The following is a 72,089-nucleotide window of genomic DNA, read 5'->3' as shown; positions in this document are numbered from 1 at the left end:
CCCTTTGTTCGGAATAGGGCCGGCCGCCTAAGAATTTTGCAGGAAAGTCACAAATGCGAAGGGAGCCTAAAAAGTCTTGCTAGAAAAGACACCTGAAACGCAAAAGATACTCTGAGTAAATTCTTAAAGGATGACTTGCAAAAAAATTCACATTACAGTTATTTGGTATCAAAAGATTCACCATGTCTTACTTTGTTGTTTTGTAGGTGCCAAATATGTGGAAATGCAATTACAAGCTCTTAAAAGCTCAAAAATGAAAAGCCGCTGTAGATTGGAATCTTTTTATTTATCTGACGTATTCATTACAGTTTGGTTATTGTCTTGTCACGTGATGTTCTCACGCGAATTGAAAGGCCAATAAAAAGCTCAATATAAAACTTATTGTAGCACCAGTTTACAAACACTTCGGGTTTTACCGAAGAAACCGTATCAAATATAGATGCTCGCTACTTTACAGTTTTGCTTCGGCTTGGACTAATCGTCAAGTCGTAATCTGATCATGTGACCCAATACTTCGAAAATATTTTTTGCAGCACTTTTCGATTATCACAGGTAACCAAGAGGCTCGTCATGATTATCAGACAATGATATGTACTCCTTCGAGCTAAGGTTGAAAAGTTTAACGATTTTTTACGGTAAGTTATAAGATATCAGTGCTAAAAGTGACAGCATTACAATGACGATAAAACAGACGCATAATAACAATAGACATGGTTTTATTGAATGTGTGAAGAATATTTGTAAAAATATTTTGACGAAAAGATTGCATGAAAGTGTAAACAGAAACCATCCTGTAACAACTACATTCCATTTGAGTCGTTTTGGAAAGCGAATCCAAACTACGGCGGTCTCGTGTGGCTGTGATTAACTGTTCGTTTTTTAGCTTTTAAGAGCTTGTAATCACATTCCCACATATTTCGCACCTTCAACACAACAGAGTAAGACATGGTGAATTTTTTGATATCAAATAACTGTAATGTGAATTTTGTTGCAAGTCAACCTTTAATCACAAGAATGACACCACAGCAGAGTGATACACAAGATATCAAAAAGGAGAAAGCAAGCTGTAATTGGTTTCAGCCCACAACTAATTTCTATGCTACAGAAACCCTCAAACACTCAAAACAGCATTACATTATTGCCCAGGATTAACAGAGATACGACAATAAAAACCTGGATATATCTGTACAGGAGTTTAATAAGTCAGCAGGAAAATCTCACCAACTTAAGGACTGTATCCATCTCTACTATAAATCCGAGATAACAGGAACAGGATCCGACAACTCCGCGTAACCCAGGTCAGCCTGGCTACGTTACAAAGGAATGAAGCTTGGCTACAATTTTTCTGCTAGTGTTTGTCAGCCAACAATTTTAGCATCCCTAAAACTGCACAAAAAGTTTAATTTGCTAAATGAGAGAAAAAATCTAGAGAGCACTGATAGAGTCACCCGCCTTTAAAGTGGCAAGCAACTCTGAACCTACCACAGAGCTGCATACTGTTTTGAAAATAGTAACGCCAGTAGAAGAGGCTTGCCGGGTTGTTGTAATTAAGCCGGGCAGACAAAAAAGAGACATGAGCCTCCATCAAAACACCTTTGGCCAAAACACTTAAGCTTAAACTATAAAGGGTGCTTGTACCAGCTCACTGAGCCAGCAAAAAGAATAGTGCACACAATCCCCTTATTCACTTGATGGAGTAGATGCCACGCTTAAGGAATATACGGACCTATGCAATGTCTGCCAGTTTACAAAAAGTCACTGTTAGAGTAGTGACCGCGGAAAGCAGCATTCTGCGATTTTTATCTGTTTGTACGAGTGGTAACAAATGTTACAGTGCTCTCAATAGGACGTGTCGCTAATAAGACTAAGTGTTTAGTGGGCCGGCTTAAGACACAGTCAGAAAACGAGCCAGTCTCTGGTACAGATTGATTTCAGACCTACTTCGCAACCGGCTAAAGGAAGTAACTTAATAAGCAGGAAGGCTATATGTAGAAACGATTCGGGAGGAGACAAGCACTTCACACCTTCTCTGTATATTCTTGTGTTACGTTACATAGTAATATGCATATGTTTTCTAAAAAGTTTTCACTGCGAGTTATTCTGAAGACTTGTGTGACAAACTATAGATTCAGCCAAATTCAATTACAATAATTTCATTTCTCCTATTGCAGACAGCTGATTATGTTGTCACTAATAAAAGCCTTCTCTACATGCCAAAAAACTTGGGAAACTCTCAAACATATTTCCATTTAGTCCAGCTGCAATTTACTGGGTTCGATTACAGACAAAAGGATAACCTATCAGCTATTAACCAGCATATAGCTTCATATATATCCAAGTAAGTATCTCTTGATATAGATTCAAACATGCGCTGTACAATCAAGTAACTTAAAGTAGAACTGCTGCCTTTCCGAGTGTTGTTTGCTATGTTTTTAGATGTAGTTTAATATTAAAACTCCTTTGTAGCTATAAATGACAGACTGGCAGCTAGTAATTCGTACTGTGTATTTTTCTAACCACAGCTGCATTCTGGATGTTTCTTGAAATACATCCAGTAGGTTTAAACTAATAAGTCAAGTATCAACTTACTAGAATGCGGTGATATGTGGAAGGATTAGTTGAAAACTCCTTCTCACCGACACTTTGTAAATTTTTATAAAAGATAATTTTGTGAGTTCACCCTTGGTACATTTAACTTATTACACTAATTAGTAAAAGTTGACAAGTATCTCTTGATTCAATTAAGCGCTGGGCGACATAGTAACCTAAAGTGATTCTGCTACTTTCACGATTGTTGTTTGCTATGAATTTAGATGTAGTTGAATATTTAAACTCAAGTGTAGCTATAAATGGCAGACTAGCAGCTAATAACTTATACTAAGTATTTTTTAATCACACACCTCTACGCTGGATGTTTCTAAAAATACTACTTTTGGTCTAAACTAACAATTCAAACATCATTTCACTAAATTACCCTGATACGCTTGATGAACAGTGAAAAACCCCTTTTCATCAAAACCCGATTAACTCTTTCATGAAAAAAATTTGATTTGCATTTGATTGTGGTATTTTGAGGGTGTTGCAGCAATTAGTAAAATTTCACAAGGCTCCAACTATTTTCATAATCTAGACAAATCACAGGGAAATAGCTTTATAAAAAGGTGTGAGAAGTAGAAGTCAGAAAACCTTAATTAGTTTATTAGCTGTGCTTTGCAACCATAAAGTCATAGTTCATTTAGATTTATAATTAATTAGAAGCATAAAATGTCTTTTCAAAATAATATTTGGCAAAAACAAAATTTTAGCAAATATTGACAATAATGCTACATTTAAGCAAAAATATCATGAAAAGACAGCTTTAAATAGATAGTTTCACTTCTGATGCTGTTGTGCAAGACATTATACATGTATTGGTCTGAGTATTAATTATTACCACCAAAAAAGCTAAAACTCAAAATTTTCTACATACTTCCTACCTGTGAGTAATAACTATCAATAGACCAACTCAAAAAAGACAAGTTTATTTGCAAGAAACCTTTTCATTCTTATTTGAGTACTCAAAACTATTATCAGAATAGAAAGTGACACTCCATTATGCTATAATTACATGTATGTACCTTAAGCTAAGAAGTAACACAAAATGGAGTAGGTTAAAATATTGTTACTAATTGTTTTTAGCATTGATGTTATCATTTTAACTGAGGTCTTTGATGCATCTCTCATCATTCTGAAGAGAAAATTTGGCTGGTCATATCAAAACATATTTTATATTAAATGTACTGTTGGGAACACAAACCAAGTGCCAACAATCTCCCAACAACATGCAAAAATTCTTTTATCACCTGACGTCAACCTTGGAGAGAAGCTTTTGTATGATAAGTTGAACGAAACATGGTGGAAACAACGAGAATTACACAAAGATTACTTCTGGGATGAGGTGAGAAGCTATGAAAAACTTGTTTTGTTCAAAATTAGCTTTGTGTTTTTACCTTGGCAAAAAGCCAACAGAATCATGTTGCATGATATAGCTTGTTGTTTGCAGGTAAAATAGACAAACTTTCGATTCACGCAAGCTGTGATGAGACTTGTTATTATATGGTTTAGAAGTCTACTCTTCGTTTGTTATTTTACTGAGATAATTATGCATAAACCAACTTGATTTGGGTTCATCACACCTACGTATAACAGGTAATCACGATAACCTGAACATATAATTACAGAAATGTTATCTGTTATGCTACAGGTCTCTCATTTCTCAGAAATCAATCTGAAGTTGACAAACATATTGTGCACCCTTTTCGTTTTTACCTTAGCAAAAAAGCCAACAGAATCATGATTCACTGTATAGCTTGTTATTCGCAAGTAAAGTGGACAACTTTTAGATTTATAGAAGCTGGGATGACGCTCGTTGCTATATGGTTTAAATGTCCACTATTTGTTTGTTATGTAATGGTTATATGTATAAAAGCAACTCATACGAGTCTGTCGTATCTGTAACAGGTATTCACGATAACCTGAGTGTACAATTACAGAAATGTTTTGTGTTATGATACAGGTCTCTCATTTCTCAGAAATCAACCGGAAGTTGACGAACATCTGGTGCCCACACGCCCTGAAGTATGATGAGCCTGTTATCATTTCTGAAAGCCATTGGCGAGACAAATTTACGCTCTCTCTAGAATTTTGTAAACTGCTTGCAGGGAATTCTTCACGAATTCTTAAAAAAATGTTGCACGAACATGTTTTTGGAGAACTACCTGTATAATAGACAATATGCTGATATTAAATTGCATTTCCTCTCTCCATCATATTGACTGTATGTCGTGATTCTGCCAAATCATTGACAACTAGTTTGTGTGTTAACTTGCTCTCATGTGTGTGCTTGATTTATTAGAAACTTTAGTAATTAACTAGTAATTCAGTTTTTACAATTGCTATTCAGTTATGTTATGTTTTGTGTTTTTATAATAAAACATGTAGCAAGATGCTTTCATAGGGTGTTCTGCTAAATAAAATGGTTTTCATACTGAACAAGCTTCTTCATTATCACAGTTATAATTGTTATCGTTGACACAGCTCATTTCACTGATTAATGTCTAGTGACAAAACTTTTATGCAAAAAAGCAAGTAAATGATTAACAAATAAAATAAGACTTATTGACAACTAAAATCAAGTATGCACATCTAACATCAAATTAAATTTACCAGTAAGTTTTTTAAACTTGTATGATAATAAAATATTTTTTATAAAAATTATTTGGAACTTTAAAACTATTTTTTTGATTGCAAAGCAGAAGACCCTTAAACGAGTAAATTAAACAAAAAACATAACAAGCTAACTTTGAGTATCACCATGACCATAATCAAAAAACATTATTTGGATATGTGTTCACAACCGCAGGAACCTAGTGCAGTTCTCATTCATTGAATATCTTAGAAATGCAGCACTTAAAAATTAATAGTAATACAATATGAGTAGAGACTAGAAAAAGTGTGTAGTTAGTTCATACCATTTTTTAGAGCAATACATAACAGACATCAAGAAAATCCTAATTCTTTAAGGTATTTTAGAAAGTTACGTAGCATATATTTCTGTTAATGTAATAAAAATCTACACCAGCAAAAGTTGAGTCCCTAATTACGCGCAACTTATTTGGAAATTAGCATAAAATTTGGTAAAATATATGCATAGTGTTTTTTTGGCATTGCTAATCAACAACAAAATAGTACTTTGTGTAACATGTCAAAAAAAAGAAAAAAAGAGAGAAATCTGGAATTATCAACTGAGTTGAATAAATGTGTTTGAAAATTTTGTAATCTAATAGTATTAAAGAGGAGTGGAAATGGTGATTCGAGGTTGCAGTAACAAAAGTTCATTAACTGAAACATACGATCGTGGATGTTGGTGAAACAAAACAGCAAAAATGTCTGTCATCTGTGCGGCAGGATGAATACAAATATTCTAAGCATAGTTTGTGCAGGATTTTGAAATCTGCGACGCAAATGCAAAGTAGAACCAGTTAAAAGTAGGGTGATACGGTCAAAGATTTTGTGATGTGATATGTGGAAGCGTGATATGATGGAATATGTAATCGTTTGTACACAAGTATAAATTTAGTATAGATATCTGCAAGAAGGATATTCTTTTCTGCTATCAATATGGTGAAGCAGGGGAATCTGTATCAATGCAATTGACATTATACAATGATAACAATGCATTGTCTCTTTGTTAGTGTACATTAATAAAGTGGTTACCCACTGAGCCCTACAACTACTTTCATTTTCAGATGTAACTAGGTTGGATAATTCTCTGAAAGAGCTCTGTAGAGTTTTTGATTCACTGTTGTACACAGGCCTTTGCAGGATGCTTTGGTAAGGTATTGGACTCCGTATTTACAGGTGATAAAGAGAAGTTATGGCAGTCATGTTTTTCTTTTCATTAGGTTACCGCTTGTATTTTGAGGTATAAGTCTTACTGTTGCATGATACCACACAGAAAATATTATCAACTCTAATAATTCTACTTGAGCAATTAATTTAGTAGTTTCACAACATTCAACTCATATCAAATACTCTACACGACAAAAGATGAAAAGTTGTGAATCAGTTAAGACTCAGAAGATTCTATAAATGGACATCCTTCAGTATCCTTGTAGATATTATTGCCCCTACCCTTCTGAAAATTTCTCATTGATTAAAATCTACTTATCGATGATCCTTAACTAGCTGGTAATAGAAGATTCTGATTTATGCATTTTTATTCTCTGCATTTTGTTGATGTTGTTGGTCGCATGCGCACGCGTGAGTGCGCACGTGTGCGTGTGTGTGCATGTAATTTGTGTGTGATTGACTGTGCACATGTGTGTATGCATGCGTGTGTATGCATGCGTATGTACGCATGCGTGTGTATGCATGCGTGTGTATGCACGCGTGTGTGCGTGCGTGTGTGTGCGTGTGCGTGTGTTTGTGCGTGTGTATGCGTGTGCGTGTGTGTCTGTGCAAGCGAGTGTGTGTGCAAGAGAGTATGTATGTGAATGTGTGTGTGCCTGTCTCTTGTGTGTGTGTGTGGGTGGGTGTGCGTGCGTGTGTGCGTGTGTGTGTATGCACGTGTGTGTGTATGCACGTTTGTGCGTAAGCATACTCATTTGTGTGTTCATGTTTATTGTGAAGCTGGGCAATTTTCTGTTGTGTTTTAAAATTTATTGGTTGATTTTGTCCAAACTTCACAAGGATTGGCTCTGTTCCTTCTGGCAGGTTACAAACAATTTTGGTGCCTTATTATTCTCTGTTTCTTAAAAGCTAACCCATTGAAGTGCGATTAGATAGGAACTAACAAATACAGCTTCATTATACTGTTAGAATTGCTGAGAGTTTCTGGTATAATGAACATACACTCTCTTAATTTCTGTAAACTGCTCACCCAAGCTTTTCCAAAACATCCATAGTAGATGTGTTGAAAGTTATGTACATGGCTACATATTCTTGTAGCCATCTATAGATGGCTACAAGAATATATATTTACAATAAGATGGGAGAGTTGTCTATACCTCATTTATACTCTGACAGTAACAGGAAAGACAAAAGTAATTGTTTGTCATAGCTTGCTCTTCTCCGTAATTTTTAGACGCCCAGTAAGTTAAACTTGACCTTGAGATCTTAACTAAAACTAGCTCATATTATGTTAATAGTGGTGACATTAAAATCCGTGGATAACATTAAAAAACAGCTACTGCGTATTACTCGAACATTAACGGTTCCCATTTTTATGACTTTGATGATACAAGGGCCTGAAAACTAAATAATAACTCACATTTTAGGTAGGTATATAAGCCGTTGTAGGCCTATAAAGAAAATGATAGTGACCGGTTGATCTTGTACACTTGAACCGTCAAAAATATGTTTGGTTTCCTTCCTAAAAAGGTTTATGTAGATTAATTGGTGCTATATCAGGATTCATTTAACTTGCAGTTCTGCATTGTTTATTGGATATTGGAATTGTCTACTACTCATTACAAAGTAATGGTAGTTGTTGTTATATTAGCGAGATCGATATTACTGCTGAATGAAATAAAAATAAAATGTTTGTATCTACTAAACTTACTCAGTCTCATTGATTATTCAGATAAGTAAGAATTTTTAGCAATGATAGAAACCATAAATTCCTGAGAGGTAAAAGGTCACTCAAACTTTATATTGACTATTATTTAATACAGAAGCATAATTGTCCTAAAGATTTTCTTTTATAATTTGTGTAGTCAGAAGATACAATTAGTCTAGCAAAGACAATTTGCTTATATTGATCCAGTTGCTGAGACTAGTAGTAAACAGACAACTCCACACAATCAAAGACAAAATTTGTAAACAAAAATTTAGACAGAGATGCACCCACAACCATAGCCAAACTCAATAGACAATATTTTTATAGTCACTGTATGTCATTTAAAAACTGGTCAGCATAACCCCAATATGAATTTAATATATATTGTTTGCTAAAGGTTAGTTCCTATCTATATGGAAGTAATTTGCCTTTATAGAATATGTAAATGTATTTAGGAATTCTCATGTCTTCCAATAAAGTTGATGCTGCTTTAAGCAAGCTTTAGCTATTCCAAGAGAAAGCAACTTTCAATAAGTACCTACATATGCACATATGCATTTTTAAAAGCTCCCAGTAGCGCATGACACTAAAGACAAACGCCTGGATTTAATTTACATGGTAGGTATTCTTGGAAGGGAAAATTCAATATTGCGATATACTTGGATTAGAAATAGAGACAAAATTAAGCTCAAGTGTGAGTGAACAAGCACAAAAAATAATTCAACATCTACACGTATATATACTGTACGTTTCAGACCATTAGCCGTTACTTTTTTCTGATGTTTTGAGCCGTGCGGCTAATATAAGGGTGCGGCTATTCTGTGGTTTTTCTTTCACCTCTAGTGCACATCAACTGGAGTCTCCGGTTAGTGCGCCTCTAGAGATGAAAAAAAACGAAACAATGCCTAACAGTACTGTTCCATTAGGCACTGGGTTAATAAGCGTCTGTGATTACGGAACAGTGCCTAACGAAACTGTTCCGTTTTAACTAGCAAAGTTGTTGTCGTGTTAAAAATCACCGTTCTGAGTTCTGTGGCCTATACAAAGGTGCGGCCTATGTATTGGTTTATTATTGGTTTATTATTGTTTTTTGAAAATAAAGCAAATGCGGCTCATATAAGGGGGCGGTTATTTGTCTAAAAAGTATGGTATATAAATTTCTCAAAGTTTGTCGACTGTCCTTTAAATATGTTTAGCTACAGCTTTACAGTTAATTCCATTAAAATTCTGTGCGCTGATGGATTTGAACTTATGACGAATGATTCTGGAAGATTTTTATTTTAGCACTCTAAACCTGAGCTAGATAAAACATCTTGATCAATGACGTTACCATTTTCTGTATAAACTATGCACACGCCAATTATTTTAGCAATGCGCCTACCCGTTACGATGCACCCGTTCAGAAATATTTCTCATAAGGTTCAATTACTATATCTTTGGCCAAAGACAACTCCTTTCACGTGGACAATTGTATTATCTCGTGTAGAAATGGCGTCAAAATTCTTTTTCCATTCTGTCAGAGAAAGACGGTACGATATCCCATTTTCACATTTGTTCCGGTATCGAGAGGTAACAGTATCATTGTATTCAAAGTTTTGATTGATAACATCAGGTGGCACAGTAACCATTTCTACACACACACACATGCACACACGTGCGCGTGCACACACGCACACACACATACACATGGATGCACGCACACACACATGAATACACTTATGCACACACGCGCACACACACGCATGCACACACACACACACATGCGCACACGCACTCGGACACGCACACACATATTCAGGATTTTTATTTTGTTTTCTCAGTTTGTGTTAATTGTATCATTACCGAGTCATTATTGATTGTACTTGTTGCAAAACCGACTTAATTTAGCTATTACTCGCTAATTATTTCACATTTACATCTAAACCCTAAAATAGCTGTTTTATTTTTTTTAATTTGTTCGACCTGCAGAAAAGATTTTACTCATGATATGATTTGAAAGTTACAGCTGTTTGATAAAGTTGGATAACCTTTACAGTTGTTTGATAATGTTGGATAACTTTTACAGTTGTTTGATAAAGTTGGATAACCTTTACAGTTGTTTGATAAAGTTGGACAGCCTTTACAGTTGTTTGATAAAGTTGGATAACCTTTATAGTTGTTTGATAAAGTTGGATAACCTTTTCAGTTGTTTGATAAAGTTGGATAACTTTTACGGTTGTTTGATAAAGTTAGATAACCTTTTCAGTTGTTTGATAAAGTTGAATAACCTTTACAGTTGTTTGATAAAGTTGAATAACCTTTATAGTTGTTCGATAAAGTTGGATAGCCTTTACAGTTTTTTGATAAAGTTGGATAACCTTTACAGTTGTTTGATAAAGCTGGATAACCTTTATAGTTGTTTGATAAAGTTGGATACCTTTACAGTTGTTTGATAAAGTTGGATAACCTTTACAGTTGTTTGATAAAGTTGGATAACCTTTATAGCTGTTTGATAAAGTTGGATAACCTTTACAGTTGTTTGATAAAGTTGGATAACCTTTACAGTTGTTTGATAAAGTTGGATAACCTTTATAGCTGTTTGATAAAGTTGGATAACCTTTTCAGTTGTTTGATAAAGTTGGATAACTTTTACGGTTGTTTGATAAAGTTAGATAACCTTTTCAGTTGTTTGATAAAGTTGAATAACCTTTACAGTTGTTTGATAAAGTTGAATAACCTTTATAGTTGTTTGATAAAGTTGGATAGCCTTTACAGTTTTTTGATAAAGTTGGATAACCTTTACAGTTGTTTGATAAAGCTGGATAACCTTTATAGTTGTTTGATAAAGTTGGATACCTTTACAGTTGTTTGATAAAGTTGGATAACCTTTACAGTTGTTTGATAAAGTTGGATAACCTTTATAGCTGTTTGATAAAGTTGGATAACCTTTACAGTTGTTTGATAAAGTTGGATAACCTTTACAGTTGTTTGATAAAGTTGGATAACCTTTATAGCTGTTTGATAAAGTTGGATAACCTTTACAGTTGTTTGATAAAGTTGGATAACCTTTACAGTTGTTTGATAAAGTTGGATAACCTTTATAGCTGTTTGATAAAGTTGGATAACCTTTACAGTTGTTTGATAAAGTTGGATAACCTTTACAGTTGTTTTTATTTTCTAATAAATTATTTCTACTAGGCAAAAATACTTTTCTCATTATATGTAGTTTGAAAGGTAGAATAACAAATGTCGTTGTATGCTAAATACAGATAGAGTTTTGTGCAAATACTTTTTATTACCCGGGTAACGATGGGTGGTACTGTGAGGGGGTGCTGTCCTCACACTTATGGGTTCGGCGTGAAACAAGACGTTCACTCTAAGCATTAAGCGAGATATTATATTTGAGTCAGATACAGTGTGTACATAGCAATCACTTGTAAATTAACTGCTGATATAAAGCTAAAAACCGTTCTTATATACAAAAACTGTGACAGCATGATTGACATCTAAGTATAAACATTGCCAAACACAACTTGGTATATGTGGCGCACAACATTAGACAAAATATACATTGTATGTTTTAGACACTGATGGCACGACAAAAGTTCACCGCAGAATATATCATTAGGTATGATGAAATGTATCAAGAATAAATCTTGAAGGCAGAGACAGGATGAGATATTTGGCTTTAGACATTGTTCATAGTAATTAGTGTCAGCAATGACTGTCAGTATAAATAAAACAGTAAACATTGCATAGTTTGTGTAAATGAGTGTAGTTCTTGGAATGTTCCCGCAATGTTATTATAATAAGATAACGCATGTCGTATAAGGCTGACATATTCAGGTCAACTCTGGCGGTCTTCTTTTGCTGAGATATAATATCTTACACCTTCCCTCTTTGAATAGGTCGTTTCATACGAGTCGCTGAAGAGTTGGCTGTACGGAAGTAGCGCTGTATTGAAGTGGGTGTTGGACAGGAAGTATTGTAAGCTTTGGTACTGTCTCATATAATGTCCTTCTTGTTTATGTGATATTTCGGTGCCTGAGTGTCTAACGAATTTCACAAAATTTCGGTGCGTTCATATACCATGTTGTCGATGACAAGTCGTTTGTGATGTTCCCATGTGGTTTCTGTGAGCTCTAAGAAAAGATATAGCATAATGTGTAGTAATCTTTGAATAGATATGCATAACATAAAAGTGGGTAACTCCTAGCTAGGTGAGACCTTACTCTACTGTTCAGGTCTCAAACTATTGATAGAAAAATAGCAAAAATAGAACAAAGGTAATTATAAATTAAATTTCCAAAATCCTAAACTTTTTTTTTTTTTTTTTTTTTCATTATTTCTTTAACAGCTTCCTCCATCCTAAAAAAAATTTTTTTTTTTTTTGTTTGTTTACTGAAATCTAATGTTTCGTTTGTAATTGATATTATGATGCCTGTCCAAAAGAGGATCGAGGTAAAGTAAAACTTTGCACCATCTTCTGTTACATACAATCGGGCTGTAGTGTATTAAAACTAAAATGTAGGAAAAAAAATAGCAACTTAACTGAATTGCTGTACTGTAGTGCCAATGGGTTGCGTTAGAATAAAGCACATCTTTTAGCAGATTGATGACAACCTCGGCTTATCTTCTACCAGCCAACGATGTCAGCTGATCATCCTGGTGAGATGTAAACATTCGAGGTTGGAATAACCCTGGGTTTGCGATGCATGCTACAAGAGAACGGGGAGGGGAAGCCGAAAACGCCCGCTAAATTCTAGCGGACTCAGCCTGTAATTCACAGACTAGCTTAATTTAGAAGGCCAATTTTTACAATAAAGTCAGCAAAGCAAAATGAATTAATTAATTTGTTTTTTTTTTTTTTTTTTTTTTTCAACTCAAAATATGAAGGTGTTGTGAGGCAAATTGTTTTTGCGGATAACTTCCGCTCAATGATTAATTGCGGTATTGCTCATATGAAAGGCTTTGCACCAGAATCAGGAGGAATATGAATTAAGAGAGGGTGTAAGTACACTTATACTCAAAACAAAATGAATTTTTATTAATATTGTTTCCTTGCCCTTAGGTTATACCTAGGAGCTGGAGGTTGTGTCAGGTCAGCGTTGGTGGGACGTGTCGACGTAGTATTATTTGTTTTGTCACTGTCGGCCTGTATGTTACGGTCAGTATGTTTTACCGATACGTAGGTTGGTGTCTGAAAGCTATCAGTCAGTGGTGACCTACTCTTCTTTAGTCTTTGTAAGTGTGTTACAAATTCAACACCTACCGGAGAACCAGATGTACCAAGCGCTCTAACATAAGCGTTCAGTCCACGTAGTCGGGTAATTATATATGGTCCATGGTACATCTTAGTGAACTTCTTTACTTGACCAGTCGCCACTTTAGGTACGAGTATGTACACTACGTCATTTACGGTGTAGTCAGGTCCCTTAATACCTAAGTCATGGTAGTACTTGTACTCGTGTTGGGCAGTTTCAATGTTGTCTTTAGTCAATGCCCAAGCATGCGCTAAAGATTCTATCAAAACTTGATTATAGTCTTTGTCATCACTATAAGATTTAGGCATAGTTGTTGGCACACATAAGTCAAAGGGTATGTCTAAGTCTCGTCCAAGTAGCAGGTAGTTAGGAGCAAAACCTGTGCTAGAATGCTCCGTATTGTTGTAACTGTGAACCACGTACTTAGTCATAATATCCCAATCAGTCTGGGTCTTGTTGACAATTGTAGATATCAAGTTACTGAAAGTTGAAAACCATCTCTCGATTTGTCCATCAGTACTAGCCTGGTAAGCACTGCAAGTTCGTTTGTCAATTTTTAGAATTTTTGTCAAATTAACCATTAGGTCTGCAGTGAATTCCGAACCGTTATCACTCAAGATCACGTTAGGTGTACCATGTTGTAAGACTATGTATTCCACAAACTGATCAGCTACTGTTTTTGCACTTTTATCAGGGATTGGTCTGGCAATTACGAGTTTAGTGAAACTGCATTGAAATGCTACTAGGTATTTATTACCATTTTCAGTAATAGGTAGAGGTCCTAGTATGTCCATGCTCACCCTGGAAAATGGGTGTTCACATTCAATGGGTTTTAGAGGGTATACGGAATTAACTGGTGCCCTTTTCCTTTGATTACAGGGTACGCATCCCGCCACGAAGTCGGCTACACTCCTAGACATGCCTAGCCAGTGATATTTTGAGTTTAAGCGCTTGTAGGTTCTATTCCTACCAGTGTGGCACCCAAACAATGAAGAATGATATGTGTTTAGCAAATCAAACTGTAAAGTATTCGGAACACACAACCGCGGTCGCACAGCATCAGGTGGGTTGTAGTACAAAACATCGTCTTGTATGAAATAGTTCTCCTTTTGATTTTCCCAATGTCTCTGCTGAGTAGGACTTAAGCTAGAAGGTTTTATTGCCGAATGGATGAAATTAATAATTTGTGCTAGAAAGTTGTCCTCTCTTTGTTCCCTACCAAAAGCTAGCAGATCCGATTTTGTCGCAGATAAATACATTTCAGTGGCCCCTACAAAGTCGTTGTCGTTGATAGATACCCTAGACAACGCATCAGCTACGACATTTGTTTTACCCGGTCTATAAACTATGGCCAAGTCATATTCTTGTAACTTTAAAGCAAATTTCGCTAAACGTGAACACTTATGGTCAGCCGTCATTAACCACTTTAGCGGTGCATGATCGGTTACCACAGTTATCGCATGTCCTATCAAAAGGTGTTTGAATTTTTCAATTGAATCGACAATAGCCAGCGCTTCTCGTTCATAGGTAGAATACCTTGACTCGGCAGGATTGAGAACCCTACTGTGGAATGCAATGGGATGTAATTCAGAATTTTCAAATTCTTGCAGAAGTTGTGCTCCCAGAGCGAAACCGCTTGAATCAGTGAACAAATGAAATGGTTTGGTAAAGTCAGGGTATCGGAGTACAGGGAAGGTGTATAATTTTGATTTCAGTAATTGAAAACTAGACTCACATTGCGATGTCCACTTAAAATCTTTATCCTGTTTCAGAAGCTCTAAGAGAGGCTTGGCCAAAGTTGTGAAATTTGGAATGTATGAGCGATAATATCCTACCAACCCTAAAGCACGTCTTAAACTAGATATATCACTTGGAGAGGGGAATCGTCTAATTCTGTCAACTAACTCATTGGTAGGACGACTCCCAAATTTGTTGTACACATGCCCTAAATACTGAGCTTCTGACCGAGCCCACGTTGATTTTTCTGGGTTAATCTTGATTCCATGTTCAATAAATCGGTCCAAAACTGCTCCTACTCGCTTCATATGTTCGTTGACATCTATTTTACTGAATATAATCACATCGTCTAAAAAACACTGGCATACTGACCAAGTTAATTTGTCCAAAATTGTTGATATTGCACGTTGAAATTGCACAGGAGCGTTTTTCCACCCAAATGGAATTACTTTATATCGGTAGGTACCATTGTGTGTTACAAACACTGACCTTTCCTGGTCCTCCTCCGAATCAAGCTTAATTTGCCAGTATGCCTTAACTAAATCTAAAGTCGTAAAAAGGCCATGTCCAGACAGCATTTCTTTTACGCTGTCTTGGTGGGGCAAAGGATATGACAAGGTCTTAGTAACTGCGTTTACTTTACGAAAGTCCGTGCAAAGCCTAAATTTGCTTGAATTTTTCTTTTTAACCATCAAAATTGGTGAAGCCCAAGCGCTACGATTATCTGGTTCGATTACACCTGCTTTCAGCATTTTCTCGATCTCTTCTTCGACTGGCAATTTGTGTGCTACCGGCAGCCTGTATGGCGCCTTTCTAACCGGACTAGCATCACCAGTGTCGCACAACCGGCCTGCAACTCCGCTCACTTTTCCGAGGTCATAATCATGCTTTGCAAAAGCTGCTTCTTTAGTTCGTAAAAAATTCAAAAACTTCCTTTGATCATCACCGGACAATGCAGAATTACTCATGTTAATGTTTGCTATCGGGTCAGCTATTTTGGTTTCATGCCTATCTATTCCTGACATTACTTCCTGTATGTTAACATCTGCCACCCTTTTATTTGGGAGTGCTTCAATTATACCTAATGGTGTTCCGGTAAATACTTGGATCCAATTGTTGCTTGTATTTACAACTCGACAATGGGCAATACCGTTTGGTGTGTTTAGTGTTTTAGCAAACAGCAAATGGCTGGAAACGTAGGTTGGTTCAAAAAGCGCTTGGGTGTTAAAGTTTGGACATGTGACACTAAAAATACTGTCAGACATTGGGGGTAACGATATGTTTCTAGTCGCAAAAACGTTGCAATATCTATTGCTATCAGTGCGTTTATTTCCACAGACTTGAGCTACAGTATTGACGGACCGGGTTAGCTTTGTGTTTATTTTTGACAGCGGTAATAAATGTAATTTACCAGTCGAGTAATCTAAACAAAGTGTGCCCATGTGTCTCAGATTGTCTACTCCTAGTATTAATGGGTAGTGGCATTCCGCTATAACCAATAGCCTGGCTGTAATTAGTTTGTTTTGATTGCACTGTACTGGTATGTAAACTTCTCCTATGCCCCTAACCACATCTCCACTTACTGACCTAATTGCTCGAATTGTCTCTTTCATTTTAGATGCTAAACCAAGAGAATCACAAAGGGATTTAGTAATGGTAGAGATTTGAGCTCCACTATCAATCAGAACTGATTGTTTTACGCCTGCGACCAAAGCGTGTACTAATGATTCATGTACGCAAGAAGTTAGGGCACACAAGACATCACGCAATGCTGGCTGTTTCAACTGAGAAGGGTAAGTAAAGCGACTCGGGCGGCGACTTCGTGCGACCCTTCTTACAAATGGGCCTATTGGCTTGCTGGGATTGTTTATAGGTTCTTTATTCGCTTGGCTCATTGGTCGTCGCTTGCGGCGTCTACTTGCATGTATTTGTGACACTGACTGCAAAGTTCTGGGTTTTTTTGTTTCAGAAGTATTAATTAATAACGGCTCAGACGGTCCGGGTTCAATGGTTTGTTTCCCTACATGCTGAATATCAATTTTTTTTATTAATGTTTCAGAGTCAGTAGTATTAGCTGCATTAGAGGTCTGATTTAGAGCTATAGATATGTTTGTGTTTTTATCTACGTTTGTCTTTGTTTTCTTTTCGCCATCACCAAGAAAATAGGTTTTTATTCCACATCGAGGGTCTTTCATAAAATTACGGGCACCAGTGCATATCAACAAGCATTTCCAAATTACTGTGCAAGTGACTATCATACAGCAAAGAAATATCCAAATTTGTTTAAAGCTCCAATTTCCGTTTCCAGACAGGAAAGCAAAAGTTCCTTTGTTTACTACTGTGCTTGCTAAATTGTCTGCTTGTTTTGAATAATCCGTTTCAAAGCCTGAAGTTACACCAAGATGTTTTAAAATGTTTTGCTGGCTGGCTGCGGAGCCTGCCCAATCATTTAAACTAAATTTGTCACGAAATATATTCCAATCATATAGCATCAGTTCATGAATGACAATCTGGTCAGGATTTATCGCGAATCCAGAGTAGTTCAAAAAGACAAGATTAATTGAATCAATTTCCGTAATTGGAGTAAGGGAGCCACTTCTGTGATGGTAATAAAATAGCTTTCCATGCAATGCTACTGAGATCTCTTGGTCTAGTGCACAATCAGCATAATCTTTGTCATGATACACAATATTATTGTGAGTGTCTAACCAAACAGTGCGGTTTGCTCCCACTATGTTTGCACTTAGTGGCACCCTATTGGTGCAATCATCAGTAGAGAGCACTGAATAGTTTTCAATGGGTTCACAGGGGTAAACAGAAAGTAGGTTGTGTGTTAATTTTGCATGTATATAGGTGTGATTCAACAAGTGCCGGGCAGCTAATGTAGGATTTCTTTCCATCGATGATGTGACAATTTGAGTAAGAGTTTGCATTGCCTGACAAATGCTCAGAAAAGAATTCCTAAACAAGTGGTTGTAATTTGTGTTGATTCTGAGCTCAAGTGCTTGCAGCTTAGCGTTCACTTCTGAATCAGTTACTGTTCCATCTATGATTTGACCAGAATTTCGTTTTTCCCTAGTAAAATTGAACATCCTATTAACAGCAATGCCTTGATCTGACAACTGGACATCTCCACCGCATTCGCGATTTTGTTTGACAATTTTCTGCCCTGTAAAACTGAGAGCCAATTCGCCACTATCAGACATCCAAAATACATTTTGAAACTTACCCTTGAAGCTCCGGTGTGGTAGGTATTGGCACTCCTCTTTTATGTCAGGCTCCCATATCAAGGCTGATCCATCCCTCAAGGTACAGAAGCCTGAGAGGTAGGTGCAATGACCTACCACACCGACAGGGCTTTCTACTTTTTCCGAGTCTCCGTGCCTCTTGAAGACGGTGGTCATATACAAATATGAATTATAAGCGGTAAACTGGTAGTCTGTACAGCATTTAAAACCAGTATGGTATACGGGGTCTGCCAAGTTGTCAGTTCGATACACAGAGCCTACTAGTGACATATCACCATGTGGTGATGTGTGCCATTTCATCATTGAATAGCACACATCCTTTGAAACAGTTTGGTCAAGGTAATCATCTTTTCTGGTTTGACCTTCCCCAAAGAAACCAGAATGGGTTGTGATTTTTGTTTGAATAATACGACAGTGATATGCTTCACTTCTGTACTGTACTAAGTTTGGTTTGTAAAGTTTGAAATTGAGTTCGTAAGGCTTGTGCGCAGCTGTAGTATCGGGTAATGTACATGGTGGAGATTCTGGTATTTTAAATCGTGCGACAGTGTGCCCTGTCCTGCATATCATGGGTGCTTGCCCACTCACAGCCGCTATGCAGCAGAGGATACCAATCAAATGAGCTAGCATGGGTTTTTTACTCAAGGGTTTTCTGTTAGCTTGGCATGCATTAATGGTACGCATGAATGAAGTTGATTGTCTAATTGGGGAATTCCCTTGCTTAGGGCATAGGGGTTGCTCAGCGCACATCGGCATAGCAGCGCACTCTTCTGTTTCAATATGCACATGTTTGTCAGCTTTTTCAAAGCATTGAAGAGCATTGAACGCTACTGTCGCCTCAAGCTCTATATTGCTCTCTAGAATTAAAGCTACAGGGAGTGGCTCGGCTGCCTCAAGCGAGTTGTTTATAGGGGCTTCAACAACAGTTTTTGCCGTAACCTCAATTTCAACCTCGACACTAAGCGCTTTGTTATTAGTCATTACAACCACAGCTGTCTCATCAGTATTATTACTCTTTTCGATTATGTCACCAAGATTATCAAACTCAGGTAAAAGTTTGTCTTCGGCATCCGCGAAACAAGTTATTTCGTACTGAGATCCTATCTCATTCATACTGTCTTCAAACAAAACATTTGCAGAAGATGCAAAGATGGTACAATTATCAATGAGTTCTGCTTTATCTTCAGCAGAAACCTTATCAGGATTGTTACTGCTGGAAGCAACAGAAGAGACTGGTTTAGTGGCTTGAAATTCCGCAGGCATTTGCCCGTACCACCACGGAGATGGCATCCACGGGTATCCAGCCATTTGTGGCGGTTGCCTCGGCGGCTCCCACGATTGAGGTGAGTAGCTATTGGATTGGAATGCGCCTGTTTGTGGGTTTCCGCTCTGAAATTTTCTCTCATTTCGAAAGCTTCTATTTGCATTGAAATTCTTTTTTGTATTTGACCCTCGGATAGGGCATTGAAAAGACAAGTGGTTTTCGTCTCCACATTCGAAGCATTGTCTCTTCGTCTCCCTACGTTTCTCAAAGCGGTTGTTTTGAGGAGGGAATCTGTTTGACCTTCTATAGCTATCCGAACTTGAACTGTAGTTGAGAGCAATATCGACTTCATTGCTCGTGAGCCCGGTTTCTACGCTAGTGGCAGCTTGCAAAAGCTCGGGCAACGATTTTCCTGCCAAAGCTAACACACTCTCCCGAATTTTTGGCTTCAGGCCTTTTCTAAAGTGAAGTAATACGAATGAACTTTCCTCCGATTCTTCACCCTGGCTCACAATTTTTCGGAATCTTTCGTAATACTGTTTCACGGTTTCGCTCTCACCCTGTTTAATTGCCGAAATTTCCATCGCCACCTGCTCGGCCCCTCGGGAAGCGCTTAGCTTGTTTTTCAATAAACGTTTTAAAGTGCCATAACTGACACGTTCGCCTTTTTCTTTTACAATCTCTCTGCAGTACGTTGCGGCCAAATCTTTTAGATAAACTGGCAAAATAACGATGTATTCCGTTTCCGGGACATCATTTAGCACACAACACGTTTCAAATTTTTCGATAAACGTCTCAAAATCTTCGTCTATCGACTTGCCTGTAAAAGACAGGCCAAATTTTACCCAGTCTTTTCTGTTACTGGCATGCATAGTATAATGGCTGTACTTACCCCGATTTTCCTTGATCCTACGGAGGGGAGAGCTTGTGCTGGCTGGCTCCCTCCTGTCATCATTATTGTCCCGGAACCTACGGAGAGGAGAGCTTGTTAAGGCTGGCTCTCTCCTGTCCATATTGTCAATTTTTACTGCTAAAGATTCTAGCATATCTTCCAAGCGTCTGGTCCGCTCATCCAACTGGCGTTCTACACGGTCTGTCAGCATTCGGTATGTCTCATCCGCATACAGGCGGGCATCTTCGTGTCTTTCTTCCATCCTCCTCTCTAGTGCCTCGATGGCATCTATCTCTTCATCTTCTACCTCACTCAGCGTGATCATGGTCTCCGTGTCATCCTCTCGCCTCTCCTCAGCTCTTTGCTGGTCACGATCCGCCATCTCTTTAATTATGTCTTTCTCGACAACTGGCGCTCTCTCTTCCAACTCTTTCCTCAACTTCTGACACCAGAATGTGAGGGGGTGCTGTCCTCACACTTATGGGTTCGGCGTGAAACAAGACGTTCACTCTAAGCATTAAGCGAGATATTATATTTGAGTCAGATACAGTGTGTACATAGCAATCACTTGTAAATTAACTGCTGATATAAAGCTAAAAACCGTTCTTATATACAAAAACTGTGACAGCATGATTGACATCTAAGTATAAACATTGCCAAACACAACTTGGTATATGTGGCGCACAACATTAGACAAAATATACATTGTATGTTTTAGACACTGATGGCACGACAAAAGTTCACCGCAGAATATATCATTAGGTATGATGAAATGTATCAAGAATAAATCTTGAAGGCAGAGACAGGATGAGATATTTGGCTTTAGGCATTGTTCATAGTAATTAGTGTCAGCAATGACTGTCAGTATAAATAAAACAGTAAACATTGCATAGTTTGTGTAAATGAGTGTAGTTCTTGGAATGTTCCCGCAATGTTATTATAATAAGATAACGCATGTCGTATAAGGCTGACATATTCAGGTCAACTCTGGCGGTCTTCTTTTGCTGAGATATAATATCTTACAGTACAGCTAGTGATAACGTAATCTTTAAAATAATCATGCAGTTTCCGTCCAAAAAAAGGCACGCCAAGATCATAAGTAAAGAGAAATTTCACTGAACAGTAATAAAATCAGCATTTTCAGACTCCCAGCCAAGCGGGTTACCATTTGCATCACTGAACCACCTTCTACACATAAGAATAAGTGTGCACGTAATGCCTCCAGCTGCAGATCTCTCACGTCGCACAAGTCTGCCAATTGTCTAGTTACTAGTAATTGATTTTTTACTGCCCTATGTGATCAAGATAATTTTGTGGCAATGCCAGCAAAGGTATTCCTACTTAGGAAATGTACTTTATAGGTACTTCACTGTGATAGTAGTGCAAATCAAGATCAAAACTCTTTTAAAGACTTTAGCTTTGAGGCCAACTATAGTTCTAAAAATTCACAGTACTTTCAAATAGTCTATGGTGTGTCTAGTGTTTCAAGCTACTATCGAGTAGTGTATAGTGTGTCTAGTTTTTTGCGTTACTCCTAAGTAGTCTAAAGCGTGTCTAGTTTTTCATGTTAGTCTCGAGTAGTCTTAGGTGTGTCAGCTATCGGCCGTTATTACCAATACTTAAATTTTCTACATGCTATTTTGTCAGAAGTAGCATACTGATTGTAAATATTTACTCATTGAGATGCTTTAAGAAGTGCATCGACCCAAAGAGCTTCCAATCAAACTAAATAATGGTATTCAAGAGCATTATGAAGTAAGATACATGTAGTTCTACAATAGTTACAAATTGCTTGAAATTATCAAAGATTTTTGAAAAACGATAAACATTATTTAATCAGCTTCATAACAAAATTTAGTATTCGAAAGTGTTAAAGACAAGTATAATTTGCGGAGTTGTTTCTCAAAGACCGATTTTATCTCTAGCATACATATTGCTAGAGATAGAATTTATATATATTCTATATCTAGCAATATATATATATATATATACACATATATATATATATATATATATATATATATATATATATATATATATATATATATATATATACACGTATATATATATATACACGTATATATATATATATACACGTATATATATATAGTATATGTGGTTTACACTGTAAAGTAAAGTGCTCAATAATCGAGTCAATTAGAGCTGTGTATGAAGTTAATTAAAAACTACAGGTTAAAATCATTACTACTATTATTTTAATGCAATCGTGTTGCAATCTTCAGGTAGAATCTATAGAATATATATATAGAATATATATATATAGAATATATAGGTAGAATATACAGGTAGAATATATATATATATATCTATATATATATGTATATATATATATATATACATATATATATAGATATATATATATATATTCTACCTGTATATTCTACCTATATATTCTATATATATATATTCTATATATATATTCTATAGATTCTACCTGAAGATTGCAACACGATTGCATTAAAATAATAGTAGTAATGATTTTAACCTGTAGTTTTTAATTAACTTCATACACAGCTCTAATTGACTCGATTATTGAGCACTTTACTTTACAGTGTAAACCACATATACTATATATATATACGTGTATATATATATATATATATACGTGTATATATATATATACGTGTATATATATATATATGTGTATATATATATATATATTGCTAGATATAGAATATATATAAATTCTATCTCTAGCAATATGTATATATATATATTGCTAGAGACAGAATATATATATAAATGTTTCCTCACCCCGGGTACCCCGTATGGGTGGTAAATTCTGCTCTAACTCAGGTCTCCTACCAGAGACGTGGGAGTTTGAGCACTCGCCTCAAAATCTTAGCTGTTCCCAATAGCGCACTTTTCTGCAACTCACCTGAGTTGATTGTTGTTGGTATTTGGGCAAGCCACATTTTATGCGTCGGTGTTATTGCGCCCAGTGCCCCAATGACTACTGGGATTACAGTTGTTCTCACATTCTAGCATTTTTCAATCTCTTCTCTAAGAGGGAGATATTTCTCTACCTTTTCTTTTTCTTCGCTGGCTATATTGTAATCATTGGGTACTGCTATATATATTATAGTAGCCTTCTTGTTCTCCTTGTCTACCACTACTATATCTGGTTGGTTTGCTAGGACATGCTTGTCAGTTCGGATGTAGAAGTCCCAGAGGATCTTAGCGCGGTCATTTTCATTGATCTTACCAGGAGCTTCCCACCAGTGTTGTGGTTTATTAAGGCCATACTCTTCACATAGACTTCTATACACAACACCTGCGACATGATTATGCCGCTCAGTGTATGCGTTTCATGCTAGCTGCTTGCATCCACTGATGATGTGTTGGATGGTCTCAGGTGCATCTTTGCACAGTCTGCATCTAGGATCGTCTCTAGTGTGATAGATTTTCGTTTGGAGTTCCTTATTGGGAGCACTTGCTACTGGGCTGTCATGATTAGCGACTCTGTATTGGCCGTTAGGTTTCCTTTGTTCAGCCACATATTTGTCTGGTAAAGATCGCCAACCTTAAATATTTGCTGGTGGTAAGCACCATGAAGAGGTTTCGTGTATATATATATATATAATTATTTCCTCACCCCGGATACCCCGTATGGGTGGTAAATTCTGCTCTAACTCGGGTCTCCTACCAGAGACCTGGGAGTTTGAGCACTCGCCTCAAGATCTTAGCTGTTCCCAATAGCGCACTTTTCTGCAACTCACCTGAGTTGATTGTTGTTGGTATTTGGGCAAGCCACAATTTATGCGCCGGTGTTATTGCGCCCAGTGCCCCGATGACTACCGAGATTACAGTTGTTCTTACATTCCAGCATTTTTCAATCTCTTCTCCAAGAGGGAGATATTTCTCTACCTTTTCTTTTTCTTTGCTGGCTATATTGTAGTCATTGGGTACTGCTATATCTATTATAGTAGCCCTCTTGTTCTCCTTGTCTACCACCACTATATCTGGTTGGTTTGCTAGGACATATTTGTCAGTTCGGATGTAGAAGTCCCAGAGGATCTTAGCGTGGTCATTTTCATTGACCTTACAAGGAGCTTCCCACCAGTGTTGTTGTTTATTAAGGCCATACTCATCAAATAGACTTCTATATACAACACCTGCATCATGATTATGCCGCTCAGTGTATGCGTTTCGTTCTAGCTGCTTGCATCCACTGATAATGTGCTGAATGGTCTCAGGTGCATCTTTGCACAGTCTGCATCTAGGATCGTCTCTAATGTGATAGATTTTTGTTTGGAGTTGCCTTGTTGGGAGCACTTGCTCCTGGGCTGCCATGATTAGCGACTCTGTATTGGCCGTTAGGTTTCCTTTGTTTAGCCACATATATGTCTGGTGAAGATTGCCAACCTTAGATATTTGTTGGTGGTAAGCACCATGAAGAGGTTTTGTGTGCCCGTCAATTTCCTCATCATCAGGGCGTAGGTCCGTTGTAAGAGCAGCCAATTGAAATTCAGCTAGCAACTTATCTGAAATGGCCATGGAGGCTGCATATGCTTTGATGCTTTGCTCCTCCTCTTTCACTGTCTGCTGTACACTTTTGAGTCCTTTACCGCCATCTTTCCTATCAAAATACAATCTAGCAGTATCAGATTTTGGGTGAAGTGCTTCATGCATGGTCAGCAGTTTACGAGTTGCTATATCTGTTTCATTGATGGCTTCCTCAGTCCACTTTATTATGCCTGCTGGATATCTTATTACTGGCAGTGCATAGGTATTTATTGCCATGACTTGGTTCTTGGCATTGAGCTGGCTCCGTAAGACCTGCCGAAGGCGTTTCTTGTATTTGGTAATGGCTTTGTGACGTACCTCGGCTTCGTGGTTGTATTGCTTTGCATAATCCCCAAGTACTTGTACCCTTCTTCTATATCTTTGATGGTACCATTTGGCATTCTTAGGCCATCTGTGAGCATAGAATTGCCTTTCTTAAGAATTAGCCTTCCACATTTCTCAATACCGAAGGCCATTCCGATGTCCTTGCTGTATACCTGAGTGGGGTGTATTAGCGAATCAATGTCTCTTTCTTTATTAGCGTACAGCTTGATGTCATCCATGTAGAAGAGGTGGTTTATCTTGGTTTATCACTCTTAAACTGGTACCCATATTGAGTCTCCTCCAGCATATTGCTTAGAGGGTTTAGGCATATGCAGAAGAGCAGCGGTGATAAAGAGTCAACTTGATAGATGCCTCTCTTAATTTTTACACTTGCCAGCTTTTTGCCATTAGCCTCCAGTTCCGTCTTCCATTTGGTCATTGACATCTTGATGAATGCCACAAGAACAGGGTGAACATTGTACATACTGAGGCACTCAAGTATCCAACTATGGGGAATTGAGTCATAGGACTTTTTGTAGTCAATCCAAGTTATGGCAAGAATGGTTTGCCTTCTCCTGCTGTCTTGACAGACCGTTTCATCCACCAGTAACTGATGTTTGGCTCCTCGGGTGTTGCGCCCAATTCCTTTCTGAGCACTGGTCATATAGTGACTCATGTGCTCTTCCAGTTTGTCTGCAACTATTCCTGAGAGCAGTTTCCAAGTGATGGGCAAGCACGTTATTGGTCGATAGTTTTTGGGAATCGGCCCCTGCTTTGGATCTTTTATCAGAAGTACAATTCGCCCTTTGGTCAGCCATTCCGGATGATCACCTTGTTCTATTAAGCATTCCATCTGCTTAGCTATTCTAGTGTGAATTGATGTTAATTTCTTTAACCAGAAGGCTTGAATCATGTCATGGCCAGGTGCTGCCCAGTTCTTCATACGCTGCACTCTGCACTTGATGTCCTCTTTGCTGATGGTGAGTCCTTGATGAGCCACAGTGTGTTGATGGATCTCTTTAAGCCTCTTCAGCCAATTTGCAGTGGCGTTATGAGTAGTCTCTTTCTCCCAGATGTCCTTCCAGAACTTTGAAGTGCTAGATCGGGGAGGCTCAGACATTAGCCTCTGCAGTTCACCTTTGAACTGGGAATACACTCTAGATGGATTATTGATGAACAGTTTGTTCATTCTCTTGTTATCCCGCTCTTTGGTGTACCACTTTAGTCGTGCCGAGAGTGCTACTAGCTGCAGTTTGGCAGATTCTAGAGCTTCTATTGTGGCTTCCCTTTTTGGATGCTCCAAACTGTAGTTAGACTTTTCACTGAGCCTACTAACTTTCTTGCGCAAGTCCTTGATCTTATTTTGTAGCCTCAGCTGCCAGGATGGAATGGCTTGAAGCCTTGTTGGCAGTGGCTTAATATCCATCTCCTCCAAGATGACGGTTGCTGTACTGTAGATTAAGGCATTAGTCTCACTGATTGATCCAGTTGAGATCGACTCCAGTGCTAAGTTAATGTCTTCTAACAGCTTCTTAGGTATGGCCTTGCTAACTCTTCGTAGTGGTACCCTGCTTCCATAATCATTAGCAGCTGACATCTTTTTGATGATATTTTCCGCAAGCTCTCTCACCCTTTGGTCAAAGTTGAAGTGCATGTTTTCTTCAACCCGTGAGTCAACACATGATCGTGTATGCGTGACAGTGTGTGTTGATATGCACTCCTCGTTGGTTGAGGTTACTTGGGTGAACTGTTTCCTAATTTCATCTACCTCAAGTTCCGATATTGGGTGCCGCTTGATTCTGTTACTCCTCTGAGCTACAAGTTGCTTATCGGTTAGTGGTAATTCAGGGCGCATGTTTATCCACAGTTGACGCATCTTTCCCATGTAGCTCCACTTTTGAGGTTCACTCATAAAGTAGCACTGCATGAGGTCTGTGTTATCAGTCCGAGTCCATTTCATTCGTTTTGAACCAGTAGCCCATTTTTCACTGCCTTGTCCTGGTTCAGCTACAGGCAGCGCGGACCTTGTTTGACCGGGCGACGTCCGAGCCGGCATGGCTTTGGTTATTGCACTCATCATAGAGATTGTAGACGTTATACAAGCAAGGGTCTTGTCCAAGGACTGCCAGAAAAGTGCAGTTGTTGGGATTTGAACCGAAGACCAACAACGTAAGGGATTTGAACCGAAGACCAGAAGGTAATGATCACGGTCCCGATACCTTACCAACTGCGCTATCTGTCCTGTATATATATACAGGACAGATATATATATGTATATATATATTTATATATATATATATATAAGAACGTGACATACACAAACCATACTTATAATACATGCAAAAGCAAAATTTAACAATTTTGAAATAAAAATATTTGCATCGTTTGCTTGGCCAGTTGCGTTCTCATTGTTGCTTTTGGTGGAATGAACATCTTTTGGTTAAACATCTTAAATACCTTCTACGATGTCTGCTCACCTTAACTCTTTTTGTGCACTGCTGAACTCGCCGATATTAGCATTCAAACAATCTTCTGAGCAGAGCAAAGCTGCAATTTTGCTTTTTACACAAATATTCATAGACTTTTAGCCGCACAAGCACTAAACACAATTTTAGCTTAAAGCAAGACCCTCATATGCCATCGTAAATGTAAATAATTTTTTTAATATTTCAAAGTATCAAAATCGAGTTCAACAAGAGCTACTATTTGCTTGATACAGTCAATAGTTATTTTTTTATGGTGTTGCTTTCAAAGCTGTAACGAAAGAATAAAAAGCTTCGAAATTAAAAAACAGACTTGGATACAAACAGAAACAACAAAATAATTGAAGGACATTGATGAAGCCGAGTCATTATTAGTACAATTTTGTAAACACTTTTTTACTGATCACGCGCTATTATGAGTTTGTAAAAATGAAAAAATGTCAAGGAACTGGCATTCTTTTAGAGGTTTTATCGTATACAGACTGCGGTTCACCGTAATTCACTTCCATTCTGTTAACCATAAAAATTGGCTGTTTTACCAGCAATGGTAAAATAAGGTGTACCCATAATATTAGCCCTAGTAACTTCCTGTTCTCTAATTATTTGTATGTAACATATAGTATAACATATTTTCTTTAGGATATTCTGCCAGGTTATTAATGTTTATTTCTATCATTTTTGAAATCAGATTGTTAAACAAAAATATAATATATCTTATAGAATAAATTTCAATCTAGCTATACATAAGCCAAGCAAGAACTTAATTTATGCAGATAGTGTGCTCACCATTTCAAATTTTTATATAACCTCCTATTTGTTGACAACTAAATTGATGGTAACAGAGTCTGTTTGGAAAGCAGAATAGGCAAGCTCATAACTTGTTTGTTCTAGAATAATCTCAAGTCCTGTAAAGGACTACTGTATTTTAGCTAGGCCTTCTACAGCCTTACTTTCACTCTTGGTAATTTTTCCTTATAGTTTATTCACATGCTTGCAATAATTAGACTTTCCCTTCCTATGCTGCCAGTGCCTTAATTAAAACAATAAAGCCTTGACCAGCAGGGATGCATTGGAGTGCTGTTGTTACATCACTCTAGAGTTTATTTCTGGCGGGCTTTCTCTCGCGCCGTGATTGGCTCGGGATATGAGACCATAACTGTTGGGACCAATGAGAGTAAATATTAAGTAGTATTTTTATAGCGTTACCCTTGCCGCCAAAACTCGCAATCAACTTGTACAGCAGTGCTAGAGTGCAGTAGTATCAGTCAATTCTGAATTTATACAAGCCTTTTATAAACATATATAACCTTTTCACTAATGTTTTATCCTACATACTTCATGCTAGAATAGAGGAGGCAAAAGGTACGTAACTTTTATCATGTATTACTATTATATTTCATTTCGTGTGTTTAACAATATTGTACTATTTCTACCATGTTTTTAGTCTATTATAATTCTGAAGTTTTGCATTATGCCTGTACATTGCATGGAATTTTCTAAACTCAATAAGTAAGTAGTAAGCAGTAATATGTAGTTCGCTGTAAGGTTTTATTCTATTATTTCAGACTTCACGATGTGTCTATGTTAATGCTGAAATAAAGCCAAGCATCCGCAAAGTCAAACTCTACCAACAGTTCTAGCAATGCAAATTGTTATAGTGAAGTCTTTCTCCTAAAATTTGGAGGAGCCAAAAGAACCTATCGTTCAACCTACAGGGACATTACGTCCGACCAACGGAGACATATCGTCTAATCAGCGGGGACATAACTCCCAACCTACAGGGACATTACGTCCAACTAACAGAGACATATTGTCTAATAAACAGGGACATAACTCCCAACCTACAGGAACATTACGATCAACTTTCAGAGAAATAAAGTCTAATCATCGAGGACACAACTCCCAAGCAGCAAGAACAAAGTCCAATCAGAGCGAAGGCCAGCGAAGTCTATGAGCTAAGTAGACAACGATCTATCATACTTTTACGATCAACCTATGTAAAACTATAAATATAGCTAGTCGTGTATACATGTGTAGATCGTGGTAGACATTTTAGATATTAAAAACTGTTCCTTTTATATATTCAGCATATTTTGCGATTTTGATTTCACAGATTGTGAGCCGTGCAAGTTGATTGCGTAAATAACTGGCTAATCTTTGGGTTTTAAGTTTCTTTGTTCGCATTGGTTTCAAAAGTCGTGGCCTCTTTCCCGGCCGTTTCGATCAAGCGACGAGCCTCCGTTAGGATTCCTTTGTGGTGCAGCATATTTATGCGTTAATGTGTTATACTAGCTATTGATGACCTAAGGAGTTTAATTTTATGGTTAGTGTTACAGAGTGTTAGCCGCTGATTTATAGTGTCAACTGTTTATCTGCAAATCAGGCCTTAGCAACACCCAAAGCCACCATGTCTGGCAGCGAAAGTCTTGATGAAATAGAACTAACAGAAAGGCGTGAATCTAAACGCATTAAAACAGCTTCTCTAAACAAAAAGATTGCAGATATTACTGTAAATAAGTTAGAGTCGGTTGAAGTATTTTTTACCAACCGTGAGTCTAATAGTCTAGGAGCAGAGTAACTCAATTGTGAGTTGTTATTATTTTTCTCAACTTATACAATATGATGCGTGCAAAAGATTCTTCAGTATTTATATATTGCCTGTTTGAACGTTGCACTTTGTAACCTCGTTGCTTATATACTTTCATGTTTAAATTACATCTCATCAAATGGCGGAGGCGTAATAAACAAGTCGATCATTGTTGCCATTGTGACAAGGAATTTCACAGACTGCGATTGGATGATTGGAACAAAACGTCATAATCCGCCAGAATGCTTAGTAATAGCGGCCAAACTAGTAGCATGAGTTGCGTACACTGCGTGCCTGAGCTACTAACCTCAAGTGATTTAGTAGTTTTATCACCTCAACAGATAAAAACGGTAACTGAACGCGCTGACCATTATAGGTTCAACCATTTGGAACCATTTACAACTATTGTTAGGTAAGCAGAACTAATTAATTTCATGATCAAACCGAAGACATGGTTCGTTCACCGCGATAGCCATTAATTCATTGTCATTGAATATTAAGAACGATGTCCATATGAATATGATGATTCAATTACTATTGACTGATACTAAATTCAAAGCAACTAACAGATCATATCACAGACGAGTTTTTACATGTGATGTGGTTAAATATTCCGTTGTATCTTGTTGTTTTGTTCGTGTGAATTTGATGATCCGGTCTCCTACTAATCATGCAGCTTGTCCCACAAATCTCGGCTGGAGTAAAGACGACGATGAGATTTCTGTGCAGTGGCTTCCTGATGGACACAGAGCTATTCCCAGGCAGTTAGTCCATTGGACTAGTTGCTCATGCAAAAATAGTAGATGTAAAAGCCGATGATGATGCAAAACTGCATCTTTAGCTTGCACAAGTGTCTGTGTAGACTGCAGCAATGAAATGAACGATGAAGTTGAAGATAGTAATCATATAGACAGTGATGATGAGCTTTAAGATTCTATTTAATAGTTTGATTAAATACTTTGCAATATGCTTTCTAGAATCAATTGAGTGTTTTCGATGTATCATGATAAACAGACTATGTGCATGGGTAAACATGCTATATAATATAATAATCATACAATGTATCAAAATACACATACAAAGTCCTATGATATTAATTATTCTCCATAAAGTTAGTTGTCATCGAACATACTGCACCAATATTGTTTTTGCACACTACCCGTACAATAAATCTAAAAGTAAGCAAGAAATTTCGCATGTAGTTGTCAGTTAAATAAAAAAGAAATAACATGTACCGACGAAAAGCACTAAGAGAAGCATAATAAATACTTTATGCTTGTCACGTGTTGCTCAGCAATATAATAATTTCATTTAAAATATTAAACATTAAATTTGTTAGTCTGCGTCACAACCAGTGTACCCAATGAGGTATACAGTTTAGCCTGTCAATCAGTAGTTGTACAGGTCCCATTGTAAAGAGTATGAAGAGGTTCCTGGCAGACCAGTGGATAAGATGATGACAAGAAATGTCTGTCATATTGAGTCCTTGGCGGCTGACTACAAAGTAAAAAATCACATCCATTACATACAATGAGTTCAAAATACAAAATTATCATAAAGACATATAAGAGCTTACATTTATGGTGCAATATTTATCTATCATAACCTATCAGAAAAAGACGATCTATCAAAGCATGTAGGTATAAATTTAAAACTTAAAAATAGGAAGAGGTACAGGACTGATTTTCATGTGTAGTCAATGTGCATAGCCCTACATGAAAGGAATAGATGTACACCCTTCAGCTCTTGCCACAACAATATTTAGTTAACTCACACATCGCATACTTCTGTAAGGTAATACAATTTTGATATGTGAGCACTATAATAATAAAATATAACTCAATAGATTAAAATACAATGAAATATGTATTAATATATAGTGTCACACAACATAATGCGACACATAAATCCTATAAAACAATTTACTGCAACACAGTTCTATACAACATAATACAGTTATTGTAATATAATACACCAGAATATAATGTAATAATACAGTATAAGATCTGCATGACACTATATAAAATTTTAAAACTAACCAAAATATCAGTTACATAATAATCATACAGCTGCATGAAGGTCATCAAAAGGCAACATCAGTTTGTAATGTGGCTGCAGGATGAACTCCAGTGTGATCTTATTCAACATTTCAGTATTTAAAGTTTGATAGTTTTCAGTGAGAAAGTTGGTAGGGACAGGCAGTCGAGAAGCTACAACGCTGTGTCTCACATGATAAGTCATTAAACTTACTGGTTGTTCAGGATGTGCCCTCTTCAAGTTTCTTCTATGGGTGAACTTAATGTAACAATTTTGATGCGCTTGAAGCACATCACCTCTGTCCATCAAATCTCTGAGTGCTCTATAAAACATTTCAGTTGTAGAGCCCACCTTTCTTTGGCTATGCCAAATACAAACTAGGGTCAGGGCTGGAGATGTGGCGAGTTATGGTTGGTGTCAATAACATAATATAATATCAAATCTGATTCATATAATAATCCACTGGGATCTAGTAGGCAGATCACACGACAAGAAAGTAGTAAAAAATTAATAGCTTATTATTGAGTTGAATCTGAGCGTTTCCTCATGTTAGGTCTTCAGCTCAAATCATGTGAAGTAGATTGGCCTTGATTGACAGATCATCATGATCCTCAAATTCAAACGAACAAAACAACAAGATACAATAGAATATTTAACCACACCACATGTAAAATATGGTCCGTGATGACATTTGTTAGTTGCTTAGAATTTATTGTCAGTCAATAGTGATTTAATCATCATATTAATATGCACATCGTTTTTGATATTCAATAACAATGAATTAATGGCTATCGCGGTGAACGAACGAGGTCTTTGTTTGATCATGAAATTAATTAGTTCTGCTTACCTAGCAATAGTTGAAAATGGTTCCAAATCGTTGAACTTATAGTGGTCAACACGCTCGGTTACCGTTTTTATCTGTTGAGATGATAGAATTACTAAATCACTTGAGGTTAGTAGCTTGGGCACACAATGTACGCAGAACATTGTACTAGTTTGAGCCGCCATTTCTAAGGAATCTGGCGGATTATGACGTTTTGTTCCAATCATCCAATCGCAGTCTGTGAAATTCCTTATCACAATGGCAACAATGATCGACTTGTTTATTACGTCTCCGCCATTTGATGAGATGTAATTTAAACATGAAAGTATATAAGCAACGAGGTTACAGAGTGCAACGTTCAAACAGGCAATATATAAATACTGAAGAATCTTTTGCACGCATCATATTGCATAAGTTGAGAAAAATAATAGAAATTATTTTTATGACAGATAGGGTTGTCCTGCTCTCTGACTATAAAGATGGTGATGTAATTGAACAATTTTGTGCAGATTTAGATGAGTGCCTATTGTCTGTTGGTAAAAAATACCATGGATTAGAAAATAAAACAGAAAATAAAGTTGAAGACTCAACTGCCAACATGTATCTTGTCTTTTGTCATGAATCGAAGCAGAAGAAAGAGCTGCTGCAAGTAGAGTTGCAACAGCGCAGAATATTGGCTCACGAGCTCTCTTTAAAGGAAGAGACGCTTCAGAAAACAGCTCAAGCGTACATTGAGCAGTTGGAAAAATTCAATAGACTCGTAGAACGCTTGAAGCTAATCAAAGAAGTGCCGTCTCAGGCGGCAGCTGTTCCTTTGCGAGTTGCAGCACATGCTGCAATTGAATCTGATGACCTTAACCAGTCCGACGGTGCCCAACAACTATCATCTTCAAGAATTGTTGAAGTGAGTAGTCATGACATCGTAACACCAAACCAAACTCAAAGTTTAGACGCTGTCAAAAAACTAGCAAACAGTTTGGTTGTATCAATGAAGGCTTCAAAGAGGTCTACTCTAGCTCCAGCTGTCTATACTGGAGATTCAATAAATCTCCACGATTGGGAGATGGACTTTGACGCCTTCATGGAATCCGAATGACTCACAGGAAAAGAGCCTATTCACTACCTAAAAAACTATGTTAAGGGCAAAGCTAAGGAGGCCATTAGTGGCCATTTTATAACCAATACGGAAAGAGCTTACTTAGACGCTAGAAGAGAACTAAAGGAAAGGTTTGGTAGCAAACACAACATAAATAGAGCGTTGAGAGACAAGCTGGAAACTCGGTCTAAAGTAGATGCCAGAGACTCGTGGGGCCTTAGAAGTTACGCAGATTTCCTGCTACACATCAGGTTTGCTATGGCAGACGTTCCTGAGTTAGAGTCTCTGAGTCACAGCCAAGAAAATGAGAAACTAGCTGCTAAGCTACCAGATTGGCTTATTAGGAACTGGGCAAGGAAGGTCAAAGAAATGAGGAAGTCTCAACAAAGATGTCCAGATTTCACAGAGTTGGTTGACTTCCTTGTGGATCACGCAGACGTTGCAGATGAACCTCTGATGAAACTCAGCGCTACAAACAAAGATAATTCTACCAGAAAACCCAAGCATGGGCCTAGAGCAGGTAGTGTCAGAACCCTTGTTACAAATTCAGCAAAGGAAAAGTGTGTCCACTGTGCAAAATCACACTCAACAACCGAGTGTTATTCTATAGCCAAGATGTCTGACCAGGAAAAGAAAGCCTTTATTAAAGAGAACAGGCTATGCTGGGGCTGCCTCAAGTCTGGTCATAGGTCTAAAGAGTGTGAAAACCGAGCTACCTGCAAAAGCTGTAAAAGGAAGCATCCAACTGTGCTTCACAAGGAACCATTTGAATGGAGAGCTAAAAAACGGGACACAGATCATTTTCCAAAAGCAGAAAAGACCGAAGTTGAACAACAGACAAGTTCATCAGACCATTCAACAAAAGAATCTTCATCCAGACATAGTGTCAAAGTGACGGAAATTAAAACAAATTTTCTGAGCATGGTTGTTCCTGTACATGTGTCCACTATGGATAAACCTGATAACCAGGTCTTAGTCTATGCGCTACTAGACACTCAGTCGGACTCCTCCTATATAACAAGCAACACAGCAGATGCCATTGGTGCCAAATATAGCACAGAAACGGTGACCATGGACACCCTGCAAGGCGAGTCCACAACAAGCATCAAGAAATACCCCAACATAAGGATACAGGAGTACCAACAACCAGAGTCTGCAATAGTCACTGTCTATGGATGGGACAGACTGACAGGAAACATCGAAAACATTCCTAACAGTGTCAACATAGGAAGATTTCCTCATCTGAAAGATCATGCAGAAAAGTTACCTCCCCCCTTAGATGTACTTATTGGGATGTTAATTGGAGCAAATTGTCCTGAGGCATTTGCCCCTTTGGAGGCCATCCTAGGTAAAACCGGGCAACCATTTGCTCAGAAGACTATTCTAGGCTGGACAGTAATGGGAAGTAGCAAGCAAGATTGTCAAAGTAGAGGAAAGAAAACCAGAACAAATGCTACCTCAGCAAGGTTCAATGACACAGATGAAAACACATTGGTATTTCAAGATGACTTAAAGTTTTTAGAAATATTGGAAAATGGAGCACACATAACTACTTCAGGTTCTTTCGAAGGACCTCTACCCTTCCACAACAAACCATTATTGCCCAATAACCGTGTTCAGGCAGAAAAGTGGTTGTTTGGGCTGAAAAAGAAACTTGACAAAGACAGCGCACTCAAGGAAAAGTGTTATGGATTTATGGATGATCTGCTAGAAAGAGGACATGCAGAACCCGCTTTTAACCCCCCTCAACCAGGTCAAGTGTGGTATCTCCCTCACTTTGCCGTTAGCCATCCAAAAAAAGGTAAAGTACGAGTAGTGTTCAACTGCAGTGCCACATTCAAGGGTACCTCTTTAAACGACCATCTCCTGCAGGGACCGGATCTAACAAACAACATGCTAGGGGTACTCCTGAGATTCAGAAGAGAAGCTGTGAGAATCGCCTGTGATATAGAAAAAATGTTCCATAATTTTTCTGTGAACAAAAAAGACAGGGATTTCCTACGCTTTTTATGGTTCAACCAAGATGGAGCTCTGACGGAATATCGCATGACAGTCCATCTCTTTGGAGCCACCTCGTCTCCTGCAGTGGCTACTTATGGTCTTCAAAGAATAGCAAAGGAACACAAGGAAATGTCCGCAGCAGCGGCAAAGTTCATCACACAAGACTTTTATGTGGACGACGGTATTATGAGCGTTGCAACCACTGCTGAAGCTGCCGAGTTAATTACTACAGCGAGAGATTTGCTGCAGAAAGGCAACCTCAGGCTTCACAAGTTTGTATCAAACAAGCCAGAGGCTTTACAGAAGCTTCTCCCTAAAGAACGAGCTCTTCAAAACGTAGACCTGCACACTGGAGCTACAGCAACTCAAAGGACACTCGGTCTCGAATGGTCTATTCAAGATGATACACTGAAATTTACCAGTAGTGGGATGCAACTAAAGTCTAACACAAGACGAGACATACTGCCCACAGTTAGCCAGCTGTATGATCCTCTAGGCTTTTTGGCTCCATATACTTTGGTAGGAAAGAACATCTTGCAACAGATCAGCAAATCTGGTACCGATTGGGATGAAGAAATTAGAAAAGAAGCTGAAGGATGCTGGGTAAACTGGATCAATGACCTAAAGGCGTTAGAAAGCATCAAAATTTATAGATGCATGAAACCTACCAACTTTGCCATTATCAAGAAAAGGGAACTACATCACTTTTGTGATGCCAGTCTGAGTGGTATAGGTGCCTGCTCCTGCATACGTTTGATAAACAATCAAGAAGAAGTTTATACAACTCTCGTGCTGGCAAAATCTCGCGTAGTACCTAGTAAAGGAATTGTTACAGTCCCTAGACTGGAACTGCAAGGCGCCGTTATGGCCAAACATCTTAGTACTATACTACAGAGAGAGCTAGACATGCAAATCAATGAGAAAAACTTCTGGACAGACTCCAAAATTGTTCTAGCATACTTGGCTAACGAGCGGAAAAGGTTTCATGTCTACGTTGCTAACCGTGTCCACCAGATAAAGACGGCAACTGATGTAGGTCAGTGGCACCACATCAGCGGCAGCGAAAATCTGGCAGACATCGCTTCTCGTGGTATGAACAGCAGCAAACTGCAGGAGTCAATGTGGTTCACAGGTCCTGAATTTCTCAAACAGTGGGACCTAAGAGAGAGGCTTAGTACGCAAGACATCAACAAGGACATTGACGCCAACGATCCTGAAGTGAAAAGGCTCAAAGAAACTAAGGCTACAAAGCTCAACCAGGAGCAAGACCTTTACAGTAAACTCTCCAAGTTTAGCAATCTTGGCAAATTGGTGAAATCCATTGCCTATCTCCAGCAGATAAAGAAGGCCAAGTCCTTTAAGATAGTCCTCACCCAACCGACCATGGAACAACTGAGGACGGCTCAGCGGCTACTTGTTAAGCTGTGACAGTCGCTTCACTTCAAGTCAGAGGCAGTCACACGCCTAAAGGCAGCAGCCATTGAACTCAAAACCTCTGGAATGGCAATCATGTGACTTTTACGTTAATAATAATACCTAACGTATGCGCCATATTGGAGAGCTAATCGAATGCTAGTTCCGTTTGTAAACAAACGGTGAAAAATGACAGAAATGTACATAATGAAGTTATTTTTTAGCTGGGTGTTAATGAAAACTCCTCCTACACAACGTTTAGAGTGCCCTGATAAAAGAAAACCTATTTATAAAATATGGAGTGGAATATATCAAATGATAAGTAGATGTAAAATAGATTTTCGTAGACCATTTTGTTCATAGAAACTGTTGTATTACAGATGCATAAACCCAAAAAATGATATATTCAGGCAAATAACAACTGTTCCATTATATTAAAATTGATATTGCATATGCATAAATGCATATGGACAAACTTAGCACATGAAGTATTTCGATCAAAACAACACATAGGTATGCTGCCAAAACAGAAACTGTTTTCATGATTTAAGTGATAATAGCTTATGAATGTATGATATGTATAATACAGCATCTGTGAAAGATGGAATGAACTACTGCAACAACTAAACAGAAATTAAAAACAGTTGTAATAGAGGATTATCAAAATAATGCAAACAAGGAAATGCAGGAATTAGTGTAATCAGATGATTAAACTTATACAGACACGCTACAGAAACTGTGTAAAAGGAGATTTGTATAGCACTGGATATTGAGCCAAGGTGCATCAGAGTTTCTTAGAACTAAATCAGATTAGGAATAACAGCACAACAACAGCTGCAGATGAATATTACAGTGATTACATTGTTACTGGCCTTTAAAAAATACTACTTTAGTATTGTATGCCACAAAGATGCACCTTGCAGTTTGAGTGTAAGATTTTAGCATGATGCTGTCGGAGATCATAAAACGACCGAATAAGGTTTTCATCAATGCAGTGGTTGGATATGCCATCTGCTGTATCCGTAAGGTGTTTCCCAAGGCGTAACACATGACTAGATCTTACACTACTGATAAAATACACCACACAATGGAGTGAATCTGGCTTTGAATTAATACGAAAGTATTGATCTGCAACTAGCAGGATCCTGATGACACCGTCTGATGGACGCACCAATCCTCCATTGTTTTGTAGCTCAAGTAAAGTATAGAGATGACGGTACTGGATACTTGACTTAGCGGTCACCAGCGACTGACGGCCAATGTCACGACAGCACTTTAGTTAGCTTTTGCACAATGTAGCCAGCTAAAATAATAGACTGTACTGTTACCTATAACAGAAATTTGACATCTGAAATCATTGAGTTCCACAAACTGATCAACTTCTGGAGTAGCCTGTATGATGAGAATCTCGTTTTGAGCAGTAACATTACCTGTCTTACCAGCGTCTGATTTTGCACCACATTTGCTGATAAGTTTGCAAAAGGTAGCCTTAAACTGAGTAACAGTAGGATTACTATTCCAACCACCTAAACAAAAGCATCAATTATAACAATTACATAAAATCAACAAAAATGAATGTCTTATTCACATAAACGTACTACCCTTAATATACAACAATACAACTAATAAAATAAGCGAAAATAAAACAGCTCAAAATGCTACCATATTGCTATGTAGAAATGATGCAATTTTCACTGGAAGTCATTCACACCCATCTTAGGCATAAAGCTTAATGGTTGACTAGCAACAAAATTCACATTACAGTTATTTGGTATCAAAAGATTCACCATGTTTTACTCTGTTGTGTTGTAGGTGCTAAATATGTGGAAATGTGATTACAAGCACTTAAAAGCTCAAAAACAAAAAGCCGCCGTAGATTGGAATCTATTTATTTATCTGACGTAGTCATTACAGTTTGGTTAAACTACTTAAGTTGAACAACCTTGCAGCGCTGTGCTTGACAATATGGTTTTAAATTCAATCATTGAAAAGCATCATTCAACATTGAAAAATATTACCTTTAAATGACTTAAGTCGAACGTTTTAACCTGTTGTCAAAAAATGGATCATTGAAATGTTCGTTGCAGATAAGTGCCCAAGGATCAGGCTTACTCACTCTTCTGCGGTTGCGATACCATTGTAAATAACGAGAGTTATGTTGTTTTGTTTGGTAATCTAAAAATTAAAATGAAACTGTAGTAGTTAGTTAGCAACAGTAATAATAACGATAGTATTATTACTCTTATCTCCTTACTGCTAGCTATATCCAGGTACAACAATAAATAATATTATAGGCACTACAGACATTTTTTTCAAATATACATATTTAGAAATGGCCTAATGGTTTGTAGTTCAAAAATATTAATATAAAAAAATTCCAATTTTAAATAATAAGAAACCTTTGTTCTGAAGAAAAAACATTTCATTCACTAGCTTATAAATTTATCTAATCACCAACAAAATACAGTCAAACTCGTACTCAGTAGTGACACTGATCGACTTTCACTCACCCAGTGACTAGTGTAGTAGAACTAATTAGTGGCAGTACTAACTAGTAGTAGCACAACTAGTAGTAGTCGTAGACTTTAGCAATAGTAATAGAACTAGCAGTAGAAGTGACTCACTTGTGAAATTTCATGCCCTTTCCTTTGAAAGTCCATTCTTGCGGTTTTTGCAGTTCGTGGAATAGCAATAGCACTGTGCACCTAAACCCTTATCTCTCTTACATAAATTATTAGCAGTAATATCAGTAGTCTGTTCCTTTGATTTAGCAGTGTTCCTGATCTTCCATAGCTGTTAAATCTGAAATCAGATTTCTTTCCAACATTGAACACAATGAAATTAACTTCAACAGTAACTGAAAATGGCGTCGGCCGGATTTCCGTACTCGCGAATGACCTTTTGCCATTCCAGGGGTTTTAAGTTCAATGGCAGCAGCATATCAAAACTTGACCCGTATGTGGACAAGGAGGGATTACTCCGGGTTGGAGGGAGAACGAGAAAATCCTCTCATCTCACGGAGCAAGAGAAACACCCGGCAATAATACCTAAAAACTGTCACCTTGGGAGACTCCTAATTCTCAATGCCCATGAGAAGTCACCGCATCTAAGCTGGGCTTATGCTCTGACCACAGTGAGACAAGATGGTTACTGGCTGATAGCTGGCAGAAGAACAGCAAAAGACTTGATAGGCCAGTGTGTTCGCTGCAAGAAACTGCGAGGTAGAGCTTCTCAACAGCAGATGGGCGAACTGCCTGCTGAAAGGATAGAACTAGCTCCCCCTTTCACCAACACTGGAATAGATTGTTTCAGTCCATTTAGTGTGAAGGAGAGGCGCACTGAGCTGAAACGATATGGGCTGTTGTTTACCCGCCTCTACAGCAGGGCTGTCCACATTGAGGTTCTAGACAACCTCACTACAGATTCTTAAAGGTAAAGACACTACATTGTGATAATGGTACCAACTTTATTGGCGGAAAAAATGAATTTACCAAACAAATCAAATGATGAACAATAAGAGTGCCCAAAAGTGTTTAAAAGAAAATCAAATATAGTTTATAACCCCAACTCCCACAGCGAGTCACCAAGGGGGGTCTGGGAACGCCAGATAAGGACAATTAGGGCAGTACTAAACTGCACTATAGCAAAATCTCAGAATCGGATGGACACACAATCCTTACATACGCTCTTGCATGAAGCGGCTGCAGTTGTAAATAACAGACCATTATCCCTTGTAAATCTCAACAACCACGAAGAGGTTTCACTCACACCAAACATGGTTCTGACGGAAAAAACACGGGTTACTCCTCCACCCCCTGGAGAGTTTGCGGATGTATACTGTAAAGCTCGTTGGAAAAGGGTCCAGTTTTTGGCAGATGAATTTTGGAAACAATGGAAAGCTGAGTACTTGGATGAAATAACAAAGAGGCAGGTGTGGAAAACTCCAAAAGACAACTCAAAGATAGGGAACATACTGCCCTGATCTAGCAAAACCCAATAATTGCCTAAACAAAAGGTTTTAGTACAGCCTTTCGAAGTTTAAATTGGTGCCAACCTAAAAATATTGCACTTAACACTTCATATTTGGTACAAATATTTGAACATATCATTGTTCACCTCCACTGACAAATCACAGTTGTTTTTGCTCAGTAAAATGAATTTTGGGTCAGTTATTTGGTTTTGACAGAACATTGATGCTACTGTTTTCATGTGAGAGTGATCTGGCAAAACCCAACAATTGAAGTTGTTATGTTTGGCATGACTATCTTGTTTGTGGTTAGCATCCTAAAAGGCAGGCATAACCAAACAATTCAATGAATCGATTCCCCCATTTTGCTAATTGAAGGGATTAAACTTGCTAATCCCATCAAATGTGACTTATTAGTCAAAATTTGATGTATAGTGAGTGAATCAACCTGATGGGATTTGTGGGATTGTGTATATTTTATTAGCATGAATGGAAATCATAAAATATGTTGGACATTAAACTGGTTGATACCTTTCGTTTTGAAATTAAGAAAGTGAAAAACAACACAAACAACCCTTCGGCCAAAGATATTAATACTGAATAAATTCGGATTGATATCAAGATATTATTAAAATAAAAAGTGAATTACTCAAAACCAAATCACAAATTGAACTCATTACTAAAGGTCTGTCTCCTAGTTGCAAGCCAGGCACACTGCCTCATCGTCAATTCTGATGTTCAGCCAGAATTGGCGGCGACTTTTTGGCATCATTGGCAGCAGGTTTTTGATGATGCTGTCCTTTTTAGAGGCAGGGATTCCGCGGTCTGCCTTGCGGCTGGGTCTGTCGAAAGGCAGTGTAGCTTTTTTCATAAGAAAGTCAAGTTCGGTGAACTCAGTATCACTATGATAAAGTTTGTAAAAGACTGCTCTGCTACCGCGGCGGAATTGGAGAACTCGAATATCTGCTAGCGCAATCCCAGCTTTCTGCACATTGGTGGTTGATTTAAGGTTTTTGACCGATACGAAGTCCTGATAGCCCATCGGAATCACGTTTACCCTTTTGGCAGCGATGCACGACTTGAAATCCTCAAAATCTAGTATCTGCCCCACCTTTGTCATGCGTTTCTCCATATCCGCGTGAATGCTGTCAGCAGACATAAACGTATGTCCTGCTTTTAGGAATTTTAATGTCACTGTCTCTGCACTGATATCTGACGAGTTCACTATATCAACAAGTGCTGTCAGCAGAAACCAATTCTTATTCTGTGCTGAACAGTTATCGGCAAAATAAACTACATGTTTGAAATCTCTGTCTACTTTCAAGGCTCTGAGGAAGGTAGACACAATGTCTTATGCCCGCCTACCCAAAACAGATTCGTTCCAAACACAGCTGATGGTGTCATGTTCTTTTTTGTACGCGTCGACTGGCGCAAACGTTTCATGAAACGCCACCAGTCGCTTGGTGAAGCAGGCAGACTTTACACCTGGCATGCAAGGTAGCATGATGACTTTCTGTAAGTCTACACTTCTCACCATGGTGTCTGCTTTCACTTGGTGGCTCTCAGACTTGTATGCGTTTCTCGCTGCTATTTTCAGGACATCATGTTTTGCCTGTTTCACACATGCTTCGCAGTTAGTTTCACATTCACGGCTTCCAGCAATTATTGTGTGTGATAAAGCCTGTCTCTTACACATTTCACACTCTTTTGTGGAGAGGCGGGTGAAAGAGATGTTCAGTTTTCTGATTTCTCGGAGATAGGTTGAATAACTCACTGGTGTATCAGAGCTTTCATGGTAGTCATTGACCATCTCTTGGACTTTAGCTCTGGTGGCAGGTAGAAACGCTTTGGAGCATGGGCTCGTCTGTAATGGGGCAAGGCAGGATTGAATGTTAAGATGTGTGCTACCACAGCATCTTTATTCACCTGGTGTGATTCACGAACTCCACCGCGTGCATCTGGTGTTGGGGAGGGTGAGCCTATCGGAGTTTTGGTGAGAATGTCGTTGATGATGCTCGATGTGTTCAGGTATCCATGTGTGCTCAGAAAGAATGTTTTACACACTCTCTGCCTTGCACCAGAAGGATCTTTAATGTGGCATGTGACGGTTCGGTCACGGTTAGAAGAAGCATCCCGCTTCAATGTTTTTGGTTCAGTCACATTTAGGAGGCTAAACATCTGAATGTCTCTCTGCTGCTTAGTTAGCTGCCAAAAAGCTGAGTATGTGTTGATTCGGGTTTCTTGAGCTATCTTATCATGGCAGTTTAGCTTTGTGCATGTGCACAGAGGTCTGAGTTTGTGTTTTTCAACATCTCTTTTTCGCTTTTCTTCATCAGTGCAGCAGCGTTTTTTAGGCGGTGTCACGAATTCGTCCAGAATGTCTGCAAATAATGATGAATATAAAAGATAAGGTGTCGGTAACATAATTACTTTTTGCAATTTTAAATACCTCACAACTGATATAAAAAAGTAATATCTGAGCGTTCATTCTTGGTGACATGAGTGAAAATAGAATTGCCACCGAGACCAATAAATACAGTTAATCCCACACCGACAACCAGTATTAGATAAACATTGTTGGTCTACTGGCTAGTTATCCTACATTGCGTTGCGTACGAGTATGTGTGACATTGCGTTGGCACTAGTTAAGATGTAATATTAAAATATTTATACCAATGGTTAGCATGAATGAAAACAACATAAAGAAATAAAACAGGATACTCACAGTCTCTGCTTGATGTACGTAAAGCCATAGTAACTGATCTGATAAACCACTTTAATCCTTGGGTAATCAATGAGATGTATGATAATCTGATCTACTGAACAAACTTAAATTGATGTGAATAAACAAGATTAGAAGTGCACAAGTGTAAGTTGTTTGTATTGTCTGCTCAGTTTAAAGCTATCATTTTGTTTTATACTGTGGCAGAACACAACAATTACAGTGGGCAGCATGCTGTCATCCAATCATAACCAAACAAGCCCAATTGTTGGGTTTTGCCAGATGAATACCATTGGTGATATTGAGTTATTGGGTTATGCCATGCATGAAAATCACACTTCTGGTAGGATTTGACATATAAAATTTTGTGACATGAATTTTTAACCAGAAAACAGGCCAAATCAAGAGAAAAGTCAATTTTGAAAAAAATGTCAATTATTGGGTTTTGCCAGATCAGGGCAGCATGGTTCTCCTTGTAGAGCCTGACCAACCCAGAAACCTCTGGAAGATGGGCATCGTCAATCAGGTTCACCCTGGCAAGGGCGGACTCGTGAGGAGCGCAACAATAAGAGTGGGCAACCAGCTTCTGGATCGAAAAAGAGTACCAATGGACAAGCCATCTGTACTTCATAGACCAGTACAAAAATTGGTTAAGCTGATGTAATAAGTTTTGATTTGTCTTTCTTTATTTCATGTTTAGTAATGGCTTTTTGCATAATTCTATTTAGTTTTGCTTGTGTTATGTATCATTTTTGTTGTAGACTGGGTGTATGCTAAGGAAATTTCAGTCACTTTTCCTAAATTTTGGGGGGAGTGTAAAGGACTACTGTATTTTAGCTAGGCCTTCTACAGCCTTACTTTTACTCTTGGTAATTTTTTCTTATAGTTTATTCACTTGCTAGTAATAATTAGACTTTCCCTTCCTATGCTGCTAGTGCCTTAATTAAAACAATAAAACCTTGACCACCAGGGATGCATCGGAGTGCTGTTGTTACATCACTCTGGAGTTTATTTCTGGCGGGCTTTCTCTCGCGTCGTGATTGGCTCGGGATATGAGACCATAACTGTTGGGACCAATGAGAGTAAATATTAATTAGTATTTTTATATCGTTACCATTGCCGCCAAAACTCGCAATCAACTTGTACAGCAGTGCTAGAGTGCAGTAGTATCAGTCAATTCTGAATTTATACAAGCCTTTTATAAACATATACAACCTTTTCACTAATGTTTTATCCTACGTACTTCATGCTAGAATAGAGGAGGCAAAAGGTACGTAACTTTTATCATGTATTACTATTATATTTCATTTCGTGTGTTCACAGCAGTTTAACAATATTGTACTATTTTTACCATGTTTTAGTCTATTATAATTCTGAAGTTTTGCATTATGCCTGTACATTGCATGGAATTTTCTAAACCCAATAAGTAAGTAGTAAGCAGTAATATGTAGTTCGCTGTAGAGTTTTATTCTATTATTTCAGACTTCACGATGTGTCTATGTCAATGCTGAAATAAAGCCAAGCATCCGTAAAGTCAAACCCTACCAACAGTTCTAGCAATGCAAATTGTTATAGGTCCTACTGGTTACCCTTCAAGCCTTTACAATTCCTAGCGATCAACTAATTGTAACGCTTCACTGCATTGCTTAACAAGTTATGAAGCTGTTGTAAGCCATGATATATGTTCATAAAACATGAACAGCTAATCGATAGCCCTATAATGGTTTTATTCACACTGTCCATTTTTATTAAGCTGTAAACAAAGCCCTGCTTTTTTGACCAACAGGGCGTTGTTAGTCTATAACAGACGCTAGTGATAGTAGGTAGATTATATCTTCTTGTAAACCATGGCAAGGATTACTAGTTGGAGAAAGTGTTATATTGGAATCGCTGCTCTTATTTTTGGACTTCTAGCATCATATTATTCATACCAGTAAGTTATTTTTAGGCTCTTATTAGTCAAACGCCTCGTACCCACTAAATAGATCAAGGAATTTTGAAGTTGCTCTAGTTGCTGGAAAAAGATGAGAGTTAGGGGCAACAGTTTTAACCAAGATTTACATTGGGGTATTCATTATTTTAGCAGTATGAACCTAAACAAAATAAGTTTGCTATGAATATTTATACTAAAAAGGAGCTTTAGCCAGCGCTTTGGCACTTAACCCTTTTGCTACTGAGTGCTTACAGCGAGAAAGTCTTCAGCGTACCGAGCCAACTACTAGGGCGATTTTAGTCTTCGACATGACTGCATAAAAACTGCAGTAACTTTCATCAAAATTGTGGCAGATACATAAATTAACATGCATAGGAAAGCAAGTGAAAGATTTCTCTACAAGCTGATATTCTTCTTGGTAGATAGCCTGCAAATACTTTACAGCACAAGTCCCAATTGGTTAAAGGTATAAATTTTTTATTTTTTAATTCCATGTAATAATGTAATATGCTAAATTCCTTTATATTTTTTTAATAAATAAATTTAATTGACAATGTTGCATAAATAATACCTGCATGAATTTATAAGTTTACAACAATTTGCAAAAAAAGTTGTCTAAGTGCATTGAAAGTAGAGTTATGAACTTTGATGCATTGTGGGCACGCCTTCTGAAATTCTCATTGCATGACCTCAATGACCAATGCAAAATAGACGCCTGACATGGTTGCTGACAGTTTGCTATAACTTACATGCAAATTGGCATGTAACTATAAATGAATATGTATTGGAAAGCTTAGAAATGTCTCTACGGACAGCAATTTGTTATTTGCACATTGCCTGTGAATATTTCAGTCAAAGTTCTGATTTGTTAACACTATCACCTTTTATTATAAAATGTCAAAAGCAAATACATTTTTAGAAGCGATAACTCTGTGAAAATGTTCCATGGTAATTAATAGCGTGGATTAATACGTTTGCAAAAGTTCACCAAAGAAATTGGTAGTCCAAGTGCATTGAAAATGGAGTTAAGAGCTCCGATGCATTGCGGGGGCAAATTTTCGAAATGCTCATAACGCAATCCCGATGAGCAGTGCAAGAGGGTTGCACAACATGGCTGCTCAAATTCTGCTATAACTTAGATGCAAATTGACATAAAACTATGAATGAATATGCATTGAAAAGCTGAGAAGTTTTTTTTCAGACTGAGATTTTGTCTTCCTGTCAACTTGGTAAGACTTTAAAGCCTAAGTTCTGAATAACTATAATTATGATAGTTTTCTGTCAAATTTCAATGCATTTCTTGAAGCTATATAGATTAATGTAACAAGGTTGCATACGAACTCAAAGCACAGATTCATATGCTTGCTGCCGTTTACAGCAACAAATGACTAGTTGTTTACAAGAAGAATTGAGATGTGAACCTGTATTCACACATTTGGTGAATCAGTAAAAGATAAGCAACATTTATTACAAGCAGAAACCGCAATTCATGGACTGCTAAATTGCAGAAAAGTTTGATAACTGAATAGCTTGGACAGCTTTCTATAAAGAAAGATCAAATTGTTGCAACGTGTACTTATTGCACATGCGTAATATGTCCTATTTATAGCCTCAAAGTAGTATTACAAAGCCTATCATAATTGCTCAAGTCAATAATTATAAGTTATAATGCAAATTCCTAAATAAATAAAAGGATTTAAAAAAGGTCTATCGAATACTGAATTCTGTCAGGAATTTACAGGATTGGTCCGCCGAAACAACTATTTTATTACGACATTATTGGTTTTGGTAAACTAAGGATTAAATCTTTCTGATGCTACAATTATTTTTAAACAAAGTAGTTTTATACATATTATCTTTCAAACTTTTTGAATTGTGCTATGAAAAAAATGTAAAATAGGCAAATGCAATTATTTAAGCCATCAAGCTTTTAATTCATTTAAATTTTCTATGGAAACTTTTATAATCATATCATAGGAAATTAACTACGGTTCCTTAATTCTTTAGTTCCACAGTTCCGCATTTTTGTAGTTTCATAGTTCCGTAGTTCTGTGGTTCCATAGTTCCATGGTTCCACGGTTTCATAGTTTCGTAGTTCCGTAGTTCGTAGTTCCATAGTTCCGCAGTTCCGCAGCTCCATAGCCTGAAGATAATGAAGCGGGCCAACTTTAGGAGAATCTTTTTGAATACGTTTTAACAGAATTCGAATCTTATTGTGTACGTTTACAATTGAAGTGCGATAAGCGAACTATATACTGTAGTATGGGTCTCACATTTAAAGTTACGACATCTATTTGACAGAATATCGCAATAGATTTTTTTAACTCTTTCCTTACTGCGCTAAAATCGCTATTCTGACCAAATTAATTCAAACGGGTTTTCGGAAAATTGATATACTGCTCGTATTTATGCAATATCTCAAAAATCAAGGCAGATATTGTTTTACTGTAATTTGTATTTTTTTCACAACCAAGTTTTCTACAAGATAAGTACAAAATCTTTACTGAATCAACTCTCACAAAATTTCTGATGCTTCATTTGCATTGAACAAATGCGGTGAATTTCTTATTGCCATGAAAATAACGATCTGGTTTCCCGTTTTGAAAAATAAATAGTAATGGAATTGCTTAGTAAAAATACTTTTGATTGGTTGCAGGTGATTGGCAACAAGGTTGTTTCAATGGAGACAAAATTCGATGAGTCTAGCTAATGTGTAGGCTTTGTATTGAAAAGAAAAGAGAAATGCTATCGATGAGATGATTCATCGGCTTATTGTCTGTACTTCTATTACCACGAAAGCCAATGCATAGACTCACGGTAGCGAAAGAGTTATAGGAAAACAGGCTAAATAAAGTAAAATGGGCTTTTAGCCAATTCAGTTGAGAGTCCAATTCTCTCAGTTCAGAGATATAGCAATGTCTTTAATGCGGAGAACATAGGTTAAATATAATTCAACAGGCTGTTAGGCATTTAATCCGCAAACATTTTTCAGAGTGAAAACAACCGATGGTACCTCCAAGAAAAAGCCACTTTTTAGTAACAGTCACCAAAGTGACCTGATAAAGTCTCTTTCTATACTTTTAGACAAATGTGTATTGCTGCATCAATTCTGTACATAAAGCTCGGCTGTTATCCATGAAACACCGTTTTCCAAACTCTCATAACTCTCAAAATCTAATTTCTAGAAACCTTTGAAACTCGTGTTGCTTGCACCGCTGAATCATAAACCAACCATCTTTGTGTATATTTGATGTTAAAAGGCGTAGTATAATAATTTAATAAACTTCGCACACTAATCACTTATGGATTCATTTAAATGATATTAAAATCGACCATATATTTAATAGTTTTAGTAATAAAGTTTGTTGAACAGCCTCATTCTAGCATATCTTATTTTAATGTGAAATGAGAACTTTACAAATGTTATACGTTAGTAGTTTATCACACTATAATTTATGTCTAAATAAGTTTGTGGCTTTACTATTTCATGACCAGGTTATTTGAAGCTGTGTGACTACAAGTAACATACATACCGTCAAGCCTCTATTTGAATGCCAAATCTATTTGAACCCCACCTCTAGTTGACGACCATTATGAGGGAAGGGTTAAAAAATAGATGCAAAAATTATGTATGATTGGTGTATCTTTTTAGTAGTTAGCTTGGAATGAACTTAAGTGTTTATATAGTAAAATCGGTTTCTACTTACAAAATTCTTTATTCCCAAAACAAGGTCTGAAATGAATTAGTTTCATAACTAGAAGTCTCGATGTGGTTATGTTAATAGACACAATTTGCTATAGTGTGTAGGAATTTTATAGGTGGTCAGTTATCAACCCGAATATTAATAGCACCCAAAGTCTAAAAATGCTACTGAGTGCACTAGTATATACCGTGTAAACTTTTTCACCATCATCTTGGATATCTAGCAGTATCAACTGTCGCAGAAATTTGCTTACAAAGTTTACACATGCTACTGAGTGCGCTAGCACCATAAAATCTGGAAACCTTTAGCATTAGTTTTCACAGATTTTATTCAGTTCAATGATACCACAATTATGATATGCTCTCAACTGTTAATACTTCTTCCAACAGGTAAAAGTAAAAAGTAAAAGTCAAACCAGTAAAGTCACAGACTAACTTAGAAGCTATTTAAAGGCATTGCAAACTATGATGTATTTTGTTGGTATGTACGTGTAGGCAAAGATAAAAAAGAAACAGATAAAATACCTATTATCTCCTCAAAGTCCAGCTCACTCAATATCTGTTCTTTTGCAATGTTTCAAATTCTATTCATAGATTAGAAGCATTACTAATAGTCATTGGTTTGAAATCACTTTACTGAAGCAGCAATCAAGCTGCATCTGCAGCTGTAAATGCTCAGACAACAAAGACGTTGTGTCCAATGCAAGGTCAGCCTGGAACTTTGCCAGCACAAATGCACTATTGTGTTTCACAGTAGGCATGATCATCTGCACTATTTTATTTCATAAAAAGCGCTATATAATTTAGCTGAAGCTATCGGGATTATAATTCTTTTACAGGTCCTCAACTTACAGGAAGGTTAAATTGAATCTCAATGTTATAGATCTGAGCAAACCAGGTGAGTAAAAACATATAAATGCCATGAATAAGGAATGTTTTTGGTTGTTTTATATTCAAAATATATATACAAACATAACAATTATGTCTTAAAAAGCCTGCTTTTCCCATCAGGTATTTTATTCACCTATATATATATATTCATATACAATTTGATTTTGTTCACAAAACGATAAGTACTGTAAAAGCTCTATTTGAATGCCAGCTTAATTAGAATTCAACTAAATAGCAGTTATAGTTTGACTCAATAGTAAGTGTTACAAGCTTGTATCGCGTGTCTTGAAATTTGCATGTTTCTCCTAACAGACATTTTATAGAAGCCAACTAAAACTTAGAAATATAACAAAGTTATATTTAACTATATAAATATAACAAAGTAAGTTAAATATGACAAAATAGTGAAATAAGCATAGAACTATTAACTATACTTATAATTATAAGTACACCATACTATAGTGACTATACTTATACGTATAATTAATAGGTTTATGGAAATAAGTTAATATTGTTTAATAGCTTTTTAAAAACAATGACCATAGCTCAGGTGTTTTTAATGCTAACAACAAAGCTACTGGTCTTTATGGTTATTTCTAGCTACAGTCTCTGTTTTTATAAGCTTGTGTTTTCTTTAGCCCTTTTACTAACTATTTGTTGCTAACTCAATTTGCTTTATTACCAACATTAGCATCAAAGTATCCCCCATTTTTATTGCTACCAAAAAATAGATTAGCGCTAACTCACACCTCAAACAATAATTTCTAGAGATAAAATTTGATGCTCTGTAACTCATATAATTATTTTAACAAAATATATGAACTACAAAATCAAGTCAAAATTATTTTTATCTATATACTTTTCAACCTGATGAGTTGCTGTTAGTACTTGACTCCTTTTGTGATTTTGTAAAGTCATGACTCCTCTCCTTCTCTAACAACCATGATCAACTTTGTTTTTTTCTCTCACAACGTTTGGGACTTAAGACGCTGTACATTTATTGCTCTTTATTTATGTTATACAAATACCTAAATACGTATTATATATAGATATTTATTTATATGTGTGTATATACATATACCTTAAAACCTCTAATTAAACGCCATGTCCAATAGACCCCCACCTCGAGAGAAGGGTAGAAAAATAGAGCACTATGGCGTTCAATTAGAGGTTTTACAGTATAAATAAATAAATAAGTATATATATATATAAGTATGTTATACTTCTGTCAGTTATGTATATATATATATATATATATATATATATATATATATATATATATATATAGATATAGATACAACTATGTATATATAGATATAACTATGTATATGTAAATATACATAGTTAAATCAGCTAAGATCTTGGGGCGAGTGCTCAAACTCCCACGTCTCTGGTGGGAAACCCGAGTTAGAGCAGAATTTACCACCCATATTGGGTATCCGGGGTGAGGAAACAAATATATATCTACTATATAAACGGCAATCGTTGTCTGTGTGTGTGATTGATTGATTGATTGTCCGCCTTATAGAGTACCGAACTTTTCGGACTATTACCAGCTACTAGGTATCTAGGGCAATAACGGGAATCGACGGTTAATACACGTACTATACATAACCTACATATTCATCGGTTTTACTCAAAATCACGTCATCTTCGGTTAGCGCGTGCCTCTTTACGGCGCCCAACGACACCGGCGCGTGTGAAACAGTAAATTTGCTGCCGTGTTATAAAGCACCGTCCTGAGTTCGGCTGCCTATACAGCTATACAAATGTACTAATCATTAAATAAAATAAGTTAATGAGTAGTAATTTACATGCGATTAATTTTTACTGCCAACCTGTACCGAGAAGGTCACGCGAACGTTGGTTTCTTGCGGTCACTGGAAAACGCAGTTCTCTCCTACTAAATTTCCACATAAAAAAGGTAAGTATTTCTTAATCAATGTTGTATTGTATATGAATTGCCACACTTCCACTACATAACCCTTTCACTCGCGTCCGTGTACAAATTTAGCTATCGGCCTACTGCCAGCCATTTTGTCGATATTGCTTAATATGTATACATTATTTTTTCAATTTCAATCTCGATCTAGAACGTTTGTTTTGGTTATATACTTCATTTTGCCAACATGTTAACAAGCACTGTTATACAAAAAATTTGATGTGTCTATAATTTGTGGATTTTAATTATCTGTGTAATCACAAAAATTTGATATGGCTATAATTTCATCAACATAAGTAGTTATTTGTTTTTCAACTCGGACGCATTTAATGAACTCGCACAAAAAATCTTCGTTTTTAAGTTGGAAATTCTTAAACAGAGATTTAAAGTTAAATTTCAGGCTAATTTTATAGAGAAATCTTTGGACAACACTGTCACTACTATAAAAGTCTTAAAGATTGTTGGTTAAGTTATCAACGAATAATAAAATTCAGTTGCTAGCAATTGCTGGGAAAGTCGCAAATATTGCGTCTACGGCGGTCGACCATAGAAAACGCATAAATGAGTCTACTTCGGTGAAAGGGTTAAAAACATTGGATTTGCCACTGTTTGTGATTGTAAACATGTTCATTTCCTTCTGCAGCTGAGTTACTTTTACTTATTTTCCAGCTACGAGTACTACAGCTACTACAGAACTTGCACGGGTACTGCTACTGCGTTTTACCTACTAAATTTCTACATCGAAAAGGTTAGTATTGTTGTATGTTATTGCTATTTACTATGTTATTGCTATTGCTATTTTAATTATATGTGTAATCACACAAATCTGAATCGTTTATGTCATCAACATAAGTAATTGTTTTTTAACTCGGTGGCATTTTCACAACTTACACAAAAATGGTTGTTTTTAACCACTTCGGGTACAATTGCATAATCCAATTTCGCATTTAGGTACAATTAAATCATGATGCTCTACAGATTATGACATGGGTCAACAAAAGTCATTTTCACCGTAGAAGCACTCCCATTTTTACATAGAACACCTATACTTTTTGGAAAGCAGAGAAAATTCTGTATCTGATCGTATTATCTTTATTTCAAAAATTAAAACTAATAAATATTGAAAGTAGCATGAAATAGCGGTTTTATTAAAATTCGTGTTCTACGAACATATTTGACTATTAAGGGTAGCATGAAAACGTATAAAAGTATATATAATAACAAACAATTAAAACATTATACTGTGTGTACAATGCAATCTACAGTCTCTTCCATAGCTGTTAACTTATCTTCGTCACCACTCTACTGGAAGTCTGCCATTTCTATCGCTGAATCGAAGCCTATACGCTTCAACTACTAGCTACTACGCGTAGTTACTAACTGATCGAGATTTTGAACTGTTGAACTTTGAACGCAAATTACTCGAAATTCTTTTATTTGACCATAGCTGTTTGACCAGTCCAATGTCTGCAAACATGCCTGAAGGTCATGCTTAGCTTTGTAGATATAGTGTAACTGTCAGCAGGCTCTAAATATAGATGGAGGAGTAATGCAACTACGCAAAGCCTAAAAACTGGCTGATGAACTTGAGAAGAATATACCCGAAGCCAGTATAGTGGTGCATGCACCCGAAGGGGTTAAGTTGGAAATTCTCAAACAAAGATTTAAAATTAAATTTTAGGCTAATTTTACAGAGCAATCTTTGGACAACACTGTCACTTCATACAAGTCTTAAAAATCGTTGGTTATGTTATCAACGAATAATAAAATTCAGTTACTAGCAATTGCTGGGAAAGTCGCAAAAATGTGTCTATGGCAGTCGACCATAGAAAACGCATGAATGAGTCTACTTCAGTGAAAGGGTTGAAAACGTTGGATTTGCCACTGTTGGTGATAATAAACATGTTCATTTCCTTCCGCAGCCGAGTTACTTTTACTTTTTTTCAGCTACAAGTACTACAGAACTACAGCTACTACAGAACTTGCACGGGCACTCCGAGTCTGGCGATAGGCGACGGAGAGAAGAAAGCGAGCAGCGTATCTTACAAAAAAGCACACAATGTGATTCAATTTTAGAAATGCTTGAAGCAGTACAATGCCTTCCAAAAAGCCTACTGAACAAACGCAATAACAGATTGATTTCCGTAGATAGAGATTGAATTTGCGAAGCAGCAGCAAGACGAGCAGAAACTGCAGAGCAAACGCAGCTACGCCCACAACGCAACGGAACTGCTGCTGCAGCTGCTAGAAAAACAGAAACCGCCGAACAAACGCGGGTACATCGAGAGCAGGCCAGAATAGATGCTGCAGCCGCTAGAAGTGCAGAGACTACTAAACTGACCCCAGCAGTAACTCAAACGGCTCAGAGCAGCCGCTACATCGGCCAGACGTGCAGAAACCTCCGAGCGGATGCAGCGGCAACAAGAACATGATGCATTAGCTACAACAGTTGCTCACCGAGCTGAATTTTCGGAGCGGATGAAACGGCAACAACAGCGAGATGCACTAACTACAGCAGCTGCTACCAGGCGCCGTGTATGGACAGAAAACTTCGCGCTTGACTACAGTCATGCAACACAGCATAGGGTTGAATTTTTTTATGAGACGAATGTCCAAAAATGTTCCAGATGTAACACCTTACGTTGAAAAGGCGAGAGGGCATATATGTAGTTTATATAGTAGATTTTATTGATAATAAATTTTATCAACAACCACATTACTGCTGCACAGTTTGTATATACCATGTCAAAACACAGGCTATAGACGAAGAACTGGTGAGTCATGATTAGTGTTTCAAGCATGCCGAAGTCTCAATTCAATAAAAGCTGGCGATAGCTAAGCAGTGCAACAGCAAAATATTTTCTAGAATTTCTTAAAATATGTAAAACTTTTCCATACTGCCAGTTTGAAGAGCGTCAGTTTGCCTAGCAATGTCAATTTCATTATCAGTTCTGTGTACAAAATTTGGACAATGCCGATTTGAGTAGTTCGAGACTGATGCATTGTAGACTAGCTGTAAAATACATTGCATATCTCCAATGGGCTCTCCAACATTATTGACATGTACAACTGCATATGTGTATGCAGTCAGATCAGCACAAAAATTTCAGTATATTGCTTATTTGGAGTTGTTTTACGGTATGAAAGACAACTCACAATAAAACTATTGCTTTACGTAAATCTGTTCCCGAACACGGGTAATGCAGCTAGTATATATATATATATATATTATATATATATACTATTGCCTATTGCGTAATGTAGATAGCATTGAAGCCTTTGAAGCTGTGAAACCTGCAACATTTAATATCTCAAGTCAGAGAATTAGCAAAAAGAAAAAAAATCAGACAACACTCCTATATATATCGGGAGTCTATCCAAGGAGTTTGAAAATTTTCAACCCATTCCTTCTGTGTATTGGCCTCAGAGGGTTAAAGCCAAAACTCAGATATGTGTTTAGTCTCTCTGTCTAAATTGCCTTTTCACGTGACTTTCTTAAGCACATTGTTTCATAAGCTTCAATTATCATTTCCACTATCTCTCAACTTTTCATTAGTCCTAAAACACCCCTTTTTTACTCTAGCTAGATTAAAGGCTTAAATGTCCTACTTTTAGTTCTGGCCTCTTAAAGCCTTGAACAACAACTGCTCACTTTTTAATTTTGATATTATTTCTAGCTTTCCACATGCAAACCACCTTATTTTAAAGCCTAAGCCAACACTGTTATGCTTATCTTTGGTTTCTTTGCCTAGCTTCCTTGTTTCTGTAAGCTGATCATTAAAAGCTAAATAAAACTCTCATCTGCTTCCCTTTGGCCATGATTTTGGACTAAAATTTTTGCATTGAGAGAATTTTTAACGCCCAACAAAACTAGTTTGTTGAAGCCTATTTCAATTTTATATGCAAAGCTCTTGTTGCCTTTTCACCTTCTTAAACACTGTCTTTCAACTTATTTTCAATCAAAGTTTAAATGCCTTGTAGGTGCTAGAAATTACCCTGTCATACAGCCCACGACCTGATAATGGAATAAGTGATAATGCGAAAAAGAAAGGGTAGTGCTGGTTGTTGAAAAGGTAGTTGCCAGCAGGAATTGACAGCGACTACCATCTCAAACCTATGTTTTACAACAATAAAATAAATATTAATTAAAGCTGTAAGCCTAACCCGCTGTGATGTATGTAATTTAACAACAGCAAAAAGAAAATATGTTTATTATATCTCTGAAATGCAATATTAGAAGTAAAATGGCAAACTGCTGTGTACTATACACAGTTTGAAAGTTGGTTGTGTTGAATGTAGAATGGCTTTGATAGCGATCTTTAACAGAAAGCAAGTATGAGCGCGGCTGGAATTCTTCTGCAAACTTGAATAAAATAAAAAAATGTTCTCGTCATAAAGGGGCATTGTAGTTCGGCCCTAGCTTGTACATAAGTTGTAAATTTAAAATCATACAATTATTGACATTAAAATCATTTAAAACTTAAGATCATAAGATTCACTGAATTTATTAACAGCGTCAGGTCTAACTTGTTGGCACGGATGACATAGTCGTATTTGAGCATTGTATGTAATAAAATGTTTCTCATTACATCCAGTACACGTGAGCTGTGATATGTTGTTGTCAAGTCTGCCTAGAAAGTTGTTACGCATTTCTTGAAAATCAGGACAATCTAAAGATTGAAAATGAGGAATGTGAGGGAGGGGGCAGCATTGGGGGAGCAATATTGTTTTGTGCAATATTTGGTGCAATATTTTCATGGTCAACGATGTCCATAAAATCATGATCATCATCTGGAAACAAAGGGGCTGCTAAGTGCATGTCATTTACATCGCCTACAACATTTACTAAAGAATTCTATGAATCAGATGAGTTGTTGTTATTATTTTGAGTAGCGTGTTGTTGAACATTAGCATTTGAAGTTGATGGTTGCTGTGAGGAGTTTCTATTTATCCTCCTACGTAATAATTGGGAGACACGTGGACGGCCACTGCAATGACGCAGTGTTTTGGGAGGTTGTATGTCCATGGTAGTTGTCAAGTTGTTTTGAAATGAAATTCAAAAGGTCAATTATGCAAAACAAGCGGTTGGATAAAAATCAGACCTAACCTACTGCTATCTCAAACTTATGTTTTACAACAAAAAATAAATATTAATTCAAGTTGTAGACCTAACCTACTGCACGTAATTTAATTTAACAACAGCAATAATGAAATATGTTTATTAAATCTCTGAAATGCAATATTAAAAGTAAAATGGCAAGCTGCCGAGTAATATACAGTTTGAAAGTTGGTTGTGTGGAATAAATAATGGTTTTGACAGCGATATGTAATAGAAAGCAAGCATTAGCATTCACGCGTCTGGATGTTTTCTGCAAAATGAGGGAAATAAAGAAATATTCTTGTCACAGAGGGGCGTTGTAGTTTGGCCCTAGGTTGTAGATAATATGTAAAGAAATCTGGCTAATGTTCTAGATAATTTAAAACCCTTTGGTAATTGGACAAAAACTTAGGCTGATAAACTGTTTGCCAAATTTTCGTACCTGTAAATGGGTCTACGCCTCAAACAGTTTACGTTTATTTTAGAAACCTTTGGCAATTAGACAATGCTATAGGCTGGTGAAATGTGCTCATTTTTCTCGTGAAAGTTGGACGACTTAATGGTTATACTATTTGTTGCACGGCCTTATTGGCGTTTCGTTGGCTGGTCATATTTTTGATTAAAGAAGGCTTCTCAAGTTTCTATTTCAATTTTAGTCCAAATTAATCTGTCTATTTATGTGTCATCCGATCAGATGGGTTAGTTTTAGGATATTGTGGTAACTTTTCAAAGGCTTGCTAACATATTTAAATGTAGGTTTACATGTGTTTTGTATCATAATTATACTTAAACGACTCTACAGAAAAGTGAGTAAACTTGTTGAAGAAATTTTGGTACAAAGGTTTGGTCACGCCGTTAACGGATAATTTTTCAGAAGTTGTGTGCACATACTCATTTATCTTTAATCTCTCAACCAATTGCTTCACTCGTGTTTCATTATGGGATTAAATCCTTTGCTACTAACCTTTGGTCCTCTAGAGATTTTGTAACCGTAGTTAAAAACATAAAAGGAGAAGTTGGATACATTTGGGAAAGTAAATATTGACTGAGTCTTCTTAATTTATTGCATTTTTGTTGTTGACATATGAAAGGTTTTTTCATTCCATCTCACTGCACTGAATGTTTGTAAGAAATAAAATTTTTAACCTTTTCTAGGCAATTTTGTGACTCCCAAAACAACAGTTCATCACTTCGCTATGACCAAAGTTAGTAAAACTGGATCCACGACTATGTTTGGAGTTCTTGCAAGAAGAATCATTCAGTACAAGCTTAACCTCGTGATTCCAAAGAGTGGTGCCTTTTTATTCTGGAATCGTCCTAATTGTAGGTTTACAAAGCAATTTTAATGTTCTCAAAAAGCCTTCACAATCGAAGTTATATCATTATCTAAAATATTTTTTTATATACATATTTAGTTATTTAACATGTCCTAAAATGTACTTGTTGTTGCATTTTCTTGCAGAGGCTATAAATACCATAAGTAATCAAATTGTCAGTGTCAAAAAGATGTGCTGTTTGACAGCTTTTTCGTTATAAGTAATAATTGGTACTCTAATAAGACTCAACGACTAAGTATCTGAATAAGCGTGTGTACTATGAAGGATTTAATGCCCTCAATCTCTACCTTTCTAATGACCTAGACTTGTTGATGTTTTAAAATCTGGGTCGTTAATTTCAACTTGACCACACTAAAACACCAGTGTTTGTTGATATCAATAATATATTTGTCTGCACTACAAACCTTAAAGTAAACAATGTTTTCTAATAGAATAACATCCATGATTGTTGACTGTCACTTTTCTCTTTTTGTTTTCTAAATAGACGTGCGCCTACTTTTTTGATAAGCACAATCCTTGGCTCCTTTCACCGCTTAGGCCCCATTCATCTTTGTTGTACTAGGCTAACCAAGTCTCAGTTTCTTTAGTTGTTTGCTCAGCTGGCTTCATCGCTGATTCAGCTGGCTTGTTTTAGAGTATAAATGTTTATGCTTTGTAACATAAAAACCTGATTAAGTAAATGTACAAGCTAAAAGGTATTGTTACATTTTCATTAAATAGAATTAATTCTCTTTTTGACTTTGATAAAACTGATTGCTTATAACCCTGGCAAATGGGTCTGCCTTTGTGAAGTGCCTTAAAGTTCTCACCTTTTTACATTTAACATGTAACATAAAGTTTTTTATCTTCTTTAAACGAAGTCTTTTTTTGTTTACAGCGTGGAAAATTGGACCCAGATCTGGCCGTGCAGAAGCTCTCATACACCATTCTTTGTACAACAAAACTATGATGGATGAAGTGCTTGAACCGGACTACAAGTATATTGCATTAGCAAGGGAACCTGTTTCATGGTTTCTTTCTGCAATCAACTATTACACACCTTATCTTCGAAAGAAAAAACTGCTTGGTCACAATTTATCTTTACACCAAACACCAGTGAGTTGAAGCAAGCACAATTATAATATTTTATCTATATATGATAATCATGCTACTTAATTTTGGCATTTCAGAGGTTCATAAACAAATAGAAATGCTTACCTTCTCATTTTTTTTCACACTTTGTAAGGCCAAAGTGAAAACCTTTTAATTTTCTCTAGCTACCAATTCTAGCTTTTCTATACTTTTAATGTGATTCTTAAAGCCAAAACTCAAATGCGTCTCTAGTTCTCTGTCTAAAATGTCAGATTGCTAAGTTGCCACTCACTGATGCTTTAATAATTATGTCAAGTTAAGATTTGTGTCGCTTTCACATTATACAAATTTTAGAATACTTTTAGCTGCTTTGTTTAGGATGGATTCCAACGAATATATTGCAAGTCAACAGCATCGTTTGATCAAATCAGTTTTGAATTTTCATTTTCGAATTTTATAAGTTACAGCAAATGTAATCCCTAAAACCAAAAATTAACAAGCGTAATACAACGTAATTCATTGCAGTAATGATTTTAAAGGTGCTAAGTACTTTGCTTCAAGTTCTCTACGGTGTAATAATGTAATAATTGACAGACTGGTACTGCAGAAAAGTGTATTTAACTAGTGACACTTTTACACTAATTGGTTCCATTTCTTTTACAGAATTTAACAATGAGCTAAACTTTCTTTTCTTTTTCAATCTTGCTTGTTTTCTAATTTGTCTTCTTGTTGTTTTTGTCTTCCAAATGAATTATGGTGTAATAATGTAATAATTGACAGACTGGTACTGCAGAAAAGTGTATCATAGAATGATAAAATCTCTTACAGTTATACGTATATATTTCTTAGTGAGTAGTCGCTTTACAATACGTACAAACAAGAGCTTAATAAACCATAAAAGACTCAAATTTATCCTCATAAATTCATCTGGCAAGAATTACAAATAAAAGAAAGTAGGGACTCAACTAGTGACAATTTTACACTAATTGGTTCCATTTATTTTACAGTATTTAACAATGAGCTAAACTTTCTTTTCTTTTTTAATCTCGTTTGTTTTCTAATTTGTCTTCTTGTTGTTTTTGTCTTCCAAATGAGTTAAGTTGTGATGAAACCAGGAGAAATGGCAATGACCGAAATACTTAGCATTAGCCAAATTTTCTTACAACAAATCCGGTTGAGTACTATTCATGTATGACTATCTTTCATAAACATTACTTTGCTTGTCATTTACTTATCTCTGTAAATTTTGTTTAATTAAGTTATTTCTGGTCTCAGGTTCACACCAACTGCTCAAAATCAATCGCTTTTTAACTAAACATCTTCTCACTTTAAAACTCTTCTATATAAGCACTGTATTGAACTCTACATCATACATGTGACATAGCTTATAATTATTCAAAATAAAAAATTACTAGTGCCTTACTCTTGACTTAAAAGTTAGGAAGAAAATTATTTGATGGAAAAGCAGTAAATCCGTAACCCTTGCTATAAAACCTTCATTTCTTTTATTTCAGTCAGCTGATTACGTTGTCACCAATAAAAACCTGCTCTACGCGCCAAAAAGTTTTGGTAATGCCCAGACATACTTTCATCTAGTACAGCTGCAGTTTACTGGGTTTGACTACAGAGAAAAGGATAATCTATCAGCTATTAACCAGCATATAGCTTCATATATATCAAAGTGAGTTTCACCTCAAGTAGGTGCAGACAGTTGCTATCCACGTATTCTGAAGAGTGAGGGAAAATAGTTTAAAGATTACTCATTTAAGTGAGTTTGCGTGGCAAAATATATCATCTTCCGAGTGTGAGCTGGGTTTGAGATCATTCACCTTAACAAGAAATCAATAAAAAAATTAAAATAATTCTTGTGCTAATCAGCGAAGTGTCAGTTAGAATCAAAAAGTTAAAATGTATTCAACTAAGTTTGCTGTATCCGCTGTTTAATATTGCCCTAGTTTGAAAAACTGTGCATGGGAACTACAAATGCACTTTTGCTTTCTTTATTTTGTAGTTGTCAGAATACAAATCAGAACTCCTGATTTGCTTTTGTTTGTGCTTACGTAAGTTGCTTAAGTAAGTGTAAGTGTGTCTATTTTGTCTCAGTAAAAGAAATAAAGAGTTTATTGTCCATGAGAGAAACAAAAACTTTGCTTCGGGTTCTTGCACAAATCTGTTAGATTAATCTTCATGTGTTTATTATCTGCTAAGTCAAAGCATTCCTAAATGTTGAGGGCTGAGTTATCCTTCAACTGTAGCAATTTTTATAACATATAGCTTCAAGAATAATATTGACAAAAACTTGCGAGTAAAAAGCTCAATTCTTTAAACTAACCATCTTGAAAATTCAAATTCAAACATTTCTTTTTTGTGAAAGAAGCGCTTGATGCCACTCTATAAGTAGTTGTCTTAAATCTAAACCTACATGTTGGATTTGCAAGAGGGGGTCACGTGTAAAAATATTGTCATAAACACTAGTAGAAAAATTTTAGCAAATCACAAAGAGGAGCCAAATACGTTACTGATAATACTAAAGCAGTAATTCGCTATAATTAGTATGATTAAGTCTATGAAGAGAAATTACTGGTGGATTGTTTCCGGGACGAACAAACGTATGCCACTAAATACGTCTCCAATCTCCAATCACTGAATACCATACACCTTTGTACCATTGCTGATGGTACAAAGGTGAATACTCTTAGTGTAGGTTTTGTATTATTATCCTTTAGCATTAATGCCATCGTGGCTCATGAGTCAACCCTGTATGACGTAATATACACATTGGTTAACAACTGCAATCTTTTCTCGAATTGGGTGTGCAACAACCGCAAACAACTGTGTTCAAGGTACACCAGCCAACAAACTGTAGTACTTAAATATTGATTGATCTTATCACGCTACTACAGCCATACCTAAATCAGATTCACTGTGGCGCAAGCTCAGCTCAACTTAAAATAAAATCCAGTCAGTACTAAAACTTTTACACACTGATGTGTGCGGATCAATAAAAGCCATGTCGTCAAAAAATAGTTAATACTGTAAATGCTCAATCACATTTGTAGATGATTTTTACAGTTACGCAGATACACATTTTATGTATGATTGATCAAATGGGTTTGCTAAGTTTATTGAGTTTTCTCCTCTTGTATCTGACCAAATGAGTTAATCTCTAAGGACAATTTGTTTCGTTTGCGTTTTCATCTTGTCAGAAATTATCGACTTTGATCGTGTGTAGTATTTGGGGATTTGACAGCCAAAAGGTTTCAAGGTAAAATTGAAACAAACTTGATTGCTCGGTTATGATGCTTGTATCAAGTGAAGAAAATGCAATCATGACATCTATAATTGCGCAGAACAACAGAAAAGAAATGCAAAATGATGCAACTTGATTGCAATAGTCAAAATCAACTATAGCGATGACAGCAACTAGTGACATCATTTCACACACACTTTTCTTCGGAGCATTTTGGCAGTAATCGAATTTAGTCAATTGTAATCTAAAAAAATCCTGGTAGCCAGATCACCTCAATCATAACAAACATACGCAAATATGATGAAAAATATCTATAATTTCTGATAAAATTTTCTAAAACATTATGCAAATTAATCTTTACAGATCTGAACGTTAAGTTAATTATTCAAAGTCTAAATTTTTAAACAGTAACTTAAAAGTAGTTGTGACATTGATTAATTGTTGATCAGAATTGCAGACATATCCTGATAAAAAAATTTTTTCTCACTGTACTTTTTAGTGTCGATGTTATCATTTTAACTGAAGTTTACGACGCTTCCCTTCTCATTCTAAAGAAAAGATTTAGCTGGTCTTATCAAGATATATTCTACACTAAACTCGTTGTGGGAAAACCAAAACATGGACCACCAATCTCTGAAAAAAACAGGAAAACATTGTTATCTCCAGAAGTAAACCTGGGAGACAAGCTTCTGTATGACAGGTTAAATGAGACATGGTGGAAACAACCAGAACTAGAAGATTATTATTTCTGGGATGAGGTGAGAAGTTATCTGTGATTATTTTAATTTATACCTAGGTTTTTAGCTGAGACTAAGGTTCAGAAACTTGAATTTGCAAATTTCTTTCACTAAATCCCGAATTGCAATAGTCTGTGTGTGCGTGTGTGTGTGCGTGCGTATGCGTGTATGGGTGTGTGCCTGTATATGCGTTTTTGGGTATGGGTGCAACCGTGCACACCAGTATGGGTGAATGAGTGTGTGTGTGCATGCGTGTGCGTGTGTGTGTGTGTCTGTGTGCATGTGTGTGCCTGTATGTGCGTTTTTGGGTATGGGTGCACACCAGTATGGGTGAATGAGTGTGTGTGTGTGAGTGCGTGCCTGCGTGCATGCGTGTGTGTGTGTGTGCATGTGTGTGCCTGTATGTGCCTGTATGTGCGTGTGTGCATGATTGTGTGCATGTGTGTGCTTGTGCACGCATAATATGCTGATATGTCATATTTGCAGGAAGTCGCTATTAAGTCACTGATAAAAAAGTACAAGTTAATTTAGAAGGCAATCGTAAAAACTTCATTTTACTGTTGATAAACAATGGTTTTCATGCTACAGGTTGCCTATTTCTCACAGATTAATCTGAACCTCACAAAAGTCTGGTGTCCACAAGCCCTGAAGTCTTACAATCCTGTTACCATTCCTGAGAGTTACTGGCATGAAGAACTTACACTCTCTCTTCGTTTTTGTAAACTGCTCATAAGGTTCTCCAGCAAAAAATATAAAAGGCTACGTGAATATGCCTTCACAAAAAGGTAGTGAAGCTGTCTAAACCTCATTCGTACTTTAATAGTAGCTGAGAAGACAATAGTATGAATTATACTTGTTCGTCATAGCTTTCTTTTCCTCTTAATTTTTAGACGCGCAGTAAGTTCAGCTTGACCTTGACCTTGACATATTCACTAAAACTAGTCCTAGTTAATGGTAATGACGTTAAAATCCTATAGTGAAGTTAACAACTACCTACGGCATATTATTCTAACACTAGCTGTTAGATTTTTATGTGTTCAACTATAAGCGGAACATCAAAATAAAATAGTAATTCACATTTTATGTAGGAATATAAGTCGTTATATAAAAAAGGTAGTGAGTGGCCTGTCAATCTAGTACCCTTGACCTGTCAACACTAGGCTGGATTTTCTTGCTAAAAGGGTTTTCTGTTAATAAGTCAATACTACTGCAAGATTTCTCTAACTTGCAGTTATGCATTGCTTATTGGAGTTGCCTACTTTTTGTGGCATAGTAATGGTAGTTATAGTTATTATAATAGTGAGTGTGGGTTTATTACTGAGTGATATGGAAAATAAAATGCTTGTGTCTCTTAAACTCTCACAAATTTATTGATGATTCAAATAATTAAATATTTTCTTACATAGCCTGTGATTTAACAGTTGTAATTCAAATGGTTGTTGTTTTGTGTTTGGCGATCATTACCATAGATGCGCATAATGGTAATAGATCATTTAGATTTTGTAATGAGTAATATTTTATACAAAATCATAAAATTTTTTATGGTTTTTATTGTGAAAAATACAATTAGTGTAACACAGATAAAATGTTTATCTTTATCTAGTAGCTAGCATTAGTAATGAACAGACAACTCCACACTTTTACACATGGAATTGTAAACAGAAATTTAGTTGTAGTTGCGCTCACAGCCATTTTAAACATCGACTAGAAATTTGATTGAAATACAATTTTGCAATTTTCTACAATAACTACGATTTTCTTTTAGCATATATGTTGTTGAAAATTATAATTAGTATAGCATACATTGTACATATATGTTTTTCTTGAACCAGCTGACTAGTTGTGGAATGACAACTTCACTCTGTCTAATTCATCAAATGTTAGCAGAAATTTAGTCGGAGTTGTTATCGCAATCACAAACACCACTCAGATTTTCCACAGCTCAATTAGTAACTATATGTTATACAATCGATGGTCACCAAAATATTATAACAAATTTAATATTTATAGTCAACGAAAACTTGATTAATATTTTTATGATAATTTGCCTTTTGTTGCCCCTATATAATATCTACGAACGCAGGCCTACAGCATACATGTATATATATATATATATATATATATATATATATATATATATATATATATATATATATATATATATATATATATATATAAAATTGGGTAAAAATGAAAGTTAAAGTTAAGTTTAAAACAACTTTATTACTAATAGTTTCATATTGCCATGCAATAATCATCATCTGATGATTCTTGCATGGCAATATGAAACTATTAGTAATAAAGTTGTTTTAAACTTAACTTTAACTTTCATTTTTACCCAATTTTACATCGCTCTATTTTAATATTGAGCACTTTCATGCAAGAGACTGTTCATACTGCATCTACTGTATATATATATATATATATATATATATATATATATATATTTCACAAAGTGTGTTTTTTGTTTTCGGTATGTCCAGATATAGCTATTAAAATAATGGATTTAAAAATCCATGCTAAGCATACATCGTTTTCCGTTTTCACACCAAGTTGACATAATAATTACAACTTTATAAACTCCTTTTGCTTTCTAAAACGCGATGCTTTTTTGTCTTCGCCTTTATTAGGGCTCATTTGTTTTTGGCAAAACGATATATCAACAATAGATTCTCTTGATATTAGAAATTGGCGATTAAATTGTATTAACTCAATGAAACACGATTTTTTTTGCGTTTTTGTGAATCTCTATTTTGGGCTTTTTGTAAGATTCAATCGATAAATTGCTGTAAAGGTTAATACTTTTCACTTAAACAATTGTATTATCTTGGGTAGGAAGGCTTCTAGATTCTCTCACCTTCGATCAGACAAAAACACTACAGTATCTCACTTTTACATACTTCCGCACCAGTATCGTTGTATTCAGATTTTTGATGGATACTGCTGGTGGAACAGTAACTTTTTTATATACACACTTCTATGCAATAGTTTTTATTATTAATCCAACATATTCAGAAGTTTTATTTTGTTTTCTCAGTTCATATTAATTGTATCATTACCGAATCATCTCATATTGTAATTGTAGTAAAACAGACTCAGATTAGCTATTACTTGCTAATTATTTCACTTTTACATCTAAACCCTTTTATAGTTGTTTTATTTTTAATTTATTTGCCTTGAACAAAGCATTTTCTTCATGATATGAAGTTTGAAAGTTAAAGTTGTTTGACAAAGTTTGAAAACCTTTACAGTTGTTTTTATTTTCTCTCTCAATTCATTTCAACTACGCAAAACACTTCTCTCATGATATGTAGTATATCATCAATCATCATTGAATGTTCTGCAAAACAAAGATCTTCACAAACCAACAAATAGAAAATAAGAACAATAGCATGATGAATATCATACACATGGATTCAGCAAAACTCACAATTTACTGAAGCATTGAAGATGTTAGTCTACACGAGATTATTAAATAGATTATCAAAGCCCATAACTACATCTATACCAAATTCATTCCCTACACCGTACTTACGGAGGTTGGTGGTTCGAGCCTTGCTTAATGCCGATCGGACAAAAACTCTCAGCAAGCTTTCAACTCAAAAATTGCTAAGTATTTTGGTTATGAATGTAGACCATAACCTCGACAGCATAATCAAGAAATAAAACGATGCATCCCTGCAATCACTATTGGATATTTTATAGAACAAACATCTTTACAAACCAACAAGTAAAGAGTAAGAACAATTGTAGGACCCAGCAAAACCCACAATTTACTAATAACATTGCAGATGTCAATCTACGTAGAATTATCAACTATAGCTAAATTCAAAAAGTAAATTTACGATATAATACCCCAACTTACTTTATATACAGATATATCTAGAACATTGTTATATTAAGGATAATATTGCATTGTATAAACCATAGACTCACATAATAATAAGGAAAAATAAATCAAACAATTTTTGACACAAAATAATTATATAGTTGATAACTGCTTTCACCACGCTGGTTCAATTTTATGTAGTTCTTGAGTTATTAACACTTTATTAAAACAAGCATTTCACAAGATTTTAGGAAATGTGTTGAGATTGTATTGTCTCTTTGTTAGCATATGTTAGTAGAGTGGTTACCAACAGAGCCTTAGCACTACTTTCATTATCAGGATTAACTAAATTAGATAATTCTCTGAAAGAGCTCTGTTGACCTTAGCTTCACATGCATCAAAAGCGATGAAAGTAAACATAGGCCAATTTTGGGTTAATGCTAGTATTGAAGAACTACTGGTGCTATAGGGTCAACAACCGCATAAGCTTTATTTTACTTTTAATGTTTCCATTTCAAGTGATTGCTTTATTCAGAATATTGGTAAAATAAAAAATTGCGTAAACAGACCTCATGACAACACTGTGTATTTTATAACCAGATAAAGGATCTTTTCCGTGTCATTTACATTAAAAAAAGCTAAGCGAAAGTCATTAATTATTCAATAAATAAATGCAATTATTTTGAAAAATTGGAAAAACTGTTTAATTTTGCGTTATCCCAACTGGTAAAGATCTATATCTCTATGGGTTGTGACATAAAAATACAAATATTTATAGAAAGTGTATTTGAAAGCTTCCTTGTAGCTAAATAGTTGAATAGCCGTTCCTTCTCAAGCTACAGGTTATTTACTACTCAAAAAACCGATCTGAACCTGACAAAGCTATCTACAACTCGTGATATCAAACTCGTGGACAGCCCTGTTGCCATTTCTCACAGTTTACGGCTTATAGAACTTATATTTTCTCTCTATTTATGAACACTGCTTGTCCGAGCTTTTCAAAAAGAATTCTACAAATAAATGAAAGAATATTCCTCATAAAGGAGATAATAGAGAGGAGATAGACGAGTCTTATTTGCTTCATTTGTAGTAGTAAGTAGTAACACTTAGTAGTAACTTCTTCACTTTAGTAGTAACAGAGAAGAAATTAGTCAGTATGTAACTTACTCCTATCTCTAACTGCCAAGCATAGCAGCGGAATGACCTTGACCTATTTACTAAAACTAGTAGCTATGACATTATTGGCAGCACCATAACAGCCAAATCGTGGCGTTAACAAACAGCCAATGCATATTAGTATAATATCAAACCGTCTATATTTTACATGTATGGTAATATATATATATATATATATATATATATATATATATATCGAAACCTCGAAACGAAACCTCTTCATGGTGCTTACCACCAACAAATATCTAAGGTTGGCGATCTTCACCAGACATATATGTGGCTGAATAAAGGAAACCTAACGGCCAATACAGAGTCGCTAATCACGGCAGCCCAGGAGCAAGTGCTCCCAACAAGGCAACTTCAAACGAAAATCTATCACACTAGAGACGATACTAGATGCAGACTGTGCAAAGATGCACCTGAGACCATCCAACACATCATCAGTGGATGCAAGCAGCTAGCAGGGAACGCATACACTGAGCGGCATAATCATGTCGCAGGTGTTGTGTATAGAAGTCTATGTGATGAGTATGGCCTTAATAAACAACAACACTGGTGGGAAGCTCCTGGTAAGGTCAATGAAAATGACCGGGCTAAGATCCTCTCGAACTTCTACATCCAAACTGACAAGCATGTCCTAGCAAACCAACCAGATATAGTGGTGGTACACAAGGAGAACAAGAGGGCTACTATAATAGATATAGCAGTGCCCAATGACTACAATATAGCCAGCAAAGAAAAAGAAAAGGTAGAGAAATATCTCCCTCTTGGAGAAGAAATTGAAAAATGCTGGAATGTAAGAACAACTGTAATCCCAGTAGTCATTGGAGCACTGGGCGCAATAACACCGGCGCATAAAATGTGGCTTGCCCAAATACCAACAGCAATCAACTCAGGTGAGTTGCAGAAAAGTGCGTTATTGGGAACAGCTAAGATCTTGAGGCGAGTGCTCAAACTCCCAGGTCTCTGGTAGGAGACCCGAGTTAAAGCAGAATTTACCACCCATACGGGGTATCCGGGGTGAGGAAACCATTTTTTTTATATATTATATATATTTATATATTATATATATATAATATATATGATAATAAACAAAAAATGAATATTAAAAGAATTTGCTTTGCAACTCGGTGTATAAGTTAATATATAAAAACAGTTCTGTAAACAATATAATGGGTTTCCTTCCTAAAAGTGTCACCGATGGTTACAGGAACAGCAGCTGACCTTTGACTGCTTTTGTTCTTCCTTTACTAATGAGACAATTCAGTCTTGTTGGTACTATGGAAATAATTCCCCTGTCAAGTCCCATTGTTTATGGGAGTTGCCTACTATTTATGACTAAGTAATAGTAGTTTTGTTATCATAACAGTAAGTTTGAATTTATTGCTGAATGAAATAAAAATAAATTGCTTGTATCTACTAACCTTACTCAGTCTCATTGACTATTCAGATTATTAACGACTTTCAGCAATAATAAAAACCTGTAAATTCCTCAAAGGTAAGAGAATATTCGAACGTTATATTGATTATTCTTTTATATATAATTATATTTATCCTAAGTTTTTTCTTTTATAACCTGTGTTATCAAAATATGCAATTATTTTAGCAAAGACAATGTGCTTATTATACTACTATTTCAGTTGCTGAGACTAGAAATGAACAGACAACTCTACAATATCACACAAACAAACATTGTAAACAGAATTTTAGATGGAGTTGCACCCACAACCATAGACAAACTCACTAGACAGTATTTTATAGTCGCTGGTGAGCAAAACCCTCTTATGAATTTAACGTATATTGTTTGCCAAAGGTCAGTTCCTATCTATATGGAGGTAATTTGCCTTTATAGAATATGTAAATGTATTTAGGAATTCTCATGTCTTCCAATAAATTTAATGCTGCTCTAAGCAAGCTTTAGCTATTCCAAGAAAAAATAACTTTATATAAGTACCTAAATATGCACATAATTATGCATTTTCAAAAGCTCTCAGTAGCACATGATACTAGAGACAAACACTTGAATTTAATTTACTCGATAGATATTCTTGCACGGGAAAATTCATATTGCAATATACTTTTGATTAAAAATATAGACGCAATTAAGCTCAAGTGTGAGTGAACAAGCACAAAAAATAATTCAACATCTACTTGTACATGTATATATACCGTACTTTTCGGACTATTAGCCGATACTTTTTTCTGATGTTCTGAGCCATGCGGCTTATATAAGGGTGCGGCTATTCTGTGGTTTTTCTTTCACCGCTAGGGTGCATCAACTGGAATCTCTGGTTAGTGCTCCTTTAGCGGTGAAAGAAAAAATGAAACAATGTCTAACAGTACTGTTCCGTTAGGTACTGGGTTAAAAAGCGTCGGTGAATACGGAGCAATGTCTAACGGCACTGCTCCGTTTTAACTAGCAAAGTTGTTGCCGTGTTAAAAATCACCGTTCTGAGTTTTGCGACCCATACAAAGGTGTGGTCTATGTATTGTTTTATTATTGTTTTTTGAAATAAAATAAATAAAATTTAATATGTTGTTCAAAAGCTGGTCAGCAAAACCCTATAATGAATTTAATATATATTGTTCCCCAATGGTCAGTTCCTATATATATGGCATGATGTATTTACAGGATATTTACATGTATTTAGAAATTCCTG

The 72,089-nt window shown here is 36.4% G+C and overlaps 3 protein-coding genes and 1 long non-coding RNA gene across 4 annotated transcripts; 3 read left to right on the top strand and 1 right to left on the bottom strand.

The window, feature by feature from the left end:
• Positions 1 to 31,793: 31,793 nt before the first annotated feature.
• LOC137401461 (uncharacterized) lies at positions 31,794 to 33,386 on the bottom strand. Its single transcript, XR_010979337.1, has 3 exons — positions 33,288 to 33,386; positions 32,654 to 32,762; positions 31,794 to 31,900 (listed from the first exon to the last, which is right to left on the bottom strand). It is a non-coding gene; the product is annotated as an uncharacterized lncRNA (long non-coding RNA).
• A 1,231-nt stretch (positions 33,387 to 34,617) lies between these two features.
• On the top strand, positions 34,618 to 37,788 carry LOC137402671 (uncharacterized). Its single transcript, XM_068089175.1, has one exon. It carries the CDS (start codon positions 34,618 to 34,620, stop codon positions 37,786 to 37,788), a length of 3,171 nt encoding a protein of 1,056 aa, XP_067945276.1.
• A 2,848-nt stretch (positions 37,789 to 40,636) lies between these two features.
• On the top strand, positions 40,637 to 41,203 carry LOC137402670 (uncharacterized). The gene has a single exon (XM_068089173.1). The coding sequence runs from the start codon at positions 40,637 to 40,639 to the stop codon at positions 41,201 to 41,203; it is 567 nt and encodes a 188-aa protein (XP_067945274.1).
• Positions 41,204 to 46,285: 5,082 nt separating this feature from the next.
• LOC137401936 (galactose-3-O-sulfotransferase 3-like) lies at positions 46,286 to 66,020 on the top strand. The gene is made up of 7 exons (XM_068088408.1): positions 46,286 to 46,395; positions 50,938 to 50,996; positions 59,185 to 59,352; positions 60,244 to 60,461; positions 61,952 to 62,118; positions 64,187 to 64,445; positions 65,013 to 66,020. Exons 1-7 carry the CDS (start codon positions 46,310 to 46,312, stop codon positions 65,211 to 65,213), a joined length of 1,158 nt encoding a protein of 385 aa, XP_067944509.1. The 5' UTR covers positions 46,286 to 46,309; the 3' UTR covers positions 65,214 to 66,020.
• The last annotated feature ends 6,069 nt before the right edge of the window (positions 66,021 to 72,089 follow it).

Source organism: Watersipora subatra, chromosome 8 (genome assembly GCF_963576615.1).
Source record: "Watersipora subatra chromosome 8, tzWatSuba1.1, whole genome shotgun sequence".
In the NCBI taxonomy this organism is placed as follows: domain Eukaryota; kingdom Metazoa; phylum Bryozoa; class Gymnolaemata; order Cheilostomatida; family Watersiporidae; genus Watersipora; species Watersipora subatra.
The sequence above is the reverse complement of the archived record's forward strand: the minus strand, read 5'-3'. Positions and strand labels throughout refer to the sequence as shown.

What these genes read in the sequence shown, in the direction of transcription:
- LOC137402671 (XM_068089175.1), top strand. Translation starts at nt 34,618, where the DNA reads ATGGCAGACGTTCCTGAGTTAGAGTCTCTGAGTCACAGCCAAGAAAAT.
- LOC137402670 (XM_068089173.1), top strand. Translation starts at nt 40,637, where the DNA reads ATGGCGTCGGCCGGATTTCCGTACTCGCGAATGACCTTTTGCCATTCC.
- LOC137401936 (XM_068088408.1), top strand. Translation starts at nt 46,310, where the DNA reads ATGGCAAGGATTACTAGTTGGAGAAAGTGTTATATTGGAATCGCTGCT. An exon ending in GCATCATATTATTCATACCA is followed by an intron (nt 46,396 to 50,937) that starts GTAAGTTATTTT and finishes ATTCTTTTACAG; the next exon opens with GTCCTCAACTTACAGGAAGG. An exon ending in ATTATTATTTCTGGGATGAG is followed by an intron (nt 64,446 to 65,012) that starts GTGAGAAGTTAT and finishes TTCATGCTACAG; the next exon opens with GTTGCCTATTTCTCACAGAT.